Raw genomic sequence first — 72,089 nt, forward strand, 5'->3', positions numbered from 1 at the left:
AACATCACCTTCACAATTCACTCTACTGCAGTCTTAGGCATGACACTCACACACAGATCAGTACTGCTCAAACTCCTTGTAGTGACAATAGGCTTAAGTGGGCTTGTGTGAGAGAGAAGAGCTATGAATAAGTGATGACAATAAAATCGCAGAGCATGAAGAGCATCAAGGACACACACACACACACACACACACACACACAAAGCATGAAGAGCAGCGCAGGGATACGTGAAAACAGATGAGGCTGGTGGGAGGAGCTATAGGAGGACGTGTTCATTGTAATGGCTGGCAGTCATTCCATTCCAGCCTTTACAATGAGCCCATCCTCCTATAGCTCATCCCACTAGCCTCCTCTGGTGAAAAACATCTGTCCATGTGTGTGCATGTCTGCGTGTGTGGGTGTACTTCTGACCTATGAGGTAAATAGGTGAGATATGCAGGTAATTTGGAGTTCAGGAAGGAGAGATTGAGACTTACACTCCAGAGGATTTAGTCCCATACACAGCCTGGAGGTGTGTTGGGTCATTGTCCTGTTGAAAAACAAATGATAGTCCCACTAAGCGCAAACCAGATGAGATGGCGTATCGCTGCAGAATGCTGTGGTAGCCATGCTGGGTAATTGTGCCTTGAATTCTAAATAAATCACGGACAGTGTCACCAGCAAAGTACCCCACACCATCACACCTCCTCCTCCATGCTTCATGGTGGGAACCACACATGCAGAGATTATCTGTTCACCTACTTAGCGTCTCACAAAGGCATGGCGGTTAGAACCAACAATCTCCAATTTGGACTCATCAGACCAATAAACAGATTTCCACCAGTCTAATGCCCATTGCTCGTGTTTCTTGACCCAAGCAAGTCTCTTCTTCTTATTGGTGTCCTTTAGTAGTGGTTTCTTTGCAGCAATTCGACCATTAAGGCCTGATTCATGCAGTCTCCTCTGAACAGTTGATGTTGAGATGTATCTGTTACTTGAACTCAGTGAAGCATGTATTTGGGCTGCAAATTCCTTTGCAGGAAACTCTGGGTCTTCCATTCCTGTGGCGGTCCTCATGAGTGCCAGTTTCATCACAGTGCTTGATGGTTTTTGCGACTGCACTTGAAATATTGCAGATGGACTGACCTTCACCTCTTAACCTTCTCATACATACCATTAAACGGGTGTGATCCTTCTACAGCGGTCCCTGTAGCATATGATCAAACTGGTGTAATTAGAACGCTTATTGAGAAGGTCCAGTTTCCGTATGACGCATCGATCAGCATTTGCGCTGGCCACACTGTTTTTTCAGAAACATTTTGCACAAACACAGTCCTTACGAAGTTATGTCCAGAATGTGAGCAGTTCATTTTTGGATGCAATGTTCAGACATTCACAGAAGTAGCACAGCATAACACAATCATCCAAACTGGAAAAATGTAGGCTAAATTTGTCCTAGCGCTAACTGAGGAAAGACTGACGTAATAGAAGCGGTTATATTTTTATAACTCTCGGCTGACAGAAACTAAAAACAGCAACAAACCAAAAAACGTCATCTCACTGTCAACTGTGTTTATTTTCAGCAAACGTAACATAAATATTTGCATGAACATAACAAGATTCACAAATGAGACATGAACTGAACAAGTTCCACAGACATGTGACTAACAGAAATTGAAATTTGTCCCTGAACAAAGTAGGAGGTCAAAATCAAAAGCAACAGCTGCATTAGGTACTGCAGTGCATCTCCTCTTCATGGACTGCACCAGATTTGCCAGTTCTTGCTGTGAGATGGTACCCAACTCTTCTACCAAGGCACCTGCAAGTTCCCAGACATTTCTGGGGGGATTGGCCCTAGCCCTCACCCTCCAATCCAACAGGTCCCAGACGTGCTCAATGAGATTAAGATCTGAGCTCTTCGCTGGCCATGGCAGAACACTGACATTCCTGTCTTGCAGGAAATCCCACACAGAGCAAGCAGTATAGCTGCTGGCATTGTCATGCTGGAGGGTCATGTCAGGAAGAGCCTGCAGCCTGCAGGAAGGGTACCACATGAGGGAGGGGGATTTCTTCCCTGTGACACACAGGGTTGAGATGGCCTGCAATGACAACAAGCTCAGTCTGACGATGCTGTGACACACCGCCCCAGACCATGACGGACCCTCCGCCTCCAAATCGATCCCGTTCCAGAGTACAGGCCTTGGTGTAACGTTCATTCCTTTGACGATAAACGCGAGAAAGACCATCACCCCTGGTGAGACAAAACCGTGACTCGTCAGTGAAGAGTAATTTTTGCCAGTCCTGTCTGGTCCAGCAGCAGTGGGTTTGTGCCCATATGCGACATTGTTGCCGGTGATGTCTGGTGAGGACCTGCCTTACAACAGGCCTACAAGCCCTCAGTTCAGCCTCTCTCAGCCTATTCTGGACAGTCTGACCACTGATGGAGGGATAGTGCGTTCCTGGTGTAACTTGGGCAGTTGTTGAAGCCATCTTGTACATGTCCCGCAGGTGTGATGTTCAGATGTACCGATCCTGGGCAGGTGCTGTTACACGTGGTCTGCCACTGTGAGGATGATCAGCTGTCCGTCCTGTCTCCCTGTAGCGCTGCCTTAGGCGTCTCTTTCCCTGGCCACATCTGCAGTCCTCATGCCTCTTTGCAGCATTCCTAAGGTGCATTCACACAGATGAGCAGGGACCCTGGGCTTCTTTCTTTTGGTGTTTTTCAAAGTCAGTAGAAATGCCTCTTTAGTGTCCTAAGTTTTCATAACTGTGACCTTAATTGCCTACCATCTGTAAGCTTTTAGTGTCTTAACGACTATTCCACAGGTGCATGTTCATTAAATGTTTATGGTTCATTGAACAAGCATGGGAAACAGTGTTTAAACGCTTTACAATGAAGATCTGTGAAGTTATTTGGATTTTTACAGATTATCTTTGAAAGACAGGGTCCTGAAAAAGGTTTAGTTTAGTTTACAATACGAATTAGTTACAGTGCCTTGCGAAAGTATTCGGCCCCCTTGAACTTTGCGACCTTTTGCCTCATTTCAGGCTTCAAACATAAAGATATAAAACTGTATTTTTTTGTGAAGAATCAACAACAAGTGGGACACAATCATGAAGTGGAACGACATTTATTGGATATTTCAAACTTTTATAACAAATCAAAAACTGAAAAATTGGGCGTGCAAAATTATTCAGCCCCCTTAAGTTAATACTTTGTAGCGCCACCTTTTGCTGCGATTACAGCTGTAAGTCGCTTGGGGTGTGTCTCTATCAGTTTTGCACGTTCTTTCCACAGATTCTCGATTGGATTCAGGTCTGGACTTTGACTTGGCCATTCTAACACCTGGATATGTTTATTTTTGAACCATTCCATTGTAGATTTTGCTTTATGTTTTGGATCATTGTCTTGTTGGAAGACAAATCTCCGTCCCAGTCTCAGGTCTTTTGCAGACTCCATTAGGTTTTCTTCCAGAATGGTCCTGTATTTGGCTCCATCCATCTTCCCATCAATTTGAACCATCTTCCCTGTCCCTGCTGAAGAAAAGCAGGCCCAAACCATGATGCTGCCACCACCATGTTTGACAGTGGGGATGGTGTGTTCAGCTGTGTTGCTTTTACGCCAAACATAACGTTTTGCATTGTTGCCAAAAAGTTCATTTTTGGTTTCATCTGACCAGAGCACCTTCTTCCACATGTTTGGTGTGTCTCCCAGGTGGCTTGTGGCAAACTTTAAACGACACTTTTTATGGATATCTTTAAGAAATGGCTTTCTTCTTGCCACTCTTCCATAAAGGCCAGATTTGTGCAATATACGACTGATTGTTGTCCTATGGACAGAGTCTCCCACCTCAGCTGTAGATCTCTGCAGTTCATCCAGAGTGATCATGGGCCTCTTGGCTGCATCTCTGATCAGTCTTCTCCTTGTATGAGCTGAAAGTTTAGAGTGACGGCCAGGTCTTGGTAGATTTGCAGTGGTCTGATACTCCTTCCATTTCAATATTATCGCTTGCACAGTTCTCCTTGGGATGTTTAAAGCTTGGGAAATCTTTTTGTATCCAAATCCGGCTTTAAACTTCTTCACAACAGTATCTCGGACCTGCCTGGTGTGTTCCTTGTTCTTCATGATGCTCTCTGCGCTTTTAACGGGCCTCTGAGACTATCACAGTGCAGGCGCATTTATGCGGAGACTTGATTACACACAGGTGGATTGTATTTATCATCATTAGTCATTTAGGTCAACATTGGATCGTTCAGAGATCCTCACTGAACTTCTGGAGAGAGTTTGCTGCACTGAAAGTAAAGGGGCTGAATAATTTTGCACGCCCAATTTTTCAGTTTTTGATTTGTTAAAAAAGTTTGAAAAATCCAATAAATGTCGTTCCACTTCATGATTGTGTCCCACTTGTTGTTGATTCTTCACAAAAAAATACAGTTTTATATCTTTATGTTTGAAGCCTGAAATGTGGCAAGAGGTCGCAAAGTTCAAGGGGGCCGAATACTTTCCGAAGGCACTGTAATAGCAATTACTATTTATAATTAATCACATCATGGGTGAGCCCACCATTGATCGAAATAATTGAGAAAAACACTTAGAAATCGAAAGTAACCTGACAATGGGTAGTTTCTGCGCGCAGGCTTGTTTATTTTTTCCAGAAACCAAAGATAATAAGAGGAGACAAGGTGAGATTGGTCTGTTTATAGTACGCATGATGAAGGGGAGGTGTCGTCTACCATCGTTCACATCTCACCATTCACTTCCGGAAGTTCTCAAAAAATGAGTGAACTCATTTTGTTATAACATCTTTGGTCCAACAGAGTATTACGTGAAACCCAGAATGCATTGTATGTCAGCAAACATGGCTCCAAACATAGCTGGAATTAGCTTAGCTCATCATAATCAGTACTTCCAAAAAATATTTTACACACACAATATTTGTCCATTACAATCTATGCAAGAATCGGAATACATGTTTTGCCACCAGTACTTGAAAACATGGGAATAAAACAGTAAATATATAAATAATTACCACACAAAACATTTTCTGATAGTGATTTATTGATATAAGTGCCGAGTGCCGGCAGTCAATCACATAACCTCTCACTCCCACTCTGAGCCATTCAGTGTTGTTGTTTATTTATGTAGCTAATGAGCTAAGCTGTAGCATTAGCCATGTCTTTCAAAAGGAGATAAATGCACAAATTCTGGCGATTTTTTAAAATTCTGACAATGAGTCTGAATATGAAAGTCAGGAATCAGATTCTGACAGTGAAGAGAAGCCCCCCAACCTTGTAGCCATTGAGAACCCCGAATCTGAGGACCCCTTGTCCACTGACGACGTCCCAGGTCCCTTTGAAGATGATGGTGGTGATGGAGGCAGACAGACAGTGGATGAAGTACAGAAGTTCTGTGGTAGCTGGAAGGCCGCCAGCCATTTCACCTCTCCTGGCCCTGCTGTTTGCTTTGATGAATCCCAGTCTTGAGCGCAAAGCCCCTCACCAATTCCATCTGAGGTAGAGTGCTTCAAGTTGTTTCTGACACAGGAGCTGGCGGGAGACATAGTAGAGGAGACCAATCACTATGCCTTGGAGTTGCAGGAGAAGCGAAAACCCCAGGAGTGAGGGGAAAACTCGCTAGATGGGTGACCACCACAATTAGTGAAATGTATATCTTCCTGGCGACAGTCCTTCTCATGGGAATAGCAAAGAAGAACTCTCTAAGAGAATCCTGGAGCACAGATCCTATGTTTGTTCAACCAACCACCACCAATACTGCAATAAAATATACGACTATTACTATTATGTGTTTTCTTGGTGTGTTTCCATCCAGTAAAACTGTTAAGTAATGTACACTAGGATACAAAGGCCGGCCTCAATCTTCAGCTCCAACGATGTCCAGCTCCAGTTCCAGGTCTGATATTGGCAAATACTGTTTGTGGTTTCTGAAAGTACAGAATAAAGAGGAATTATTAGTAATTAGAATACATAATAAACACTGCTATAAACATAACATATTCCATTGACAAAATCACACATTGGAGTTATAACGGTAAGAAACAGTAACTGTTGAGCTCCACAAGTGGAAAGGGCAGGGCAGAACAGAGCTATGCTAAATTGGATAAATGAAACCATACATTTTATTTTGGCAAGTCATTTAAGAACAAACTATTATTACAATGGCAGCCTACACCAGCCAAACTCGGACAACGCTAGGCCAATTGTGTGCCGCCCTATGGGATTCCCAATTACGGCCGGTTATTATACAGCCTGGAGTCAAACCAGGGTGTCTGTAGTGACGCAACTAGCACTGAGATGCAGTGTCTTAGACCGCTGCGCCACTTGGGAGTCATAAGGCCTGGGTAGCTTCAAAACACAACACAAGCTAATACTTCTCTGACGCAATTAGCATCGTTTTACAGAGCTAATAGAAGAATGTAGCTAGTTACATAAGCACGATTTAATATAACACCATAAAGGTTATGAAATGAGTAAAGTTACCTTGCGGTATCCGCGGTTATAAGGAATATATACAAATATATTATATTCCATACATACAGTGAGCTACAGTAGAAACAACGTAACACAACATACAGAAACTATTATAACGTAACAAGGCAGAAACGCACACATTTCCAAAGTTATTATTAGTATGAAAACAACAACGACTGCGATGCGGGCAGCCAATGGAAAATGTGAACACCAGTGCAGATCCTGTTCTGACGGGAGATGCGCAAATGTCTGCAGACTTGAACTGCACAAACAATTGGGAAGTGCTTGGGGAATTTTGTCCGGGTGAGAAATTCCCCCAAAAATAACTTTTCCGCAAAATTGAAAAGGCCTACTTTTATGTGGATTAATGAGGAGGCGGAACGCACCTCAACTCAAACAGTTTTTAGAAAATAAAAACTTAAGTATCCTGTGGCGTAACAATCACATTTTGGAATGGTGAGTTTATTCTAACATCACGTGCATAAAAAAACTCACGCTTGGGCGATCGTTAGAAATATTTGGATCTCACGTATGAAAAGGTTAAAGTAATGATGGACTGTCATTTCTCTTTGCTTATTTGAGCTGTTCTTGACATAATATGGACTTGGTCTCTTACCAAATAAGGCTGTCTTCTATATACCACCCCTACCTTGTCACAACACAACTGATTGGCTAAAACGCAGTAAGAAGTAAATCAATTCCACAATTTACACCTGTTAATTGAAATGCATTCCAGGTGACTACCTCATGAAGCTGGTTTAGAGAAGGCAAAGGGTGGCTACTTTGAAGAATCTCAAATATAAAATATATTTAGATTTGTTTAACACTTTTTTTGGTTACTACATGATTCCATATGTGTTCTTTCATAGTTGTCATGTTCTCAATAATATTCTACAACGTAGAAAACAGTACAAATAAAGAAAAACCTTGAATGAGTAGGTGTGTCCAAACTTTTGGCAGGTATATTTTTGCAAATATATTTTCCTTTATTATTTTCCTCTAACCCTACTATACCTCCAATAATTGGAGTGAACTAATGGACAACAACCCTTTGGTTTCTATTTCTAGCTTATACATACTATATACAGTTTATGGACACAGTATATTTTACAGTTCATTAGTTATATTTTGATTGATTTTAGTCCAATCTTTCAGCTACCCTGAACACCATCCAGTTTTTTTTATTTGCCATATATTTTTCAACTCTGCTGTGATGTTTCACAAAAGTTCTGAACCTTTCTATTCTCATAGTTTCTACAGATTGTTAATTAAAGATAAACATTTTTGCTCAAAGTATTATTATACTACTGATCACTTGACTTTTCAGACCACCCAGCAGTGCTATTTGCAGAGTTAACTCCAGGTAAACGTCGCAATTCTTCAGACATTCCTGAACCTGGCACAGTTGTCATTTATTGGGTCCTGAAATGAAACTGGTATACTTTTTTCTTTATCACAAATTTCTTTAACAAATTTTTGTCTTCAATGCAGAGCCGACAGTGAAGTTTCTTACTTTCTCCCCATTCCACTTGCTCCATCCATTTTTGCAGTAATGCTGCAATTAGTTGGTTGTTATTTTGGATAGAGCATACATTTGCATATATTTTTGTTAACTGCACATGTGACATGACTCCACCAGTCCTATTGATGACATAATTTACAAAGATTATACATTTTTTTTTAAACGAATCCAAAAATATATATATTTTTTTTAACAATTAGTATATTTGAGATTAACCATAATATTTGTTGTAATATGTGATCTGTTTTTTTCTGGTGGATTAAACTGAAATTGCAATCAACTTTCTGCAGTTTATTTTAAAACTAGCGATATTTTGGAGATTATTTGATTTTCAAATAACCGAAAGAGAGAGGTTGTAATCTGAATAAAGGGAAAAGGCCACAGTGTGAGTTTTTCTTAATAATCTGTTAGAGAACCCGTTTGGGTTTAAGTAAAGCTTTTGTATGACTGAAGCCTTTAGTGAGAGATCTAATGCTTTAATACTTAATCATTTCTGTCCTCCGAATTCATATTAATTATGTAAATAAATAATTTTGTCTGGCTTGTCATTACACATAAAATGGAATATTCTTTACGCATATCATTCAAAAAGCAAGTTGTTAGGTGTAGGCAGGGCCATAAGAAAATAAGTCAACTGCAATATGACTAAAGAGTTCATCAGGGTGATTTTTCCTCAAATAGACAGGTGTTTTCCTTTCCATGGTAGATCTTATTTATTTTTGCTAAATTCCTTTTAAAATGTATTGTAGTGATATCATTTTTCTTTAGGGATATGAATACAGAGTATGTCCACTTCATTGTCAGACCAGTTTATTGGTAAACTACAAGATAATGTAAAAGTTTCTTGTTAACAAACTATAGTTTTGGCACGTCGGTTAGGACACATCTACTTTGTGCATGACACAAGTAATTTTTCCAACAATTGTTCACAGACAGTTTATTTCACTTATAATTCACTGTATCACAATTCCAGTTGGTCAGAAGTGTAAATACATTAAGCTGACTGTGCCTTTAAACAGCTTGGAAAATTTCAGAAAATGATGTCATTGCTTTAGAAGCTTCTGGTTCATCCTTGGGAGCAATTTACAAAGGTCTGAAGATACCACGTTCATCTGTACAAACAATAGTATGCAAGTATAAACACCATGGGACGACGCAGCCGTCATACCACTCAGGAAGGAGCTGCATTCTGTCTCCTAGAGATGAACGTACTTTGGTGCAAAAAGTTCAAATCAATCCCAGAACAACAGCAAAGGACCTTGTGAAGATGCTGGAGGAAAAAGGTACAGAAGTATCTATATCCACAGTAAAACAAGTGCTATATCGACATAACCTGAAAGGCCGCTCAGCAAAGAAGAAGCCACTGCTCCAAAACTGCCATAAAAAAGCCAGACTATGGTTTGCAACTGCACATGGGGACAAAGATCCTACTTTTTGGAGAAATATCCTCTGGTCTGATGAAACAAAAAATAGAACTGTTTGGCCACAATGACCATTGTTATGTTTGGAGGAAAAAGGGGGAGGCTTGCAAGCTGAAGAACACCATGCCAACCGTGAAGCACTGGGGTGGCAGCATCATGTTGTGGGGGTGCTTTGCTGCAGGAGGGACTGGTGCACTTCATAAAATAGATGGCATCATGAGGAGGAAAATTACATGGATATATTGAAGCAATATCTAAAGACATCAGTCAGGAAGTTAAAGCTTGGTCACAAAGTGGTCTTCCAAATGAACAATGACCCCAAGCAAAAATCCAAAGTTGTGGCAAAATGTCTTAAGGACAACAAGTCAAGGTATTGGAGTGGCCATCACCAAGCCCTGAGTGTGTGCGAGCAAGGAGGCCTACAAACCTGACTCAGTTACACCAGCTCTGTCAGGAGGAATGGGCCAAAATTCACCCAACTTATAGTGGGAAGCTTGTGGAAGGCTACCTAAAACATTTGACCCAAGTTAAACAATTTAAAGGCAATGCTACCAAATACTAATTGAGTGTATGTAAACTTCTGACCCACTGGGAAAGTGATGAAAGAAATAAAAGCTGAAATAGATAATTCTCTCTACTATTATTCTGACATTTCACATTCTTAAAATAAAGTGGTGATCCTAACTGACCTAAAACAGGGAATGTTTACTAGGATTAAATATCAGGAATTGTGAAAAACTGAGGTTACATGTACTTGGCTGAGGTGTATGTAAACTTCTGACTTCAAATGTAAGAAAAAGAGATACAAGTAACAAGTAATTGAAGAGCAGCAGTGAAATAACAATAGCGAGACTATACACAGGGGGTATCGATACAGAGTCAATGTGAAGGGGCACCGGTTATTTGAGGTAGTATGTACACATGTAGAGTTATTGTGCATAGATGACAACAGAGAGTAGCAGTGGTGTAGAGAAGGGTTGGGGGAGGGGGGGGGGGCACTGCAAATAGTCTGGGTAGCCATTTGACTAGATGTTCAGTCCTGTATGAACTTAAGTATGCTCCCTGTAATCTCTCTCCCTATCTTCTGAATCACGCTTTAGATTGGCGCTTTGTTGCGTTCTTTTGTTGGACTAGAAAAAAATGCCTGGAACTTAAAATAACATTATTAAACAGTTCTTATGCTTTTAAAATAACAGTTCTGTTCCAGAACAGTATCGATCACATTTTTGTTGTAATGGTTCTGATCTTCAATCCGGTTCCAACCAATGCCCCTGATAATAGATCTAGGATTGTACTCAATCACAATTTTAACTCACATCTCCCGCTCTCTCTCTTTGTTTTTCTCTCCCACACATCCCACACACACAGGCACACAATGTAGTTCTAAACAAGTGTTGTAACGATGCTCTTATGTGGTTGCATACTGTATGTGTTAACTGTTGTTAATTCTATTGTTAATTATGTTGTTAATTTGTAGTTAATGTTGTCACCAATTTGAGTAAATGTATTTATTGTACAAATGTATTATTTTTCTTACATTTAGATGTCAGGGAGATTTTACTGTAAATTTACAGCATTATCCTGGCACCAGAGTTAATACTGTAATTTTGCTGTACTGCAGAGATACTGTAATATATTTCACAGTGAAAGTTTCATTTTAAAGACCATAACAATCATAGTGACATCTACAGCATACGAACAATGTCTGACTAATGTTGTATTATACTGACCGGTACAATTAAACGTGTAGGCCCTCATCCATAATGACAGCTCCCTCAAATTGTATTACAATTTCCACATTTAGATATACCAAATTGAATGGAGACTTGACTAAACCATACAAGCTGTCAGTCCTTCTCAGTACTGTATAAACTTAAGTAACCTCGACCAGAGTTGACAGGTAGGACCCATTTGGTTTGACTGACGCACAGTAGGTAGTTGGTGCCATTAGCCAAATGCACACACACATGGGCACACGCATGCACACACACGCATGCACGTGGACACACTCACACAAACGCATGCATGAAAGCACACACACACACAGTAACATAGGGAGGTCTTGAAGGAACCGAGGGAGGGAGAGAGAGAGGTGATCCCACACAAACTGCCACCTCAGCAACTTCCTCAGTGCTTTTCTACCACTTTTCTACCTTTCCCTCCTAATTTCTCTTTCACCCAGAGTTCACAGTGTTCCAATCTGGTCTGGACAGCTTGTTTTTGAGTCGTAGCTGTCACTGACGTCTAGAAGGAAAACGCACATTGGGTCTCTCGAGGTGAGAGGGGGCCGGTCATGTTTCGCTTCCTATGCTCCTCTCCATACCCCTCTCCTCCTTCATCCTCCCTCTTTCTCTCCCAGTCTCTCAAGTCAGGTTTAGCTCCATTACTCCTTGAAACATACCCCCTCCTCCACCACTCCTCTCCCGCAGGGGCATTTCTATTATTTTTTAAAGAGGGGGGCAGAGTGGAGACTAAGGGAAATCAGAAAATTGTTTCACAAATAGCATTGAAAACTGGCTGAAACTGCAATGCATTGTATTGAAAAACAGTTTCAGCTGTTAATTAGAAGATATTATATATATGGCTATAGGATAGTCTAGAGCCCACCACCTTACCCAAATGAGCAGTCATTGGTCTATTATAATCAGATCACATTGTGACATCATGATGTGTGCCAAACGTTCCATCCCACCTGAACTTCCAGGATTTTGTTTCACTTTAAAATGTATGTCAAACAAAAACCAATGTTTGCAAAGTTAAACAAACCATACAACTTTATGCACAAGGACTACTTTTAACAAAGTAGTGCTTATTACAAAAACATTTACATATATATATATATAACCCTTTTGAGGTTCTATTTGGAACTAAGAAGGGTTCATTGGGACCTTAACTCCAGAGGGATCTGCAATGGTGACAGAGTGGTTGTATTTGTTGCATTTACCACTTTTTTGAGAGTGTAGGACTAGTCACATGAATAATGTTGTTCTACTATATATATACCGGGGGTATCGTCGGACAGGGCCACAGTGTCTCCCAAACCCTCCTGTCTCAGCCTCCAGTATTTATGCTACAGTAGTTTATGTGTCGGGGGGCTAGGGTCAGTCTGTTATATCTGGAGTATTTCTCCTGTCTTATTCGGTGTCCTGTGTGAATTAAAGTATGCTCTCTCTAATTTTTTCTTACTTTCTCTCTCTCTCTCGGAGGACCTGAGCCCTAGGACCATGCCTCAGGATTGCCTCGCCTGATGACTCCTTGCTGTCCCCAGTCCACCTGGCCGTGCTGCTGCTTCAGTTTCAACTGTTCTGCCTGCGGCTATGGAACCCTGACCTATCCACCGGATGTGCTACCTGTCCCAGACCTGCTGTTTTCAACTCTCTAGAAACAGCAGGAGTGGGAGAGATACTCTGAATGATCTGAATGACATTTACTCCTGAGGTGCTGACCTGTTGCACAATCGACAACAACTGTGATTATTATTATTTGACCCTGCTGGTCATCTATGAACATTTGAACATCTTGGCCATGTTCTGTTATAATCTCCACCCGGCACAGCCAGAAGAGGACTGGCCACCCCTCATAGCCTGGTTCCTCTCTAGGTTTCTTCCTAGGTTTTGGCCTTTCTAGAGAGTTTTTCCTAGCCAATGTGCTTCTACACCTGCATTGCTTGTTGTTTGGGGTTTTAGGCTGGGTTTCTGTACAGCACTTTGAAATATCAGCTGATGTAAGCTTTATAAATACATTTGATTTGATATATTTCAAAATAATCTGATGAGCATGCAACTTGGTTTATTCTGGCACAAAGAACCATCATTATATTTGTACATATCATTACACATCATTACACATACTTTTCTAGACATTGGATGAAGTCAGTATATTTTGGGGGGCTTTAATTTGAACAAGAAAACACTCCAGGACTATTCATAGATTGTTGATAAATACTCTTCTTATCATTCTATCTAAAAACAGTACTGCCATGTATACCAAATGTATGAGAAATGAGTTACCATATATTTTCCAAGAGAATCTTAGCTCGAAAACATAACTTTGAAGATATGAAGAATTGCTTCAGTAGAAGACTAAACAAAATGTTGTTGTTTTTTACTTGACAAACTACTCTTTAAAGGTCCAAATGTATACCGTTTCCTTGCAGAGAATAGCTCATAGCTAGTTAGATGGTTCATGGGTTTATTGTTACATTCTTAGGAATGGATTGAAATTTACAGAATGGTTACCTAGAGGAACATGGGAGAGGGTCAAGTATTTTTTATTTTTTTTAATCTAGTCCAGTGGAGGGTCATGTATTTTGTAATTGATGAAATGTAAAATTCTTAGTGTTTTATAATTAGTTGCTTAGGTTATATACTCTATTAATGTGTGCCAGATGCCACCCGTCATCTCTGATTCTCTACTGGGCGCCTATAGGCTATTTGGTTTGGTCTCAATCAAATGATCCATAGAATATACGCTATAGGCTATGATGTGCATGTAAGCATAGAGCAAAGTTATGTTTATATGATAGCTGCTGGGATGGTCTAAATAAAACTGCATTACACACTACAATGGATATTACAACCCTGAGCCCCGGCCTGCTCTGCTCTTGCTGATCAAAACCTTTTTTATATGCTGCCTAACTAGTGCTGTGTTGTGCTGTGTAGGCCTACGGTTATTTATTAGGCCTAGTCCAATTCTATATATTGTGCAGGGACTAGCCTATAACCTATGTTCTGTTCAGTTTGAGAAGGAGAGTGCGAAGACGAGAAGGAATACCGGTGGTCAACTTTGATAACTAGCTACCACTTTAATTGATTTTTCACTTTAAAAAACAATGTTTCTTTCCCATTAAGTATTTATCAGAGTTATTGACGTCATTGACCGCAAGATTCGAGTAACTTACATTGTGGTGCTGAAACGTGAAGCAGCAGTCGTGCCATCATTTACTCGGAAATGGACAGCTCATTGGGCTGAAATTAGGCAAATTCAAGTAGGCATAATTCATTTCAACCATCTTCATTTTAATTAGACTTTTACTTTGTGTTGGAGCCTGTCTCTTCTTCTTCCTTCCTGAGAAATAAAAGGTAGGCTAACCTGTTTGACAGACGAAAGTAGGCTATATGCTGCTATATACATAGATTTGTCTACTAACTCCTCCACAGACCATGCACTCGTGATATAGTCTACCTCCGTGTCAGTAAAGGGCTGTTAAGTTAAAACCAGGACTCAAATTTAGGGGGTATATATAAGAGGGTATGCCATAGGTCTACCTTTTATTAAATAAAATGGTAAAAAGTTTAAGATTTTGAAGAAGATTTAGCAATTACGATTATATAAACTGATCTATAACGGCATTTTGGTCCGCAATGCTAGAAACAATCTGTAAAATACCTGGGAAAGACAATGCATATGGGGATATCATTGTTTCATTACTTTGACATTCAGAGGCTGAGCCTATCAATTGATTAAGCTATTCACTTTTAAGTTATTCCCTCTGTAAAATAGAAAATGTTTAAACCCAGACAGATTTTTAGGGAAACACTTGTGACCTTCTCTCGTTGGGTTAAGCAACTGCAGAAGAGTAGTAACCAGCTTACAAAGCTTACATTGTTCTGCATCGGTAGGACTACTGTCTTGGGCGGAAAGGTAGGCCTAACATTTGAAAGTACCATGTTCAGATTCCTAATGACGTCTCAGATTTAATTATTTGCCAACAGGGACAGCTTCGTTGCAAACAAGACACACTGATTTGGCATTGGAGAAATATAATAATAAGAACACATAGGCCCATCTCTCTGTCCATTCTTAGCCTGTTGTTTCAGTCATTTGTTTGGTATTTAAAAAATTATGCTAATATGTAAAATGACGTAGAATTGCATTAAATTTGTATACATGGATATTTATTCTTGGACCTGCAAATATGATGATAGATTCAATGCTTTTACAATAAATTCGATTTTTCCACCCCTACTCTTCTCCACGGTGGTCTGTGAACCCACAAACTTCTGGCCTGCAGCCCTGTGCGTTATCAAAATGCCTGTATTGCCATGTGATGCTTACAGGACGAAGAACAGTTTCTAAAATGGCATATCTAGGCTCTGGCCTGTCCCAGTAGTAAAGAAAACAGTAAAGAAGGGAGGGCCATCCATTTTAATTTCAGAGAGGTCTGGTTTTCTCCATGTAACCCTCATTATAAATAACATTCATTCCCATTTTATTTAACCAGGCAAGTCAGTTAAGAACAAATTCTTATTTTCAATGATGGCCTAGGAACAGTGGGTTAACTGCCTGTTCAGGGGCAGAACGACAGATTTGTACCTTGTCAGCTCAGGGGGTTTGATCTCGCAACCTTCCGGTTACTAGTCCAACGCTCTAACCACTAGCCGCCCCATAGTAGCTACCCCATCACAGGAAAACACTAACGGTAGCTAGCTAGCTTGTAAACTATCCTCCTAGCTCATTTGTAAGTTAGCTAACATTAGCAAGCTTGCTAGCTAGTTAGCTCATTATTTAGCCCCATAGCATAATTTAGCTAATGTTCATCCAAAATTCGCCTTCCATAATACACATAATACCCCAGTTTCCCCCATCCCCAATCTGGCCAATCACACACCCTCCCCCTCTCTTCCAATGGCAGTGAGGTCCCCAGTTGATTGACAGCTCACTCATCAGCAGGGACGTGTGCAGCCTATTGAAATACTTATCATCAATAATTCAACCATACCTCTCTCCCTCCCCTCTTCCCCTCTCCTACCCCTCCTCCTTTTCCTCCCCCTCCTCTCTGCCCCTCTATCCTCCTACCCCACTGTTGAATAACATGGCAGCTGAAGGATTTTGTGCAATACATAAGAGAAAATGAATTAATTAAATCATATCCTACACCACCATGAGGTGGAATAACCATCAAAATTGATGCATACACCTGGAGAATGGTTGGCTGTGTTTGTGGAATCAAATTTCAAACTATTTTTCTGTCAGATTTATGGTAAAAGGGAACTCTAGAATGAGTTAGAGTCGTACAACAGGGGATTAGCATAATAGGCTAGCCAAACATTCACCAAGCCTCCATATAACTGAAGGGTTACTCTCCTCCTACTTACTGCACACTATGTCTACAAAAAGTATTTTAAGGAGGTCAAAGTCTTCTACAATGAAGGAGTTGTTTGTTTTTGTTTTATTTATTGTTTTCCAATGTGAACAACATGATTCCCATACCATCCACCCATCTATCCCTCCTTCTTTCTCTCTTTCTTAATTTTCTACCTTTTCACTTCTGTTAACCACTCCAAACCTGGCCCTTATCTGTTCCTAAATCCAGGAATCAGAAAAAGGGCCAAAATGAAGCTTTGGGCCAAGTAGGGTCGGCTGAGAAGAATCATGGGACTTATCGTGGAGCACACTCGGGTATTGTGGGGGATTTGAGGGGGAGCGTGGCGGACACGGGAGTGGATCAGCCTGTGACATCATTAACCATGTGGATCCTCAATCCGCTTGACTTTCTGGGATTTCTGTAAACCAGTCAGGGATGGAGGGATGGGAGGGAGGAATGGGAGGGGGATATGGCAATTGGCTGGGGGAGGAGAGTGGCGGGAGGAGGAAGACAGGGGGGAATGGGAGTGAGTTTGGGAAGTGTTGTATAGAGCCCGCAGACATGTGATGAGACAAACATCCCAGAGTCGCCATAAGACTTCGCACAAATGTTCTGTATCTGCTGAAACACACAAAAGGCTTAGGTCTACTTTTTGCATATAAAATTACAGTGGCTCCAAAAGTCTTGGGAAAGTGGCAATTTGTTCATTTGTTTTGGCTCTGTATACTAGGACATTGGATTTGAAATGATTCAATGACTATGAGGTTAAGGTGCAGAATGTCAGCATTAATTTTGGGATATTTTCATCACTGATTCTATTCTTAGATAATATAATGTATACATGCACACCAAGGTAATTCTTTGTCAGGCCTCATCTTAAATCCAACCAAATCAAAATGTATTGGTCACATACACATATTAAGCTGAATTTATTGCGGGTGTAGTGAAATGCTTTTGTTTCTAGCTCTAACACTGCAGTAGTATCTAACAATTCACAATGATACACACACATCTAAAAAGCAAAATAATGGAATTAAGAAATATATAAATATTAGGATGCGCAATGTCAGAGTGACATGAACTAAAAATACAGTAGAATACAGTATATACAGTGCCTTGCGAAAGTATTCGGCCCCCTTGAACTTTGCGACCTTTTGCCACATTTCAGGCTTCAAACATAAAGATATAAAACTGTATTTTTTTGTGAAGAATCAACAACAAGTGGGACACAATCATGAAGTGGAACGACATTTATTGGATATTTCAGAATTTTTTAACAAATCAAAAACTGAAAAATTGGGCGTGCAAAATTATTCAGCCCCCTTAAGTTAATACTTTGTAGCGCCACCTTTTGCTGCGATTACAGCTGTAAGTGGGGTATGTCTATCAGTTTTGCACATCAAGAGACTGAAATGTTTTCCCATTCCTCCTTGCAAAACAGCTCGAGCTCAGTGAGGTTGGATGGAGAGCATTTGTGAACAACAGTTTTCAGTTCTTTCCACAGATTCTCGATTGGATTCAGGTCTGGACTTTGACTTGGCCATTCTAACACCTGGATATGTTTATTTTTGAACCATTCCATTGTAGATTTTGCTTTATGTTTTGGATCATTGTCTTGTTGGAAGACAAATCTCCGTCCCAGTCTCAGGTCTTTTGCAGACTCCATCAGGTTTTCTTCCAGAATGGTCCTGTATTTGGCTCCATCCATCTTCCCATCAATTTTAACGATCTTCCCTGTCCCTTCTGAAGAAAAGCAGGCCCAAACCATGATGCTGCCACCACCATGTTTGACAGTGGGGATGGTGTGTTCAGCTGTGTTGCTTTTACGCCAAACATAACGTTTTGCATTGTTGCCAAAAAGTTCAATTTTGGTTTCATCTGACCAGAGCACCTTCTTCCACATGTTTGGTGTGTCTCCCAGGTGGCTTGTGGCAAACTTTAAACAACACTTTTTATGGATATCTTTAAGAAATGGCTTTCATCTTGCCACTCTTCCATAAAGGCCAGATTTGTGCAATATACGACTGATTGTTGTCCTATGGACAGAGTCTCCCACCTCAGCTGTAGATCTCTGCAGTTCATCCAGAGTGATCATGGGCCTCTTGGCTGCATCTCTGATCAGTCTTCTTCTTGTATGAGCTAAAAGTTTAGAGGGACGGCCAGGTCTTGGTAGATTTGCAGTGGTCTGATACTCCTTCCATTTCAATATTATCGCTTGCAAAGTGCTCCTTGGGATGTTTAAAGCTTGGGAAATCTTTTTGTATCCAAATCCGGCTTTAAACTTCTTCACAACAGTATCTCGGACCTGCCTGGTGTGTTCCTTGTTCTTCATGATGCTCTCTGCGCTTTTAACGGACCTCTGAGACTATCACAGTGCAGGTGCATTTATACGGAGACTTGATTACACACAGGTGGATTGTATTTATCATCATTAGTCATTTAGGTCAACATTGGATCATTCAGAGATCCTCACTGAACTTCTGGAGAGAGTTTGCTGCACTGAAAGTAAAGGGGCTGAATAATTTTGCACACCCAATTTTTCAGTTTTTGATTTGTTAAAAAAGTTTGAAATATCCAATAAATGTCGTTCCACTTCATGATTGTGTCCCACTTGTTGTTGATTCTTCACAAAAAAATACAGTTTTATATCTTTATGTTTGAAGCCTGAAATGTGGCAAAAGGTCGTAAAGTTCAAGGGGGCCGAATACTTTCGCAAGGCACTGTACATAATATGAAATGAGTAAAGCAGTACGTAAACATTATTAAAGTGACTACTGCCTCTAAGTTGCAGGGTTGAGTAACCGAGTGGTAGCTGACAAGTGATGGCTATTTAACAGACTGATGGCCTTCAGAAACAAGCTGTTTTTCAGTCTCTCGGTCCCAACTTCAATTTACCTGTACTGACCTCGCCTTCTGGATGGTAGCTTGGGTGGTTGATGTCCTTGAGGATATTTGTGGCCTTCCTGTGACATCGGGTGATGTAGGTGTCCTGGAGGTCAGGCAGTGGGGCCCCGGTGATGCGTTAGGCTGACTGCACCAAATCAAATCAAATCAAATGTATTTATATAGCCCTTCGTACATCAGCTGATATCTCAAAGTGCTGTACAGAAACCCAGCCTAAAACCCCAAACAGGAAGCAATGCAGGTGTTGAAGCACATTGGCTAGGAAAAACTCTCTAGAAAGGCCAAAACCTAGGAAGAAACCTAGAGAGGAACCAGGCTATGAGGGGTGGCCAGTCCTCTTCTGGCTGTGCCGGGTGGAGATTATAACAGAACATGGCCAAGATGTTCAAATGTTCATAAATGACCAGCATGGTCAAATAATAGGTCTGGGACAGATAGCACGTCCGGTGAACAGGTCAGGATTCCATAGCCGCAGGCAGAACAGTTGAAACTGGAGCAGCACCACCCTCTGGAGAACCCTGCAGTTGCGGGCGGTGCAGTTGCCGTACCAGGCGGTGATAGAGCACAACAGGCTGCTCTCAATTGTGCATCTGTAAAAGTTTGTGAGGGTCTTAGGGGCCAAGCCAAATTTCATCAGCGTCCTGAGGTTGAAGAGGCACTGTGGCGCCTTCTTCACCACACTGTCTGTGTGGGTGGGCCATTTCAGATTGTCAGTGATGTGTATGCCGAGGAACTTGAAGCTTTCCAAATTCTCCACTGCAGTCCCGTCGATGAAGTCCACGATCAGCTCATTTGTTTTGTTGACTTTGAGGGATAGGTTATTTTCCTGGCACTTGTTATTTTAGGATAGGTTATTTTCCTGGCATTTGTGCATAGATAACTTTCTCAGTCATCATTATTCAGGATTAATTCAGGATTATACATAATCATGGTAGCATCCACATTCATGTAGAAGTGTTTAGGAACATATTCTAATCTTATGTACAATAAAAGTGACATCAAAATGACTCCAAAAGGGTCACATTAGATTCTGTATAAATGCAGGAAATTAACTTTAGATGCCCAGAACATTCTGAGGGAGGACCCCCAGACCCCCTGCAAGGTTATGTCCCCCCCACATCGAAAACCAAAGTTGCACCCCTGGATAACACAGACAGTTTGGCAACACCTCTGAGCTCAAACACTTTCACAGTTTAATTATGACCGCACCAGCAGCTCTAATCTATAGCTTTGATCGTAATAGCCCTACAGATGTAGAATCTTAGTTTGCTACAGCAGAAAAATAATCCTGCTGCAACAGGAAATCATTAACTATGTGAATTATAATTATTGGACATTTTATGACTTTGATAAACAAGTAGAAGGTGTAGTTCTTACATTCACACACACACACACACACACACACACACACACACACACACACACACACACACACACACACACACACACACACACACACACACACACACACACACACACACACACACACACACACACACACACACACACACACACACAATACACCTTTGTCCACCAGTAAACACATACACTCACTCACCCCCCAGGCACCATACTCCCTCATGTTTGTCAGTGTTGTGCTTATTATCTGTCAGCAGCTCTGTCCGGACCAGTTGGTTGATGGTTGGAGTTTGTTGAGGTGTTGTTTTTTTCTCCTGTTGTTAGTCTCCGTGTTAATTACTAATCTCACGGTCCAGCGGCAGAAGCTAACGGTGCTAACTCCCTCTCGCTAATGAGGGGGAAACCAGACAAACAGACAGGATTTACGACACAAAGCACACGCACACACTTGCACAGACTTGCACACACACACACACAAGTGCATAGACGCTCACACACACGCACACACACACACACGCGCACTCTCTCAAACAACAGATGCTGTATGTAAAAACAGACTCACAATGCATACACACCATAAGCCCAAGCATGGCGAAATGCTAGACCAGCAAAATCTAACCACCCCCCCAGACCAGATGCACCTCCGCCAGAATCGAACAGACATTCGACTCACCCACTCCACCTACCCTGTTCCATCCTGTCTCTTCCTCCACAATTAATGACCCCACTGACGACCGAACCAGTGTTGGTGAGGCACGGAGTGGGGGGACCGTCTTAAGGGAGTTTGTATCGGAGTCAGGGGAGTGGAAGGTGTGTGTGTACAGGACGCGCTGAGTTAGGCAGCTCTGTTCTGGGTTCAGGTGATCAGTACTGTACATACAATATGGTACGCCTCAAGGGGACCGAGTGGCCCATGTGTCTGTATGCGTGTTGTGTGTGTGTATAAGTTATTGTGTGTGTGTGTGTGTGTGTGTTGGAGGCAGACGCAGCAGTTTTAAACGCCAAGCACTAAGGGAGCAGTGATGGCCAACCATCAGCGTTTTTTCCCCGGTCACGTTCCGAGGCGAGGGGTAGCGGGGAAGGACGTTACCCCTCCTGTCCAGGACCTCCCCTCTCTCCCGTCTAGGTTTTGAACAGAGGGTGGACGGTACACTGCCGTAGGGGTGCGTTCGGCACCCACACTGATGAAGGAGAAGAGCCGTCACTACAGAGAGTTAGAACAATGGAGAGGTTCAAACAAACTGCTGTTAGAGACGCAAACTACCATCTTTACTACAGCCTCCAGGCTGAGGCCTGTCTCTCTCTTTTTTTATCCACCCATCTCGCTCTCTTTCTGTAGTCTATAGTTTGTCTTTCTCACTATCTACCTTTGAGTGGCTCAAAGGGAGCCTGTGTCTTTTGTCAAAGAGACGTCAGTGATTCTATCCTCTTCGGGGCTTTGTGCGTTTGATTTCACATGTTTATGTGTATGTTTGCTCAGCCTTTCTTTGTGTTGTGTGTATGGAAGGTTGTGTGTGTGTGTGTATGCATATATACAGTATATATACCGGGTGTATACCAGGTGTGAGTGTTCTGTTAAACCTATTTGCTGCAGTGCAGACACAAGGTCTGTCTCAAATATACATACACATGATTAGCAGATGTTAGATGGTATAAAATACAGTAGATACATATGAGATGAGTAATGTAGGATATGTAAACATTATTAAAGTGGCATTATTTAAAGTGACTAGCGATACCTTTATTAAATACTTTTATTAAAGTGGCCAGTGATTTAAGTCTGTATGTTGGCAGCAGCCTCTCTATGGGGCGGCTGGTAGCCTAGTGGTTAGAGCATTGGACTAGTAACCGAAAGGTTGCAAGTTTGAATCCCTGAGCTGACAAGGTACAAATCAGTTGTTCTGTCCCTGAACAAGGCAGTTAACCCACTGTTCCTAGGCCATCATTGAAAATAAAAATGTGCTCTTAACTGACTTGCCTAGATAAAATGTTAGTGATGGCTGTTTAACAGTCTGATAACCTTGAGATAGAAGCTGTTTTTCAGTCTCTTGGTTCCAGCTTTGATGCACCTGTACTGACCTCGCCTTCTGGATGATAGCGGGGTGAACAGGCAGTGGCTCGGGTGGTTGTAGTCCTTGGTGATCTTTTTGGCCTCCCTGTGACATTGGTGTCCTGGAAGGCAGGTAGTTTGCCCCCGGTGATGCGTTGTGCAGACCTCTACACCCTCTGGAGAGCCTTGCGGTTGAGGGTGGTGCAGTTGCCGTACCAGGTTGTGATACAGCCCGACAGGATGCTTTCAATTGTGCATCTGTAAAAGTTTGTCAGGGCTTTGGGTGACAAGCCCAATTTCTTCAGCTTCCTGAGGTTGAAGAGGCACTGTCGCGCCTTCTTCACCAAGCTGTCTGTGTGGGTGGACCATTCAAGTTTGTCCGTGAGGAACAAACTTCAACGCTGAGGAACTTAAAACTTTCCACCTTCTCCACTACTGTCCCGTCGATATGGGTAGGGGGGTGCTCCCTCTGCTGTTTCCTGAAGTCCTGATCATCTCCCTTGTTTTGCTGACGTTGAGTGAGAGGTTATTTTCCCTGACACCACGCTCCCGAGGGCCCTCACCTCCTCCCTGTAGGCTTTCTCATCGTTGTTGGTAATTAAGCCTACCACTGTAGTGACGTCTGCAAACTTGATGATTGAGTTGCAGGCATGCATGGCCACTCAGTTGTGGGTGAACAGGGAGTACAGGTGTCTGTAAGTTACTGACCGCTGGATGAAAACATGTTACTGATGTTCGATTCCTCCATTCACACAAAGCTTTCCATGACATCAATGCACAATTTCCACTTAAGTTGGCATTGTATATAGTGAATACCTCAGAATACAGTAAGGCCCTGTGTGTTAGGCCCCTAGGCCCTTACATACATCACATATACACACTACATCAGGAGTGTATCACACAGGAACATTCAGACATACATACCCTGTCCTAATGTGTGTGTTTAGCTCCAGGTAACTGTATCTGTCTGTGTACTTTCTATCTCCCTCCATGTCAAAGATCCACACGTAAGTGAAACAGCCTCTGGGCGACAACAGACACACAGTGAAACACACAGTCAAAAACAAGTGTGTTTTAGTTAAAGGGAAATGCCTCAGTCTTCCACACACACAGCAAGCAATTGGTTACATATAAACCCTGAAGAAAGACAAACAGAGAGATAGAGAGACAGACAGACAGACAGACAGACAGACAGACAGACAGACAGACAGACAGACAGACAGACAGACAGACAGACAGACAGACAGACAGACAGACGGATGGATGGACGGACGGACGGACAGATGAAATCAGAAAGAGGGAAAAGAAAAGGCAAGCTAAAGAATGAAAAATATGCCATAAAATTGCATCAATGTACTGTATCTTGTGTGCTTCAGCGATAATTACATCATCAGTTTATTTTTGTAGATCTGAAGTTATCAGTAAGTTAGCCCGGCTGTGTCAATATGTGAAGTTGCTCACATGTTCTCAGTGTTCTGTGACATTAGATGTTGTGGTTGATTCGTGTTTATGAGGCATAATGAATGCTCTGCATTCTCTCAACAGCCTGTGGTAGCATTGATGAGCTGGACTGAGTGCTGACACATACTATTCCATGAAAGGCTTGGTTATGACCATTGCATATTTTATTTCTCCATATTGACCCTTGCCCCCACATGCCAACACAGTTTGGCCTGAGGGGGAACCATATCATTGAATCCGATAACATAGAGAGTCTGGCAACACCACTGTGCTCAAACTCATTCGCGGTCCTATTACGGTCATGAGTCTCGACCGCTCTAGCAGCTCTAATCTATAGCTCTGATCAAAAGAGCCCTACAGATGTAGGATCTTAATTTGAGAAAATTATCCTGCAGCAACAGGAGATTGTGGATTATAAATAATGGACATATCTGTAGGGGTTGATACATTTTTCTTAAGGGAAAATCAATTAGAAATTACAAACTTCAGAAGCCTTTAAACCTTAAATACACTGCAAGTATTAAATGTCCTGCATTGCAGGAAAGTTCTCCTGCAACAGGGTGATCAAATTAAGATCTGGTTAGTGCACTATATAGGGAATGTAGCGCTCTACATACGTAGGAATAGGGTGCCATTACGAACACAGGCAAGGTCTAAGGACAGAACACCAGACCACTCTCTAAGGACCTATCTGTCCACTTTCTGATGAATAAAATATTTTATTGTTGTGATCGATGACCCTGCAGCCAATCCCTAACCACACGGTCACTGTCCCTGCATGCTGTTGCAGTGTGCATTCTAGCCAATGAGGTGGCAGACTTGCATGTGAACAACAGGCAGAAATATTTATTCTTAAAGTTGGCAGAATCTCACGCACATCCACTTACACTGAGTGTACATAGCATTTAAGAACACTTGCTCTTTCCATGACATTGACTGGCCAGGTGAATCCAGATTAAAACTATGATCTCTTATTGATGTCACTTGTTAAATCAAATCAAATCAAATTGTATTTGTACCATGCGCCGAATACAACAAGTGTAGACTTCACCATGAAATGCTTACTTACAAGCCCTTAACCAACAGTGGAGTTCAAGAAGAAGAAAATATTTACCAAGTAGACTAAAATAAAAAGCAATAATAAAAGTAACACAATAAGAATAACAATAATGAGGCTATATACAAGGGGCACCGGTACCGAGTCAGTGTGCAGGGGTACATTCTAGTTGAGGTAATCTGTACATGTAGGAGGGGGCAAAGTGACTATGCATAGGCAACAACCAAAGAGCGAGTGTGGGGGTGGGGGGGGGTCAATGTAAATTGTCCGGTGGCGATTTAATGAATTGTTCAGCAGTCTTATGGCTTGGGGGTAGAAGCTGACAATTATAGTCTCTGACAATTATAGGAGCTTTCCTCTGACACGCCTATTATATAGGTCCTGGATGGCAGGAAGCTTGGCCCCAGTAATGTATTGGGACGTTCACACTACCATCTCTAGCACCTTATGGTCAGATGCCGAGCAGTTGCCATATCAGGTGGTGATGCAACCAGTCTCTCGATGTAGAACATTTTGAGGATCTGGGGACCCATGCCAAATCTTTTCAGTCTCCTGAGGGGGAAAATGTTTTGTTGTGCCCTCTTCACAACTGTCTTGGTATGTTTGGACCATGATAGTTCATTGGTGATGTGGACACCAAGGAACTTGAAACTCTTGACCCGCTCCACTACATCCCGTTGATGTTAATGGGGGACTGTTTTCCCCGCCTTTTCCTGTAGTCCACGATCAGCTCCTTTGCCTTGCTCACATTGAGGGAGAGGTTGTTGTCCTGGCACCACACTGACAGTTCTCTGATCTCCTCCCTATAGGCCGTCTCATTGTTGTCGGTGATCAGGCCTACCACTGTTGTGTCGTCAGCAAACTTAATGATGGTGTTGGAGTCATGTTTGGCCACGCAGTCATTGGTGATCAGGGAATGCAGGAGGGAATAACTACACACACATGAGGGGCCCCAGTGTTATGGATCAGCGTGGCAGACGTGATGTTGCCTACTCTTACCACCTGGGGTGGCCTGTCAGGAAGTCCAGGATCCAGTTGCAGAGGGAGGTGTTTAGTCCCAGAGTCCTTAGCTTAGTGATGAGCTTCGTGGGCACTATGGTGTGGAATTCTGAGCTGTAGTCAATGAAAAGCATTCTCACATACAGTGCCTTGCGAAAGTATTCGGCCCCCTTGAACTTTGCGACCTTTTGCCACATTTCAGGCTTCAAACATAAAGATATAAAACTGTATTTTTTTTGTGAAGAATCAACAACAAGTGGGACACAATCATGAAGTGGAACGACATTTATTGGATATTTCAAACTTTTTTAACAAATCAAAAACTGAAAAATTGGGCGTGCAAAATTATTCAGCCCCTTTACTTTCAGTGCAGCAAACTCTCTCCAGAAGTTCAGTGAGGATCTCTGAATGATCCAATGTTGACCTAAATGACTAATGATGATAAATACAATCCACCTGTGTGTAATCAAGTCTCCGTATAAATGCACCTGCACTGTGATAGTCTCAGAGGTCCGTTAAAAGCGCAGAGAGCATCATGAAGAACAAGGAACACACCAGGCAGGTCCGAGATACTGTTGTGAAGAAGTTTAAAGCCAGATTTGGATACAAAAAGATTTCCCAAGCTTTAAACATCCCAAGGAGCACTGTGCAAGCGATAATATTGAAATGGAAGGAGTATCAGACCACTGCAAATCTACCAAGACCTGGCCGTCCCTCTAAACTTTCAGCTCATACAAGGAGAAGACTGATCAGAGATGCAGCCAAGAGGCCCATGATCACTCTGGATGAACTGCAGAGATCTACAGCTGAGGTGGGAGACTCTGTCCATAGGACAACAATCAGTCGTATATTGCACAAATCTGGCCTTTATGGAAGAGTGGCAAGAAGAAAGCCATTTCTTAAAGATATCCATAAAAAGTGTTGTTTAAAGTTTGCCACAAGCCACCTGGGAGACACACCAAACATGTGGAAGAAGGTGCTCTGGTCAGATGAAACCAAAATTGAACTTTTTGGCAACAATGCAAAACGTTATGTTTAGCGTAAAAGCAACACAGCTGAACACACCATCCCCACTGTCAAACATGGTGGTGGCAGCATCATGGTTTGGGCCTGCTTTTCTTCAGCAGGGACAGGGAAGATGGTTATAATTGATGGGAAGACGGATGGAGCCAAATACAGGACCATTCTGGAAGAAAACCTGATGGAGTCTGCAAAAGACCTGAGACTGGGACGGAGATTTGTCTTCCAACAAGACAATGATCCAAAACATAAAGCAAAATCTACAATGGAATGGTTCAAAAATAAACATATCCAGGTGTTAGAATGGCCAAGTCAAAGTCCAGACCTGAATCCAATCAAGAATCTGTGGAAAGAACTGAAAACTGCTGTTCACAAATGCTCTCCATCCAACCTCACTGAGCTCGAGCTGTTTTGCAAGGAGGAATGGGAAAAAATGTCAGTCTCTCGATGTGCAAAACTGATAGAGACATACTCCAAGCGACTTACAGCTGTAATCGCAGCAAAAGGTGGCGCTACAAAGTATTAATTTAAGGGGGCTGAATAATTTTGCACGCCCAATTTTTCAGTTTTTGATTTGTTAAAAAAGTTTGAAATATCCAATAAATGTTGTTCCACTTCATGTCCCACTTGTTGTTGATTCTTCACAAAAAAATACAATTTTATATCTTTATGTTTGAAGCCTGAAATGTGGCAAAAGGTCGCAAAGTTCAAGGTGGCCGAATACTTTCGCAAGGCACTGTAGTCGTTCCTTTTTTCCAGGTGATAGAGGGCAGTGTGGAGTGCGATTGAGATTGCATCATCTGTGGATCTGTTGGTGTACTGGTGGTGTACTCCTGCCATTGGATGAATCCCGGAACATATTCCAGTCTGTGGTAGCAAAACAGTTCTGTAGTGTAGCACCGTCATCTGACCACTTCCATATTGAGCGAGCTACTGGTACCTCCTGCATTAGTTTTTGCTCGTAAGCAGGAATCAGGAGGATAGAATAATGGTCAGATTTGCCAAATGGAGGGCGGGGGAGAGCTTTGCATGCATCTCTGTGTGTGGAGTAAAGGTGGTCTAGGATTGTTTTTCCCTGGTTGCACATGTGACATGCTGGTAAAAATTTGGTAAAACTGATTTAAGTTTGCCAGCATTAAAGTCCCCGGCCACAGGAGCGCTGCTTCTGGGTGAGCATTTTCTTCTTCACTTATGGCCTTATAGAGTTGGTTGAGAGCGGTCTTAGTGCCAGCTTTGTTTTGCGGTAGTAAATAGACTGCTACGAATAATACAGATGAGAACTCTCTTGGTAGATAGTGCAGTCTACATCTTATTATAAGGTACTCTACATCAGGCGAGCAATACCTCAAGACTTCATCGCGCACCAGCTGTTATTGACAAAAAGACACACACCCCTACCCCTCGTCTTACCAGAGGTAGCGTCTCTGTTCTGCCGGTGCATGGAAAATCCCACTAGCTCTATGTTGTCCGTATCTTCACCACGTCTCGGTGAAACATAAGATGTTACCGTTTTTAATGTCCCGTTGGTAGGATAATCTTAATCGTAGGTCATCGATTCCATTGTCCAGTGATTGCACGTTAGTGAGAAGAATGGAAGGCAGTGGGAGTTTACTCGCTCGCCTCCAGATTGTCAGATGATCTGCGGCACCTTTTCCAGGCGTCTTTTCTTCACGCGAAAGGCGTGGATCTGGGCCTGTTCCAGTGAAAGCAGGATCCTTCTCGTCAGACTCGTCGGACTCGTTAAAGGAAAAAGTTTATTTCAGTACGCGGTGAGTAATCACTTTTCTGATGTCCAGAAGCTATTTTCAGTCATAAGAGATATAAGCAGCAACATTATGCACACAATAAGTAAAAAAATAAAAATAACAAAATAGCACAATTGGTTGGGAGAATGTAAAACCTCAGCCACGTTTTTCAGTGCCATCTTTACAAAATCCACCTCAATCAGTGTTAATTAATTGGAAAGAGACAAGTTAAAGAAGGATTTATAAACCTTGAGACAATTGATACATCTATTGTGTATGTGTGCCATTCAGAGAGTGAATGGGAAAGACAACAGATTGAAGTGCCCTTGAACTGGGTATGGTAGTAGGTGCCAGGCGCACTGGTTTGTGTCAAGAACTGCAACGCTGCTGGGTTTCCCGTGTGTATCATGTTTGGTGCACCACTCAAAGGACATCCAGCCAACTTGACACAGTTGTGGGGAGCTTTGGAGTCGACATGGACAAGCATCTATGTGGAACACTTTCGAGACCTTGTAGAGTTCATGCCCTGACGAAATGAAGCTGTTCCGAGGGTGAAAGGGGGTGCAACTCAATATTAGAAAGGTGTTCCTAATGTTTGGTGTACTCAGTGTATTTCAGCACATTCGCAACAACCTAAGCATTAGAACACTTCTATTAAATAAAATAGGCCTCACGTAGCAAATGAGCAATTCCATTTTATGTTGAACAGATTCAACACGCTCATTGACCTCCATACAAAAAATTCCACTTCCTTCAACCCCCAAGTCTAAGACTGCTGAACAATTAATAAAATCACCAACGGAAAATTTACGTTGAACTCCCCCTCCCTTTTGTACACTGTCGCTACTCGCTGTTTATTATCACTTCACCCCCACCTACACGTACAAATGACCTCAACTAACCTGTAACCCCACACACTGACTCGGTACCGGTGCCCCCTGTATATAACCTCATTATTGTTATTCTTATTGTGTTACTTTTTAATTATTACTTTTTATTTTAGTCTACTTGGTAAATATTTTCTTAACTCTTCTTGAGCTGCACTGTTGGATAAGGGCTTGCAGGTAAGCATTTCACTGTAAAGTATTCGGCGCATGTGACAAATAAAGTTTGATTTGATTTGAATGTAGAATAGAAGTAAAGAATTGTTGAGAAGAAAGGGGAGAAAGAGAATCCGCTTGCATGGTAGTCAACCGCTTCATGAGTAGCTGTCTGTCAATCACCATGTGCATCTGAATTTAGCCACGCCTTCAATAATTTAGGAAATGGAGGAGAGAGAGAGAGCAGGCCCAAGTAGAGCACCTGTCCCTCTATACTCTAAACACACACCCCCCCCCCCCCCCACCCAATTACACAGTTTCTTCACCTGTCCTAGAACAGGACAGAACGCCAGCTCTAAACTAACTGTGGACAACAGAATGTGTCCTGTACCAACAGACTAAATGTACTTTACAACTGTCTACCCTCATCTTGCCCAATCGCCTCCCACCTCTCACACCCACCTGTCCCTATGCATCGGCAGAGAACTGAGGTAGATGGAAAGATTAAAACAGAGAAAAGGGAAGGTGGGATGACAGGAGCGGAAAAAGGAAAACTGAATTATGAATTATTCACTGAATGGTCTGGCATGATTTAATATCTTCTTCCTCTCCTCTCCTGTATCGCTCTCTCTCTCTCTTGACAGCACTTCTCCGCTGTTGTTTCTTTTTTTGTGTCTATCATGTTCATTTGGAGAGAGGTAGACAGGCAATGGTGGGGAGAGAGAGAAAGAGAGAGGGCGAGAAAGAGAGGTGGAAAGTGAGCGACAGAGGTAGAAAGGGGGAGAAGGGTATAGAGAGAGAAAGAAGGGTGAAAGAAGACACCTGCTAATGTGTGCCGTCAGACAAAAGTAGAGATTAGCTTTATCCTAAATAAATCTAAAAAGTTTAACACCCCACTCCCAACCGCCCATCACCACCACAACACATCCCTTCCTCCCCCTCCGCTCCCCAGACTATGTAACACATCCTTTCCTCCCCCCTGCTTACCAGATTAAACTGTCGAAGTGTTTACAAACAGTGTTTTTACACTGTGTTTGCAACAGTTTCTGTGTGTGACAGTTTGTTCTCGTGTCAGATGGGGGATCGGTGATAAGGAATGACTTCCTCAGACTTCCTCAGAAATCAAGGTAGATATTTGAATCACACAGCAAAAACATTGAAGGCTACAGAAGCCTGTTCCACTCTTGCTTTGATTTGAAAGGAAATATTTCCCTAATGTCTAAGGACCTTCAATGGGAATTAGGATTTATTTTCTTTCTCTGTCTCAAGACATTCACTAGCATTCAATTGATTTGACATACAGTGCAGTCAGAAAGGATTCAAACCGGTTGACTTTTTCAACATTTTGTTGGTTTTCAAAGTGGGATTAAAATGGATTTAATTGAAATTGTTTGTCAACGATTTCCACAAATCATTCTGTCATCTCAAAGTGGAAGACAAATTCAAAAATGTGTAAAAGAAAATCTCCCAAAAATATATGAAAGTAAATTACTAATATATCTTGATTAGATAAGTATTCAACCCTCTGAGTCAATACATGTTAGTATGAACTTTGGCAGTGATTACCACTATGAGTCTTTCTGGGTAAGTCTCTATAACCTTTCCACACCTGTATTGTGCAACATTTTCCCATTATTCTTTTCAAAATTCTTCATGTTCTGTCAAATTGGTTGTTGATCATCGATAGACAACCATTTTCAGGTCTTGCAAAAGATTTTCAAGCAGATTTTATGTCATAACTGAAACTCGGCCACTCAGGAACATTCACTGTCTTCGTGGGAAGCAACTCTAATGTAGATTTGGCCTTGTGTTTTAGGTTATTGTCCTGCTGAAGGGGGAATTCATCTCCCAGTGACTGGTGGAAAGCAGACTGAACCAGGTTTTCCTCTAGGATTTATTTATTTTTTATCCTGAAAAACCTAATGATTACAAACATATTCAAAACAACATGCAGCCAACACCTTGCCTGAAAATATGGAGAGCGGTACTCAGTAATGTGTTGTATTCGATTTACCCCAAACATAACACTTTGTATTCAGGGCAAAAAGTGAATTGCTTTGACACAATTCTTTGCAGTATTACTTTAGTGTCTTGTTGAAAACAGGATGCATGTTTTGGAATATTTGTATTGCGTACATGCTTCCTTCTTTTCACTCTGGCAATTAGGTTAGTATTGTGGAGAAACTATAATGTTGTCCTCGGTTTTCTCCTATCACGTCCATTAACCCCCTAGAGTCCATAATAAGAAACATAATAACAACATCCCCTTCAAAATCTGTCAGTTTAACTTTTATGGCTACAGGGGCAGTATTGAGTAGCTTGGATGAAAGGTGCCCATATCAAACAGCCTGCTCCTCAGTCATAGTTGCTAATATTTGTATATTATTAGTAGTATTGGATAGAAAACACTCTGACGTTTCTAAAACTGTTTGAATGATATCTGTGAGTATAACAGAACTCATATTGGCAGGCAAAATCCTGAGTTGAAATCAAAACAGGAAGTCAGAAATCTGAGCTTGTATGTATTCACCAGAGTCCCCAATGAAATCCCCTTGAGATATGAATGATGTTGCACTGCCTAGTGGTTCCACTAGATGTCAACCATCAATAGAAATTATAATGAGGCTTCTATGTTGTTGTGGGAGTGAATGAGAGCAGAATATATCAGATGTCCATCAAGCAGCCATTTTGTGATCGCGATTTTTCCTCATGGTAGTCACTTGCGTTCCATTGCTCACGAAGACAAGAAGGAATACTCCGGTTGGAACTTTATTGAAACTATATGTTATATAGTTTATATGAAACTATATGTTAAATTCTGCACTTAGTTTGAAATGTTTCTTTGACCGGTAATATCACTTTTTGAAGTTTTTGTCCGAAATAACGCTGACCAGAATTAGCGTTTGGATATGTATACCAAACGCGCTAACAAAAGAAGGTATTTGGACATAAATAACGGACATTTTCGAACAAAACAAACATTTATTGTGGACCTGGAGTGCTTTCTGATGTAGATCATCAAAGGTAAGGGAATATTTATCATGTCATTTCTTGTTTATGCAGACGCCAACTTTGCGGCTGTGGTGTTTTTACTTTTGAGCTCCGTCTCAGATTATTGCATGTGTTTCTTTTTCCATAAAGTGTTTTTGAAATCTGACACAGCGGTTGTATTAAGGAGGGGTATATCTATAATTTCATGTGTATAACTTGTATTATCATCTGCATTTATGATGAGTATTTCTGTTGAATGATGTGGCTATGCAAAATCAATGTTTTTGGAACTAGTGAACATAACACGCCAATGTAAACTCAGATTTTTTTATATAAATATGAACTTTATCAAACAAAACATGCATGTATTGTGTAACATAAAGTCCTATGAGTGTCATCTGATGAAGATAATTCAAGGTTAGTGATTAATTGTATCTTTATTTCTGGTTTTTGTGAATGCTATATTTTGCAGGAAAATGGCTGTGCTTATTGTGGTTTGGTGGAGACCTAACATAATCGTTTGTAGTGCTTACGCAGAAAAAACTATTTGAAATCGGACACTTTGGTGGGATTAACAACGAGAATAGCTGTAAAATTATAGAAGACACATATGTTTTAGGAATTGGAATTATGAGATTTCTGTGGTTTGAATTTGGTGCCCTCTATTTTCACTGGTAGTTGTCATATCGATCCCGGTATCGGGATTGCAGCCATAACAGGTAAGCTAGAGGTATCTGTTTTTCTGCGTTGGATGTGTCGCAATGCACAGCATCCGCCAATATCGCACTTATAGTACGCATTTGCGGTATAGGTGGCAGAGCTAGTGCAGTGTTTGTCAGACCATGAGAAATGCAGAAACTCAGTTTTCTTGCGAAAAACGTTTGGAACGTCCAAACGGTTTGATCTATAATCTACTATGACCACCCTATGGAAAGGGGAGACTCTCACAACTCACAAGTGTCACAGGGCTTGTCTGAAGGTAACCGGTACTGTTTTTTTCTTTTTAATGAACGGAAGGTATGAAGGTAGTTTTGTACCTACCCAAAAAGAGGTTAAACATGTACAAAAAATACACTACCGTTCAAAAGTTTCTGGTCACTTAGAAATGTCCTTGTTTTTGAAAGAAAAAAAATCACATTTTCTGTACATTAAAATAACATCAAATTGATCAGAAATACAGTGTAGGCAATGTTAATGTTGTAAATGACTATTGTAGCTGGAAATGGCCTATTATCAGCAAACATCACTCCTGTGTTCCAATGGCACATTGTGTTAGCTAATAAATGCATCAGCATTTGTGGGTTTGATTACAGGCTCAAAATGGCCAAAAACAAATAACTTTCTTCTGAAACTCATCAGTCTATTCTTGTTCTGAGAAATTAAGGATATTCCATGTGTGAAATTGCCAAGAAACTGAAGATCTCGTACAACGCTGTGTACTACTCCCTTCACAGAACAGTGCAAGCTGTCTCTAACCAGAATAGAAAGAGGAGTGGGAGGCCCCGGTGCACAACTGATCAGAGGACAAGTACATTAGAGTGTTTAGTTTGAGAAACAGACACCTCACAAGTCCTCAACTGCCAGCTTCATTAAATAGTACCCAATTTCTCACATGGAATAGCCTTCATTTCTCAGAACAAGAATAGACTGATGAGTTTCAGAAGAAAGTTATTTGTTTTTGGCCATTTTGAGCCTGTAATCAAACCCACAAATGCTGATGCTTCAGATTCCAAGAACACAGGATGAGATGTTACTATCCTTTGTGCAAGCACTTCCAAGAGTTAATGAACAGTGAGCCTGGTGAAATTTGGGGAGCGCATCGTCAGTAGTGTACCTTTGGTTCCTAGGGTGTTTCGGCCTTTCACACTATACACCCTCCCCTTAAGGCGGCCAGCGACAGGGTGATCAATCCTACGCTTGCGTCCCATTCCCAATTAGTCATAGGAGTTGCCTTGTTGATGATAGCCAACATCCCATGGGACTATGCATGGCAGGGGCATCCTCCTCCCTGAGTCAAGCATTGTTGACCGCATACCTCCTGGCCCTCTCACTTCGGGGCCCAGCTGGGGTCTTTCCTCTTCATCCAGAGCCACTGACTGCTGCCTTCTGCCGCCTCCGATACAGCTTTGATTGCCGAACGCTGGCTCTGGCCCTTAATTCCAAGGTCTCTAAGCAGTCTGGTTGTAGATGTTGCCACAAAACCTCTGCAGCCCACCTCCACTGGTCGGACTTCTGTGTTCCAGCCATGATGCCGTGCTTCGGCAGCTAGATCGGCATAGCGCAGATGCTTTCGCTCATAAGCCTCATCTACTGAGTCCTCCCAGGGTACTGTGAGCTCAATGATGAAGACCTTCTTGAGCGAACGGGACCAGAGCACCATGTCAGGTCTTAGGGTGGTGGTTGCGATCTCCAGAGGAAACACAAGTTGCCGGCCAATGTCAGCTAGCATTTTCCAGTCGCGGGCCAAGCGCAGCTGGTCTTGCTCTAATGGTGTCGAGCCGCGCTTCTGTGGTTTAGCCCCTTCGCGGACAAAGTTTGTCCGTAAGGGGTGTGATGCTGCTGTGGGTGGTAGGGAGTTGGTAGCAGCTCGCTTGTCCTACCAGGGCGGACGCAAGGTTTTTAAGGACTTGGTTGTGACGCCAAGTGTAGCGTCCTTGGGTGAGGCTTGTTTTACACCCTGTGAGAATGTGCCTGAGGTTGGCTGGCATGGAACAGAGGGCACAGTCCGGATCTTCACCATACCATTGGTGAAGATTAACTGGAGTTGGAAGGACGACATATGTTGCTCTGATGGAGAAGCTCAACCGCCTCGCTTCCATGGCCCACAGATCCTTCCAGCTGATCTTCCGATACTCAACTTGTCTAAAGGCCAGTTGTATTGCTTCTTTAATCAGAACATCAGTTTTCAGCTGTGCTAACATAACTGCAAAAGCGTTTTCTAATGATCAATTAGCTTTTCAAAATGATCAACTTGGATTAGCTAACACAACGTGCCATTTGAACACATGAGTGAGGGTTGCTGATAATGGGCCTCTGTAGGCCTATGTAGATATTCCATAGAAAATCTGCCGTTTCCAGCTACAATAGTCATTTACAACATTAACAATGTCTACGCTGTATTTCTGATCAATTTGATGTTATATTAATGGAATTTGTTTTCTTATTTTCTTTCAAAAACAAGGACATTTTTTAAAGTGACCCCAAACATTTGACTGGTAGTGTATATATTTCCTGAGCTTTCTTATATTTCCTGGATATAGGACAAACACTTCAAAAGCTTGTGTCTTATGATTTATCTTTAGACATTTTTTTATTGCCATTTATGAATGTGTTATTAAAAGATTTTTCTCTGGGCTTAGACTTTTAAGAATTAAACTCTGTAACTGTTTTAAAGTCACCATTGGCCTCGTGGTGAAAACCCTGAGTGGTTTCTTTCCTCTCTGGCAACTGAGTTAGGACGGACGCATATATCATTGTAGCGACTGGATGTGTTGATACACCATCCAAAGTGTAATTGATATCTTGCTCAAAGGCATATTCATTGTTTGCTTTTTTTATTTTCACCTATCTACCAATTGGTGACTGTGTTTGCCAGGCATTGGAAAACCTCCCTGGTCTTTGTGGCTGAATCTGTGTTTGAAATTCACTGCTCGACTGAGGGGCCTTACAGAAGTATGTGTGTATGTGTGGAGTAAAGAGATAAGGTAGTCATTCAAAAATCATGTTAAACACTATTATTGGAATTAAAACATCATTCCACTTTAGAGGAGAGGTTATAACATGATACAGTGCCTTGAGAAAGTATTCAAACGGCAAATGTTTTGGTGTCACAGGCTGAATTTAAAATGTATTAATTTACTTTTTTTTTGCCACTTTCCTACCCCATAATGCCATGACGGAATTATGTTTTAATTCCAATAATAGTGTGAAAAGAAGGCACAATGGGTATAATACTCTTCCTCCTCCTCTTTGTCTGGTTGTGGTGCACCCTACTTTCCAACCTCTCCAATTAAGTGTTTATTTCCCTTGGCTCCTACTGTGTGTTTGCACTGTCAAGGGAGAATACATGCACGAACACAAACACACAACCCAGTAAGTATTTGCTCTGTCGAGAAAACGCACAGTCAGCGGGGATTAATCACAGGAGAGAAGAGGAGAGGAAAGAAGAGGTGAGGGGGCTAGAGAAAAAGATAAGAAGAGAGGTGAAGATGGGAGAGGTTATAACATGAGTAGGGGAGAGGTTATAACTTGATACAGTGCCTTCAGAAAGTATTCAAACTGCAAATGTTTTTTGGTGTCACAGGCTGAATTTAAAATGTATTCATTTACTTTTTTTTGTCACTTTCCTACCCACAATACCCCATAATGTCACTCTTCTGTCCCTCTCCCATCTCCACCTCTCTTCTTATCTTTTTCTCTCGCCCCCTCACCTCTTCTTTCCTCTTAACTGGGAAGGCTGGAAAGTAGGGTGCACCACAACCAGATAAAGAGGAGGAAGAGTATTATACTCATAGTGCCTTCTATAGGCACTCACACACGATCAGCTGAAAGTGACCAGAAAACAGCTGATCACTGATTGCAGCACCACAGTCGCTGAATAGTGCCAGAGACAAGGGGGGAGAGAGGGCCTGAGAAAGAGACTTAGAGCATCTTCACACTTCACTACACTTTTGTAAAAATACCATCGGCTACACATATTACTCCAATGTAAACTTGCGTACTTGCTACATCTCGACACTATGTCTCGACACTCGCCCAACAGTTACCCCCTTTGAAGCAGGGCAATGTAAACAGAATTGTCTTGTTGAGCCAACACTCCTCAAATCAAATTGTCTTTGTCTCATGCGTCAAATACAGCTGCTGTGGACTTTACCGTAAAATGTTTGCTTACGAGCCCTTCCGAACAATGCAGAGTTTAAAAATATTAATACAAGTAAAAATAAAATATGAACACGAGGAATAAAATAAAATACACAAGAATGGAGATATTTACAGTGAGAAATAGTTAAACGTCAATGTGCAGAGGAACAAGGTATTTTAGGTAGATATGTACATGAAGGCAGGGTAAAGTGACTAGGGGGAAAACAGGGATACCTAGTCAGTTGTACAACTGAATGCATTCAACTAAAATGTGTCTTCCGCATTTAACCCAACCCTTCTGAATGTGTGGGGGGTGAGGTGTGGGGTGTGGGGGGCTGCCATAATTGACATCCACATCATCAGATTTTTACCTTGTCAGCTCGGGAATTTGATCCAGCAACGTTTCGGTTACTGGCCCGAAGCTCCTACCTGCCAGGCTAGAAAATGATAATAGTCAAATGAAGAATAGAGTAGCAGCAGCAAATGATAAGTGTACAAGTGTGTGTGTGTGTGTGTGTAAGTATGTATGTGTGTTTGTGTTGAGACGCTATGCATGTGTGTGTTATGTGAGGGTGCCCAAGGTGTGCATTTCAAGGTTTACATTTTTACATTTACATTTTGGTCATTTAACAGACGTTCTTATCCAGAGCGACTTACAGTCAGTGTATTAGACTACGGTAAACAAGAATATACCACAGTCATAGCAAGTACAAGGTCATCTTACCGTTACCGAGAATGTTGTAGTTAAGAGGGCTACTTGCAAAGTATATACTGTATTTTTAATGAAAAATACAAAATACATGCATTCTAATTAAACTTTTGCTAAATAGGCAACATGAATTGCAGTTAAAGCCAGTGAAATACAAATTACAGAATAGGCATTGAAAGTTTTGAAATAATTTACCTGAAATAAATACATATAACAGAAACACTGCTTGTCATTGAAGTTAGCGACCTACACTGTAAATCTGCCACAGTTTACTAGCCACCGTGCTTCCAGTCATGCACTGTAAATCTGCCACAGTTTACTAGCCACCGTACTTCCAGTAATGCACTGTAAATCTGCCACAGTTTACTAGCCACCGTGCTTCCAGTAATGCACTGTAAATCTGCCACAGTTTACTAGCCACCGTGCTTCCAGTAATGCACTGTAAATCTGCCACAGTTTACTAGCCACCGTGCTTCCAGTAATGCACTGTAAATCTGCCACAGTTTACTAGCCACTGTGCTTCCAGTAATGCACTGTAAATCTGCCACAGTTTACTAGCCACCGTGCTTCCAGTAATGCACTGTAAATCTGCCACAGTTTACTAGCCACTGTGCTTCCAGTAATGCACTGTAAATTCTAGAAATATAGGATATTACTGTGGTCCGGTGTTCCAGTAATATGCTGTACATTTGTTACAGTAAAGGTTCTGTAAATCTACAGTAATTTACTGGCTTCTGTGCTGCCTGTAATTTACTGTAAACATTACAGAATACATTTTTTTCAGTGTAGTGAATGTATGTGAGTTTTGTGTGGGAGTATGAATGTAGTGTGTGAGTGATTGTGTTAATGGTGTGTGTATATATAGTCTAGTGAGTGTGCGTAGGGTCAGTGCAAGATAGAGTCCGTGCGATAGTTTGGGTACCATTCATTTACTATTTAGCAGTCTGGTTATTTAGCAGTCTTATGGCTTGGGGGTAGAAGCTGTCTCTGAGCCTGTTGGTCCGAGAGCCAATGCTCCGGTAGTGTTTGTCGCATGGTAGCAGAAGGAATGGTCTATGGCTTGGGTGGTTGGAGTCTTTGACAGTTTTTCAGGCCTTCCTCTGACACCACCTGATTTGCTGTCCATGCCTCCCTCTGCAGCACTTTGCGGTCAAAGCCGGTCTGCACATAGATGCTTGTGAATTGTTGTATCATTCAATAGTGTAATGTTTTAGAAGAAAAGTTTCTGTCATTGCTGAATAGTTTGTGCTTACTGGCTAGTGGCTACTTTGATATTTAAGGTAAATTTGAGCTGCGGACCAAGAATGTCCCGTTACCAGCCACAACTAAAGGTAAGGCAAGGATGTAATGTGAATGTAAAAGTATAATTCCCTCATCAGACTCTCCTTCATATCTCGTAGTGGAAATAGGGCTTTAGAGGGAACAGAGACGAAGCGATATAGATTAATGACAAGGCTTCACAGGGGAAATGTTGTAGTGTGTTGTAGTCATTAGATCTGTAGGCGAGAAGAGGAGGAGAGGAGATGGGGACTTTAATGGCTGTAGAGCTAATACCTCAGGCAGGGATAAATTAATATAGTTAGGCCATCGAGCACAGGCTTCCCCTCCGATTCTTTCACACTCTCTCCATCACAACCTTTTCTCTATCTTTTACAAATTTGAATCTATTTCCACCCTTCTGCTCATGTCTATCTTCTTTGCTCCTTCGTTCCCTTCACCTTTTCCCCCAGAGCTCCCACCTTTCAGCCGTCTCTCTTTCGTTACGCGTGTGTGTGTGTGTGTGTGTGTGCGCGCGCTGGAGGGGCTTTGCTCTTCTCTGTTCGGGTGAGAACCATCTCCACCATAACTTGGCACCTCTCTCCCAAGATCGACCCCTTGCAGAGTGTTCTAACACCCCCCATCACCTACACACACACACACACACACACACACACACACACACACACACACACACACACACACACACACCTCGTCGCTGCATGATTCATGAATATCTGATAAAAACTAGTCTTATGACATGCAGTATCAGACCAGTGCAGAAACATCCCATCTGAGCCCCACTGCCACAGCTTATTAACCCCACAGCCAGCACACACACACCTCTGAATAGTGTGTTGCGTGTGTGTGTGGGTGCGTATGTTCATGCATGAGTATGTGAGTCACACACCCATAAGTTTTGAGTTCTAGGTTTAGAGAGAGTGGAGTCCTGAGCAAGACAGGTGAAAAGTAGTTTTTAGTGTGAAAAGGGATAGTTCACCAAAATTGTAAAATTACATACTGGTTTCCTTACCCTGTAAGCACTCTATGGGCAAGTTATGACGGCAATCCATGCCTTGGTTAAGTTTCCCTGGCAGTGGCTGTCGCTGTTTCCAAATGCCAATATTTTAGCATTTGTAGCACAAATCCCATTCAAGTCATGGGACAGATATCAGCCTTTTGTGCGCATCTGTCACGACCTGACCTTAGAGCCTTTTTATGTCTCTATTTGGTTTGGTCAGGGTGTGATTTGGGGTGGGCATTCTATGTGTTGTTTTCTATGATTTTGTGTTTCTATGTTTTGGCCGGGTATGGTTCTCAATCAGGGACAGCTGTCTGTTGTTGTCTCTGATTGGGAACCATACTTAGGTAGCCCTTTTCCCTCCTTTCTGTTTGGGAAGTTGTCTTTGTTTTTCGACGTCATTTCGAATAAAAGGAAAATGTACGCTGACCACGCTGTGATTTGGTCCAGTTCTTTCGATGGCCGTGACAGCATCATGTCATTTATAAGGGACTTTGTTGAGCTTCACAATCAACTTTTGCTTGATTTGGAGATGAAGCTTCGAGTCTGAGGGTAAAGCACACACAAACAATTGCAACACAAACACTCTCAATTTCATTCTCCTGAAGTTGACTTTTTCCCCAACAGTCATTTAAGCCAGCTGTTTCCCAAATTATAAGTCATTACATAAATTTGTAATTAATGTCACACGCACGTAAGGACACAAACACATTTTTTTTATTCTTACACTATTTATAGCCCTACACAATTCTATATTTACAGTATAGCCGTATACAATTCTAACTATAGACACCTTTATGTGTTTGCAAACATTGCCACATGAGGGCGAAGCGCGCAAGTTGGTGGCAGATCAAGGGGGACTAATTACATGTTGTAACACACTACTTTTGGATTATAATATGATTTTAAGACTTGTATGAATGACATGCTTAATATCATGTTTGTGTCATCAACCAATCCTTATCCCAGTCAGCTGTTCCCACATGCTTCAAGAGGGCCACCATTGTTCCTGTTCCCAAGAAAGCTAAGGTAACTGAGCTAAACAACTACCGCCCCGTTCCACTCGCTTCCGTCATCATGAAGTGCTTTGAGAGACTAGTCAAGGCCCATATCACCTCCACTCTACCTGACACCCTAGACCCACTCCAATTTGCTTACCGCCCCAATAGATCCACAGACGACGCAATCGCAACCACACTGCACACTGCCCTAACCCATCTGGACAAGAGGAATACCTATGTGAGAATGCTGTTCATCAACTACAGCTCAGCATTTAACACCATAGTACCCTCCAAACTCGTCCTCAAGCTCGAGACCCTGAGTCTCGACCCCGCCCTGTGCAACTGGGTACTGGACTTCCTGACGGGCCGCCCCTAGGTGGTGAGGGTAGGTAACAACATCTCCACCCCGCTGATCCTCAACACTGGGGCCCCACAAGGGTGCGTTCTGAGCCCTCTCCTGTACTCCCTGTTCACCCACGACTGCGTGGCCATGCATGCCTCCAACTCAATCATCAAGTTTGCAGACGACACTACAGTGGAAGGCTTGATTACCAACAATGACGAGACAGCCTACAGGGAGGAGGTGAGGGCCCTCGGAGTGTGGTGTCAGGAAAATAACCTCACACTCAACGTCAACAAAACAAAGGAGATGATCGTGGACTTCAGGAAACAGCAGAGGGAGCACCCCCCTATCCACATCGACGGGACAATAGTGGAGAGGGTAGTATGTTTTAAGTTTCTCAGCGTACACATCACGGACAAACTGAATTGGTCCACCCACACAGACAGCGTGGCGCAGCAGTGCCTCTTCAACCTCAGGAGGCTGAAGAAATTCGGCTTGTCACCAAAAGCACTCACAAACCTTTACAGATGCACAATCGATAGCATCCTGTCGGCCTGGTACGGCAACTGCTCCACCCACAACCGTAAGGCTCTCCAGAGGGTAGTGAGGTCTGCACAACGCATCACCGGGGGCAAACTACCTGCCCTCCAGGACACCTACACCACCCGATGTCACAGGAAGGCCATAAAGATCATCAAGGACAAAAACCACCGAGCCACTGCCTGTTCACCCCGTTACCATCCAGAAGGCGAGTTCAGTACAGGTGCATCAAAGCGAGGACCGAGAGACTGAAAAACGGCTTCTATCTCAAGGCCATCAGACTGGTAAACAGCCACCACTAACATTGAGTGGCTGCTGCCAACATACAGACTCAACTCCAGCCACTTTAAAAATTGAAAAATGTATGTAATAAATGTATCCCTAGCCACTTTAATATAATGTTTACATACCCTACATTACTCATCGTATATGTATATACTGTACTCTATATCATCAATTGCATCTTTATGTAGTACATGTATCACTAGCCACTTTAAACTATGCCACTTTTGTTTACATACCCTACATTACTCATCTCATATGTATATACTGTACTCGATACCATCTACTGCATCTTGCCTATGCCGTTCTGTACCATCACTCATTCATATATCTTTATGTACATATTCTTCAACCATTTACACTTGTGTGTATAAGGTTGTTGATGTGAAATTGTTAGGTTAGATTACTCGTTGGTTATTACTGCATTGTCGGAACTAGAAGCACAAGCATTTCGCTACACTTGCATTAACATCTGCTAAGCATGTGTATGTGACAAATTAAATTAGATTTGATTGCAAATCAAGAGCATTATACTTCAAAAACTTCAACCAATAAAATTGCTCTTTGGCTAGCTTTTGCTACAGCCTACACTGCATTAGGAAAGAATTGACTTTTTCCAGATTTTGTTACATTACAGCCTTATTCTAAAATATATGAAATCGTTTCCCCCCCTCATCAATCTACACACAGTACCCCATAATGACAAAATTTTAAAAAATGAAAGATCACATTCACATAAATATTTAAAACCTTTTACTTGTTGGAGCACATTTGGCAGCGAATACAGCCTCGGGTCTTCATGGATATGACGCTACAAGCTTGGCACACCTGTATTTGCGGAGTTTCTCCCATTCTTCTCTACAGATCCTCTCAAGCTCTGTCAGGTTGGATAGGGGAGCATCGCTGCATATCTATTTTCAAGTCTCTCCAGAGATGTTCAATTGGGTTCAAGTCCAGGCTCTAGTTGAGCTACTCAAAGACATTCAGAGACTTGTCCCGAAGCCACTCCTGCGTTGTCTTGGCTGTGTGCTTAGGGTCGTTGTCCTGTTGGAAGGTGAACCTTCGCCCCAGTCTGCGGTCCCGAGCGCTCTGTAGCAGGTTTTCATCAAGGATCTCTCTGTACTTTGCTCCGTTCATCTTTCCCTCGATCCTGACTAGTCTCCCAGTCCCTGCTGCTGAAAAACTTCCCTATAGCATGATGCTTCCACCGCCATGTTTCCCTGTAGGGATTGTGCAAGGTTTCCTCCAGACATTCAGGCCAAAAAGTTCAATGTTCATTACATCAGACCAGAGAATCTTGTTTCTCATGGTCTGAGAGTCTTTTAGGTGCCTTTTGGGAAACTCCAAGCGGGCTGTCTTGTGCCTTCAGTCTGACCACTCTACCATAAAGGCCTGATTGGTGAGGTGCTGCAGAGATGGTTGTTCTTCTGGAAGGTTCTCCTATCTCCACAGAAGAACTCTGGAGCTCTGTCAGAGTGACCATAGGATTCTTGGTCACTTCCCTGACCAAGGCCCTTCTCCCCCGATTGCTCAGTTTGGCCGGACGGCCAGCTTTAGGAAGAGTCTTGGTGGTTCCGAACTTCTTCCATTTAACAATGATGGAGGCAACTGTGTTCTTGGGGAACTTCAATGCCGCAGACATGTTTTGGTACCCTTCCCCAGATCGACACAATCCTGTCTCGGAGCTCTACGGACAATTCCTTTGACCTCATGTCTTGGCTTTTGCGCTGACATGCACTGTCAACTGTGGGAACTTATATAGACAGATGTGTGCCTTTCCAAATCATGTCCAATCAATTGAATTTAGCACAGGTGAACTCCAATCAAAGTGTATAAACATCTCAAGGATGATCAATGGAAAGGGGATGCACCTGGGCTCAATTTCGAGTCTCATAGCAAAGGGCCTGAATACTTATGTAAATAATGTATTTCTGTTTTTAATTCTTAATACATCTTCAAAACAATTTTTTGCTTTGCCATTATGGGGTATTATGGGGTACCTTCAAGTAGGTTTCGGTTTTGCTAGGGCGTTGTGGCATCTGCCAGAGGTGCCAAAGGCTGAATGTTTGAATCAAGCGACAGAAAGTTGTTTTTGAGATTTTTGTTTTAAGCCTAACCCCAAACTTAACTCCGCATGATTAAGGTAATAATTCATAGTTGATGCCTAAACATAACCTTAAAAATGCAGCGTGAATGCCTAAAATGAACCGTAATTTAACACTTTTTCATTAGACATTTGAGAAACATGGGTGAATGTCTCATTTTGATGGGAGACTGTGAGAGCTAGTTGGGAACCACACCTGTGTGCAAGCACCTGCTTTCAATATACAGTACTTTGTATCCTTCATTTACACAAGTGTTTCCATTATTTTGGCATTTACCTATACATCTTCCTCTAGCACCTATCTATCCCCCTGGTGAACCTAGTGATATGTATAATGAGTGGCATGCATACTTTCCCTCCCCAAGGAGTTCCCAGCCCTGTCCAGAGCCCTGCCTCTGCCTTCTTCTCATTAGAAAACCCTCCTCTTCAGTCATTTCAATCGATTTATTATCCTTTTCCCCTAAACTAGTTTTTTTACTTTATTTTATTTATTCCACATGGCAGTCAAAAATATCAGTGAAATACATGGACATTTACAAATGTAAATGTTATTGTGGAACTGTCAGTCATTCCTAGAATCCTTACATAACCAGAGTAAGGCTGGAATTCCGAGAGACAGCGTTCAGTGTGGACACAGAAGATAAATCTGCTTCATCAGGGTCTGGTGTGATCCCAGTGTCCAGTCCTGACGTTCCGGGTCCTGGGGAATTTCCAGCCACACTCCTGACAGGTTTGATGAATCTCTACATTCCACTTTCTCCGGACGCAAATACTGGATCTTACCCAAATGCCCTGCTCCTGTCAGGGTGGAATTTGGGTCTCTCCTCTAATAAGGAGAGTGAAATTTCAACCCGCTCAGCCAGTTCTTATTGTCCAAGAGCCCTCCATCCTATCTCCCCCTTGTTAGAAGACACTTTTGGTCCTTGTGCTCAGTGGCCAATTTCACCAGGACCCACAGCCTTCAATCCAACACACAGGGGCTTTGACTCCAACTGAGATTTAAACTTTCGGATACAACAAAGTCTTTAAACTGTGAAATGTTTGGGCTGCCTGCTGCATTCCTCAGAGACAAACTAAGAGCACTAACAGCCAGGGCAAGTGGGACATATTGGGGCCACAATGTCCCATTTGTATCAAACATAATGCTTTTAGGTTTTAGGAAGTGAGGGGCTTATGTATGTGAGGTCTAAAAGGTGTGTGTGTGTGTGTTTGTTAGTGCTTGTGACGATAAATTGGCATTCGCTCTTAAATGTTAATAAAAGCCATGCATATTTCAGAGATGTAAACAGGGCCAGGTGAACAGGCTGGAAGAGGAGGCTGCCACTGTAAACCCCAACGGTCTGTGATTTTTGGGGAAACCCATTAATACAGTTACTTAAAGTGATTTTGAGGTCATTACTCAAACTGATAGTCACAATGTGACCCTGTAGGGGGTCCAGATATGAATTGTATGAACATGAGCATTTTGAGTGACCCCCCCCACTAAGGCTTGCCTCCAATAATTTCCCAATGTGCCTTTGAGTGAATGGTAGTTACCAGCCATGACTGTATTTGTTATTGACAGATGACACCTTTCTTGAATTTGTTCATTTTCAGTCCTGTGGCCTTCACCAAGTGAATTCCTAGGTGAATGTTATCATTATAATTAAACTATTCATGACAATATGTTATATATCTCATATTGGCTCATATGGCCTAAAATGCATGATTTACAGGCCACATCAGGCCTTCAAGTAGGGATGCAATATTCTGGTAAATTTCCCAAAGTCCCAATAAAAATAAATTAATCTTCCAACCAGGGATTTATGGAAAACCTGGGAAATGTATGAGAATTTTGCAACCCTATCTGCAAGTCTGCTGACTACCTAAGTGATGTGTAATTCCTATTGGAATCCAGCCAGAGTTAGGGTATCCCACAGTTGACATTTTATTAATCCGCAAGCTGCATTCATAATGATTGCCAGGGTAAGGGCTAGGAAAGTTGATAGGAAGACTGCCTAAACCATTTAAACTGGAACAAACATTTCAGTAATGGGTGCACAAAGTCTAACTAAAATGATTGGATTAGTTTAGAAAAATGTATGTTATTTATCTTTGAGTAGCCTAAAATTAATCAATCAATCAATCACTCAATGTAAATGCAAAAACACAGATATTAAAAACAATTCCAAAACAATTAACCTGCAGCATGCTCGGAAAAAAAGTTCATTTGTTATCATAAAAAAAAAATGTTTATGACTTTTATTTTAAAACAAATTGTACTTCTACCCCTTTTTCATGAAATCCAATTGGTAGTTAGTCTTGTCCCATCGCTGCAACTCCCCTACGGACTTGGGAGAGGCGAAGGTTGAGAGCCATGTATTCTCCGAAACACGACCCTGCCAAGCCGCACTGCTTTTTGACACACTGCTAGCTTAACCCGGAAGCCAGCCGCACCAATGTGTCAGAGGAAACGCTGACCAGCTGGCGACTGAGGTCAGCTTGCAGGCACCTGGCCTGCCACAAGGAGTCGCTAGTCTACAATGGGACAAGGGGATCCCAGCCGGCCAAACTCTCCCCTAACCCGGACGACGCTGAGCCAATTGTGCGCCGCTTCATGGGTCTCCCGGGCACGACCGACTGTGACAAAGCCTGGGATCGAACCAGGGTATGTAGTGACGCCTCATGCAGGGCTATGCAGTGCCACATAAGTATTTTGAGTAATAATAACTTTTCATTTACTCTGAATGTAACTTACTAGAGGGATTTGAGTTAAAAATCCCTTTGGGTTTACAGTGTTGGGGTCGAGCACTCTGGGCTGGGGATAACTTATTCATAGCTCTATCTGACAAGGACTGGGGCTTGGGGGGTTGGGGGCTACGGGGAATTGTGTCAAAGCACTTGTCAGTCTGATTACGTTCACACCGTGCTCTGGAGATGTTTTATACCAGGGAGGGGTGGAGGAACAATCTGAGGAATCGCCTGTTTGTCTGCCAATGGATCATGACAGTAAAGACAGAGGTAGAGGGACTTAGAAGCATGTTGTGCATGTAAAGCTTGACACTGTTCTCCACAATGTTGGCACGCATGTGAGGCTATGTCTATGTGTCACGTCCTGACCTTAGTTCCTTTTTTATGTCTCTATTTTGGTTTGGTCAGGGTGTGAGTTGGGGTGGGCATTCTATGTTTTTCATTCTATGTTTTGTTCTGTGTGTTGTATTTCTATGTGTTTGGCCTGGTATGGTTCCTAATCAGAAGCAGCTGTCAATCGTTGTCTCTGATGGAGAACAATACTTAGGTAGCCTGTTCCCACCTGTGTTGGTAGGTAGTTGTTTCCTGTTTTTTCACCTTACAGGACTGTTTCGTGTCATTCATTCTCTTTGTTGTTTTTTTGTCATTCAGTGTTCAGTTTATTTAATTAAATTTACTATGAACACTTACCACGCTGCGTGTTGGTCAGATGATTCCTATTCCTCATCAGATGAAGAGGAGAGCCGTTACACTATGGCTCTGTGTCTGTGAACCAAACTCCAAACGGACTCCTCACCATCTATAAAGCCACTGTCGTTTCTCTCTCTTTCTCTGTGCGAAACAATGGGATTGAGACCCTCTTCTCCTCGCCGTCTGTGTTCCTGTAGGATAAGTACTCCGTGGAGTGTATGTATGTATACACAGTTGGGGAGGGCAAAGAGTATGGTAAATGCCTTCCACAGCTGAGATTTGGATGAATAGTGAGGATGAGGTTTCCCCAAGGTTCAAAACCATGGTGGACTGAAAACAATAACAACAACAACAATAAAAACAGTACCAATAAACAGAACACCAACATCAGCGAGGGTAGAGAACTACATTACTTTATTTCCTGCCAAAGTGATGTTTATTAGACAGGAGAGAGATGGGGGGTGGGGGGGTGGCCCCAAACTGCCAACAACTCACAACTCGCTCTAAACGAAAAGGCAATATGTCAAAAAAATGCCTCCTTTCTTTCACTCTTTCACTCTCCTTCCCTTGCTCCTGGGTCTATCATTCCCTCTTGTTCTTATTCTCTCTCTCTCTCTCTATCTGCCGGTGATGGCACACCCCTCTATGTCACCAAGCAAGGGTTACCGTGACAATCTCAGCACTCTGTCTCTGTCTCTCCTATATGCCAGAAGCACAGCTGAGTCTGCGGTCTTTCCCCGCCACACTTCCTCATTCTGTTTGTTTGTTGTCATCTGTTTTCCTGTTCCCAGAGAATCAGAATCATTCAGTTCTAGGTGCTAAGCAGGGTAAATGAGGACATCTTTTTATGAGCTGTAAATACAAAAGTTTACCACAGTTTTACAAAGCTACTATAGAGTTGATGTCAAGTGATTCTCTCTACCTCAGAGAAAGTACCTATAAACTCCGCTGTTATTCTGTCACCCAACACACAGTCTCACTTGGGTCCAACAAGACAAAGTCAACACCCTGTCTCTAAACACAGATACAACACAGAGAAATCAGCAGACACAAACACACCTCCAGGTCTAGTCATTGTAAGGGACCATAAGAAATGTTCAGAACTGGTACCCAAATAAAAATGGGGGAGGGCCATGCTTTTTAGTCAGGCGGAGAGTTCAGTATTTAAAAAAAATCTAGTCCAAGGGAAAGACATGTCATTTGTAATGGAGGAAATGTCAATATTGCCTGATGCTGCCCCTCGTCCCTGATTCTCTGCTGGATGTGGAATATTAGGTGGTCTCAATCAAATTATTCATAGCCTATCGCCTATAGCCTAGGCTATATAAAGTGTGTGCTCGGAGCAGTTTTATTTATAAGAACATTTTCATTGTTCTGGAGTTTTTGTGCTGCTGCGATGGTGTAAATAAAATTAGAATTCAATATCTGTGTGCATGGACTCGTCTACTGATCAGTTTGAGAGGAAGAGCGCGAAGATGAGGACTGGAGGTAGACTTTGATAGCTTGCTACTGTTTATAATTGATTTTAATAAATGTAATGCGTTCTGTTGCCCATGATGAAGCTCTTTATCAGAGTTATTGACCCCACAATAAGCCAGATTCAAGTATTTTACATAATGTAGGCCCAGCCGCAGCACAATCAAATCGTAGATTGACCGCACATGGATGTTGAAAGTAGTCTAATTCAAGGAGGCCTAATTCATTTTTAAGTTTTCATTTATTTTTTTCCATGTTTTTATTAACAACAAGAGGGCTTTGTGTTGGAGCCTATTTCTTCCTATTTAAGAAATAAGAGGAAGGCCTATCTGTTTTACAGACAAAATTATACAAGTTAATGAATTTGAGCCATTTTGCCACAACAGGAAATGTGAATTATTATGTGGATTACAATTAATGGACATTTTTATTGCGGTTGATACAATTTTCAGAAGCCTATTTAAATATACACTATGAAGAAATCACTCTGCCATATCCTGGTTGCTAAAATTCTAATAGTTTGCCTAATTTCAATTTATGTGACAAATCAAGCAAGTATAGCGCAGAGCATGGGTCTCCAACAGGTCGATCACTAGCAGCCCACCTATGAGTAGCTGGCCAAAGTACATGCAATTGTAATGTGTTCCAGCTGTCATAAACAAATCTCACAAGTATCAAACACCGCAAGCTCCCAGCTACTACTTAATCAATAAAACATTGGCATTATCCCACTGGTCACTATTGGCTTAAAAAGCCAAACCTATCACAAAATCTGCCAGTTAATTTCCAACAATATTGCCCGTCTGTCTGTTTGGCGGAGCATTTGTTTATCACTTTGTGTGTAGCCAGTTGATGTGATAACTGTCTTATGGGTTGATAGAAATGCTTTCCCCATAACATTCTCAATTAAATGTTAACTGCAAAGTAGGCTTAGCTGGCAGAACTACAGTGGGGCAAAAAAGTATTTAGTCAGCTACCAATTGTGCAAGTTCTCCCACTTAAAAAGATGAGAGGCCTATAATTTTAGGTACACTTCAACTATGACAGATGAAATTAGAAAAAAAAATCCAGAAAATCACATTGTAGAATTTTTAATGAATTTATTTGCAAATTATGGTGGAAAATAAGTATTTGGTCACCTACAAACAAGCAAGATTTCTGGCTCTCACAGACCTGTAACTTCTTCTTTAAGAGGCTCCTCTGTCCTCCACTCGTTATCTGTATTAATGGCACCTGTTTGAACTTGTTATCAGTATAAAAGACACCTGTCCACAACCTCAAACAGTCACACTCCAAACTCCACTATGGCCAAGACCAAAGAGCTGTCAAAGGACACCAGAAACAAAATTGTAGACCTGCCACAGGCTGGGAAGTCTGAATCTGCAATAGGTAGGCAGCTTGGTTTGAAGAAATCAACTGTGGGAGCAATTATTAGGGAAGGGAAGACATACAAGACCACTGATAATCTCCCTCGATCTGGGGCTCCACGCAAGATCTCACCCCGTGGGGTCAAAATGATCACAAGAACAGTGAGCAAAAATCCCAGAACCACACGGGGGGACCTAGTGAATGACCTGCAGAGAGCTGGGACCAAAGTAACAAAGCCTACCATCAGTAACACACTACGCCGCCAGGGACTCAAATCCTGCAGTGCCAGACGTGTCCCCCTGCTTAAGCCAGTACATGTCCAGGCCCGTCTGATGTTTGCTAGAGAGCATTTGGATGATCCAGAAAAGATTGGGAGAATGTCATATGGTCAGATGAAACCAAAATATAACTTTTTGGTAAAAACTCAACTCGTCATGTTTGGAGGACAAAGAATGCTGAGTTGCATTCAAATAACACCATACCTACTGTGAAGCATGGGGGTGGAAACATCATGCTTTGGGGCTGTTTTTCTGCAAAGGAACCAGGACGACTGATCCGTGTAAAGGAAAGAATGAATGGGGCCATGTATTGTGAGATTTTGAGTGAAAACCTCCTTCCATCAGAAAGGGCATTGAAGATTAAACGTGGCTGGGTCTTTTAGCATGACAATGATCCCAAACACACCGCCCGGGTAACGAAGGAGTGGCTTCGTAAGAAGCATTTCAAGGTCCTGGAGTGGCCTAGCCAGTCTCCAGATCTCAACCCCATAGAAAATCTTTGGAGGGAGTTGAAAGTCCGTGTTGCCCAGCAACAGCCCCAAAACATCACTGCTCTAGAGGAGATCTGCATGGAGGAATGGGCCAAAATACCAGCAACAGTGTGTGAAAACCTTGTGAAGACTTACAGAAAACGTTTGACCTCTGTCATTGCCAACAAAGGGTATATAACAAAGTATTGAGAAAGTTTTGTTATCCACCAAATACTTATTTTCCACCATAATTTGCAAATAAATTCATTAAAAATCCCACAATGTGATTTTCTGGATTTTTTTTCTTCTCATTTTGTCTGCCATAGTTGAAGTGTACCTATGATGAAAATTACAGGCCTCTCATATTTTTAAGTGGGAGAACTTGCACAATTGGTGGCTGACTAAATACTTTTTTTGCCCCACTGTATATCATCAGTACAGTTGAACTGAGTATAAAAGTTTACATACACCTTAGCCAAATACATTTAAACTCAGTTTTTCACAATTCCTGATATTTAATCCTGGTAAAAATTCCCTGTCTCAGGTCAGTTAGGATCACCACTTTATTTGAAGAACGTGAAATGTCAGAATAATAGCAGAGAGAATTATTTTGTTCAGCTTAATTTTTTTCATCACATTCCCAGTGGGTCAGACGTTTACATACACTCAATTAGTATTTGGTAGCATTGCCAGTGTAACCGATGTGAAATGGCTAGCTAGTTAGTGGGGTGCATGCTAACAGCATTTGAATTGGTGATGTCACTCACTCTGAGACCTTTAAGTAGTTGTTTCCCTTGCTCTGCAAGGCTTTTTGTGGAGTGATGGGTAATGATGCTTCGTGAGAGGCAGGTGTGCAGAGGGTCCCTGGTTCAAGCCCAGGTAGGGATGAGGAGGGGGACAGAAGCTATACTGTTCCATTCATGCTGTTGACCCTTATCACTGGTTGCTGTGGAAAAGGAGGAGGTCAAAAGGGGGGTGAATGTAACCAATGTGAAATGGCTAGCTAGTTAGCGGGGTGCGCGTTAACAGCGTTTCAATTGGTTACGTCACTCGCTCTGAGACCGTTAAGTAGTTGTTCCCCTTGCTCTGCAAGGGCCGTGGCTTTTGTGGAGCGATGGGTAACGATGCTTCGTGGGAGGCAGTTGTTGATGTGTGCAGAGGGTCCCTGGTTCGAGGTGAGGAGAGGGACGGAAGCTACACCTTTAAAATGATTTAACTTGGGTCAAACATTTCGGCTAGACTTCCACAAGCTTCCCACAATACGGTTGGTGGATTTTGGCCAATTACTCCTGACAGAGCTGGTGTAACTGAGTCAGGTTTGTAGGCCTCCTTGCTCGCCCCCACTTTTTCAGTTCTGCCCACAAATGTTCTATAGGATTGAAGTCAGGGCTTTGTGATGGCCACTCCAATACCTTTACTTTGTTGTCCTTAAACCATTGTTCATTTGGAAGACCCATTTGTGACCAAGCTTTAACTTCTTGACTGATGTTTTGAGATTTTGCTACAATATATCCACATCCTTTTTATTTCCTCATGATGCCATCTATTTTGTGAAGTGTACCAGTCTCTCCTGCATCAAAGCACCCCCACAGCATGATGCTGCCACCCCCGTGCTTCATGGTTGGGATGGTGTTCTTCGGCTTGCAAGCATCCCCCTTTTTCCTCCAAACATAACGATGGTCATTATGGCCAAACAGTTGTATTTTTGTTTCATCAGACCAGAGGACATTTCTCCAAAAATAACAATCTTTGTCCCCATGTGCAGTTGCAAACCATAGTCTGGCTTTTTTTATGGCGGTTTTGGAGCAGTGGCTTCTTCCTTGCGGAGCGGCCTTTCAGGTTGTGTCGATATAGGACTCGTTTTACTGTGGATATAGATACTTTTGTAACTGTGTCCTCCAGCATCCTCTCAAGGTCCTTTGATGTTGTTCTGGTATTGATTTGCACTATTCGCACCAAAGTATGTTCATCTCTAGGAGACGGAATGCGTCTCCTTCCTGAGCGGTATGACGGCTGCGCGATCCAATGGTGTTTATACTTGCGTACTATTATTTGTACAGATGAACGTGGTACCTTCAGGCATTTGGAAATTGCTCCCAAGAATGAACCAGACTTGTAGAGGTTTATAATTTTTTGGCTGATTTCTTTTGATTTTCCTATGATGTCAAGCAAATAGGCACTCAGTTTGAAGGTAGGCCTTGAAATACATCCACAGGTACACTTCCAATTGACTCAAATGATTATCAGAAGCTTCTAAAGCCATGCCATCATTTTCTGGAATTTTCCAAGCTGTTTAAATTGCACAGTCAACTTAGTGTATGTACACTTCTGACCCACTGGAATTGTGATACAGTGAATTATAAGTTAAATATTCTGTCTGTAAACAATAGTTGGAAAAATTACTTGTCATGCACACAGATGTCCAAACCATCTTGCCAAAACTATAGTTTGTTTAACAAGAAATCTGTGGAGTGGTTGAAAAATTAGTTTTAATGGCTACAACCTAAGTGTATGTACACTTCTGACTTAAACTGTATATAATTTGTATCTGTTATTTGCAAACTTTGCCATGAATGAGCAGCAACAGTACAGAACCACCGCTAGACCTACACATTAAAGGGCACATTCCTCACTCGCTAGATGCACAAAAGAAGGGCTAGATGAATTAAAGGTGTTATTGCATTCAACAATCAAAATGTAATTGTTTTCTTCCAGACCTAAAAAAAAATGTATTCTGATGTGATATAAGCATAGACATGGCCTCAAAACTTTAAATTGCATTGTTTCTCTATGAACAATTGTAAACAATAAAACTGAGAACATAATGTAGATTTTATCGGTTGCCCCTTAGAGTGGTTTATTAACCATTATTGTGGCAGATATATTGACAGAAAACACAGCGCACTACTTTCTCTTGTACACTAAGGAACTGGGGAAGAGTTGCAGGGGATAAGAGAAGAGAAGAATGTCCCTATTTGAAAGCACAAAAAAAGAATAGCTTGCGACGTCTTACATTTTTCTAAAGTATCTATCGTGCTACAAAAGACCCCTGGTGTTGAGAATCATTGTAAACCTCTGTGAAATGTGTTTTCCATAAACATATATGTATTTTCAGCTGTTTGAAGCTGATGTACAAAGCCAAATGTAACACGAAACGTAAGAATGGGAAGCACCGATATAGCCACATAGAACAGATCTACCGCTTCTTAGACTTGCTGTCAATGAGAATGACAGATCTATAACTCACATTTCTATGTGAATTTGGTTAGGTCACCCAAAAAGTTACATATTGCAGCTTTAAACCTCAAATACACATTTTAAATGTCCTGCATTGTAGGAAAGTTGTCCTGCAACAGGCCCAGGGTGATCAAATTAAGATCCTACATCTATAGGCTACTATCCATAGATTTTGTTGGCCAATTTATTCAGTCACTATGCACTCCTTAAAAAACTATTAGTTTTTTCTTGGTCGACTCATATCAACATATTTGCTCATTACTAATTGTGGGGTATTGCTCATTACTAGTGGTGGGGTATGGCTCATTACTAGTGGTGGGGTATTGCTCATTACTAGTTGTGGGGTATTGCTCATTATTAGTTGTGGGTATTGCTCATTACTAGTTGTGGGGTATTGCTCATTACTAGTTGTGGGGTATTGCTCAATACTAGTGGTGGAGTATTGCTCAATACTAGTTGTGGGGTATTGCTCAATACTAGTGGTGGAGTATTGCTCATTACTAGTTGTGGGGTATTGCTCATTACTAGTTGTGGGGTATTGCTCAATACTAGTGGTGGGGTGTTGCTCATTACTAGTAGTGTGGTATTGCTCATTACTAGTGGTGGGGTATTGCTCAATACTAGTGGTGGGTTATATCCTTCCTGTTTGGCCCTGTCCGGGGGTGTCTTCGGATGGGGCCACAGTGTCTCCTGACCCCTCCTGTCTCAGCCTCCAGTATTTATGCTCCAGTAGTTTATGTGTCGGAGGCCTAGGGTCAGTTTGTTATATCTGGAATACTTCTCCTGTCCTATTCGGTGTCCTGTGTGAATCTAAGTGTGCGTTCTCTAATTCTCTTCTTCTCTCTTTCTTTCTCTCTCTCGGAGGACCTGAGCCCTAGGACCTACCTGACATGATGACTCCTTGCTGTCCCCAGTCCACCTGGCCGTGCTGCTGCTCCAGTTTCAACTGTTCTGCCTTATTATTATTCGACCATGCTGGTCATTTATGAACATTTGAACATCTTGGCCATGTTCTGTTATAATCTCCACCCGGCACAGCCAGAAGAGGACTGGCCACCCCACATAGCCTGGTTCCTCTCTAGGTTTCATCCTAGGTTTTGGCCTTTCTAGGGAGTTTTTCCTAGCCACCGTGCTTCTACACCTTCATTGCTTGCTGTATGGGGTTTTAGGCTGGGTTTCTGTACAGCACTTTGAGATATCAGCTGATGTACGAAGGGCTATATAAATACATTTGATTTGATTTGGTGGGGTATTGCTCAATACTAGTGGTGGAGTATTGCTCAATACTAGTGGTGGGGTATTGCTCAATACTAGTGGTGGGGTATTGCTCATTACTAGTGGTAGGGTATTGCTCATTACTAGTGGTGGGGTAGGCTAAATAACTGAAACACAAAAGGTCTAATTAAAATAATAGTGGAACTGAAATTTGCATACTGTAGCTGGGCTACATTAAAATGCAATGCATAAAACTACAAGTTTAGCACTATTACACAATAACGTGATACAGTATACTTTGAAAAGTTTAAATGAATGACAACTAAATGGGTGCTTTTTATAAACGTTTTCTTCTGCTCAAGTGACTTGGTCTGTTATTGAATTGTGGCATAGGAGTAGCTACATATTTAAAAACCGAAATATAATGTACAAATTACCTCTGTGCAATTATCTGTATCTGAAATAAGGTATTTAATCATCAAATTGATACTTACAATGCAGATTCCTTCACCTTGTCCATTTTCAGAATAAGTTAACAGTTACCCTGTGGATAATGCAGAGACAGAGAGTTTAAAAAATTAGGTGTTAATGTTCATTAAAATCTAATTGATAGGTATCATGCAGATTTCTTAACCTCCAGTGTCCATTTTCAGACTCAAAAGTTGACATTTCTCTTGTGGTTAACCCTATCAGTCCCGAGACCCTGGCAGAAATTGTTTCATTTATCTGACTTTCATTCATCTGCATGTCCTGCCCTTATATTTAGCCTCACAATTAAGTGTTTTACCATTTAATTTCAGGACAGCCAGAGCAACAAGTAAAACACAAAACAATCTGACATAAACAGCTGCATTCATGAGTTTTATTGACAAATGTCATTAAAGAAATAAGGATTGCCAAGCAAAAACCTGATAAAATATGAATTTATATGAACGCTGCTGGTACAAACATTGTTTGCTCAGTGGGAAATGGAAATGCAACTTGGAAGGAACGACGCTGGAGAAGAGAAGCAGGTACGGGGAGTTTACATTTAACTTAGAATGGACAGGCAACAGGACAGGAACAGCGTCAGAACTGGGTAACACAAAGACAGACGACAATCAATGCAGCAGTGGGGAACAGAGCTGGGGAACTGACAAATATAGGGGAGGTAATAAACAGGTGATTGAGTCCAATAAATCACTGATGCGTATACCTAAGGAAGGCAGGTGTGCGTAATGATGGTGACAGGAGCGCGTAATGCAGGGCAGTCTGGCGCCCTCGAGCGCCAGGGAAGAGCGGGAGCAGGGCTGACACAACTAGTCAGTGACAACTGTGTGGCGTTTGGAGTTTGTGACAGAAACTATGTGAGTTTTTTACAGTATTACAGACACTATTTCATATGATCTTCTATGTAGAATTATCCATTACCTTCTAATGACTCTGGTGCAGCTTGTGAGCATCATAGAGCAAAACATATGCGTGTTTGTGAGAGTCTCAGCTTCCACAGATAACGTTTAATAGTTTGTAGCTCAAACCATTCAGATTCTACAGACGTTTTTGTAAAAAAAAAAGACCCAGCCCCGGGCCCCACCCTTGTCTCACAAACACCGCTCTAATGCAGCCCCCTTTAATTAGAGACAGTGTCAGTGAAAAAAATATCCACACAACATGAAGAATCAGGTGTTCATGAACACCAAATTGATATCATGCAGATTCCTTAACCTCCAATGTCCATTTTCAGACTCACAAGTTGAGAGGTGGATAATGCAAAGACAGAGTCAGTGAAACAACTCCACACAAGATGAAGCATTGGGGATTCATGTGCTAGCTACAGAAAGCATGTACACGCCTGGACTTTTTCCACATGTTGTGTTACAAAGTGGGGTGAAAATGGATTTAATTGTCATAATTTGTCAACAATCTACACAAAAGACAATGTAATGTCAAAGTTACTTTTTTATAATTAATTCATGTTAAATACATCACTAATATATCCTGATTAGATGAGAATTCATCCCCCTAAGCCAATACATGTTAGAATCACCTTTGGCAGCAATTACAGCTGTGAGTCTTTCTGGGTAAGTCTTTGAATCTGGAAAAAATACTTTGCACACCTGGATCTTTGCACTCCTGGATTGTACCATATTTACACATTATTCTTTAAAAACATTATTGAAGCTCTGTCAAGTTAGTTTTTGTTCATTGCTAGACAGCCATAGATTGCCATACATTTTCAAGACGATTAAAGTCAAATCTGTAACTAGGCCACTGTTTTAAGTAATTTCCTGCTGAAAGATGAATTTGTCTAGTTTCCCTTTAGGATTTTTGCTTGTGCTTAGCTCTATTCTATTTATTTTAATCCTAAAAAACACCCTAGTCCTTGTAGATGACAAGCATAGCCATAACATGACGCAGCCACCAACATGCTTGAAAATATGAAGAGCGGTACTCAGTGATGTGTTGTGATCGATTTGCCCCAAACAGAACGCTTTGAATTCAGGACAAAAAGTTAATTTCTTTGCCCAATTGTTGACAGTATTACTTTAGTGCCTTATTGCAAACTGGATGCATGTTTTGGAATGTTTGTATGATGTACAGGCTTCCTTCTTTTCACTCTGTCATTTAGGTTAGTAGTGTTTAGTAACTACAATGTTGTTGATCCATAATTAATAACTGCACCATGCTCAAAGGGATATTCAATGTCTGCTTTTTTAACCATCTACCAATAGATGCCTCTCTTTGTGAACCATTGGAAAACCTCCGTTTTTTTTTTTTTTTTGTGGTTGAATATGTGCTTCAAATTCTCTGCTTGACTGAGGGACCTTACAATTATCTGTATGTGTGGTGTACAGAGATGGGGTAGTTGTTTAAAAATAATGTTAAACATTATTATTGCACGCACGTTGAGTCCATGCAACTTATTTTGTGTATTGTTAAGCACATTTTTACTCCTGAACTTGGCTTGCCATAACAAAAGGGTTGAATACTTATTGTCTCAAGACATTTCAGCTTTTAATTTTTCAGTAATTTTGTAAACATGTATAAAAACATAATTCCACTTTGACATTATGGGGTGTTGTGTGTAGATCAGTGACACATAATCTCAATTTAATCTATTTTACATTCAGGCTATAACACAACAAAATGTGGAATAAGTCAAGTTGTCTGAATACTTTCTGAAGGCACTGTAAATTATAACAGTACTAACTTACATTGGCTGGGGTCTATCCATAGGCAGTTGAAGCTCCAAACCTCAAGGATCCACTGCAGGAATTTTTTTTATTTATTATTATTAGCTACTGTAGAAATAATCTAGCTAGCTAACCAGTTCTAGCTAGTTATATTGCTGTCAGAGAAACCACAGATAGAACAAGAAGCTAGTTATACAAAATATTTGGAGAAACCCAGACCACATTATGAAGCTAGCTAGCTAGCTGCTGTAGTAACAAGCAACACATTGCTTGGCAAGCATAATTTAACATTGATTAGCTTTGGAAATTAAATTATATCTAACACATGCATCACATATTAACTCAGATCTTTAACATCCAAATCCATTCTGACCTTGAAAAGTCACAGTGAATGTTGTGGTAGCAAGCTAAATAAGGAGCTAGCTAGCTAACTAGCTGTGTTAGCTAGCTTGGTGAACATTTTAACAGCCTGCAAGCAAGAGGTATCTTCTTCCTCTGTCACTCGCCAGGTGAAAAACATATTTTAAATGAATGTTATGAATATAAAATCAAATTAAATCCCATTATCCATGAAAAATAAAAAAATATCTTTGGAGGTGACAGCTGCTCTGTCAGTTGAGGGCATGGCTGGCAGCTGGGCTCAGAAACATTTCAAAAGGGATTTGACAGTGTGTCTGTTTTCGAAATAAACACAGCTAATTTTACTATGTTTCATAAGTGGCAGGTAGTCTATACCTCAGCTGCAAAATGTGTTTTCAACTACAACTGAATGATCTAACTTTTGCATGCAAACCCTTACTTTGGAAACCTATGCTAAGGTACCAGAGCTCAATAGACTCAAAATGATCATCAGGGTAGAGAATGTGTATTTTAGACATGTATTTAAAAGTGAAGAAAGACTTGTGATATTGTGAATTATTTCATTTGTATGATATGGTGTGACACCAAAGAATGGCACTTGTATGATACTGTGAAAAAAGGTGCTGTTTATATCCATATGGCTGACTACACGGTTGTTTATTTACAGTGTGGCAAAAAAGTATTTAGTCAGCCACCAATTGTGCAAGTTCTCCCACTTAAAAAGATGAGAGAGGCCTGTAATTTTCATCATAGGTACACTTCAACTATGACAGACAAAATGAGAAAAACAAATCCAGAAAATCACATTGTAGGAATTTTAATGAATTTATTTGCAAATTATGGTGGAAAATAAGTATTTGGTCAATAACAAAAGTGTATCTCAATGTTATATACCCTTTGTTGGCAATGACAGAGGTCAAACTTTTTCTGTAAGTCTTCACAAGGTTTTTACACACTGTTGCTGGTATTTTGGCCCATTCCTCAATGCAGATCTCCTCTAGAGCAGTGATGTTTTGGGGCTATTGCTGGGCAACACAGACTTTCAAAACAGGGCAGGGGAAAACAGGGCAGGGGAAAAATACATGTCATCTATGCACTTAAATAGCAAATTGAGGATGCTTTTCTCTTAAATCATTTTCATGGCAGCCAGGTAGGCTGTACTCCTGTTGTAAATAGAAGCAATGCGCTTAATATTAGAAAAGTTGAGAAATAAATAGAGTAGGCCTAGCCTATAGAAAGCTGATGGGATCCTCCTCTTTTTAATAGAGGCCATCAAAACTCTGTTTTCTCACGCAATTGTATAGCCTATAAAAATGCTGTGCAACATAATCTCATGAACTCTTGAGAAGTGTTTGATTAGATTTTCAATTACATTTGCTTTGATGTCAGAGTAATTAAAGGGACAAGTACCAGGCAGTTAGCAAGTACTAATGACCATCAGCAGCATCAGAGCTTGGAGAAGCCTAATTACCGTGACTAAACACAGTCAAGTGGAATTTAACTGCCGTCGTGACTCGTGACCACCGGTGTGGCGGTAACACGTTCACCGTAACAGCCCTAGTGTTGGGTCATTAAGTGCAAAAGATAGGGAAATTTAGCTGTAGCATGTGGCCGTCACAGTCATGATATCTACAGCATCTTGTTTGATCTCATCTGCCTATTCATCTCCTACTCTCTCCCCTCCTCAACACACACAGTGCTTCAGTCAGGTCAGTGTGTGTCCGGGTCTCGTCTCAGTGTGTCACTGCATGTGTTGTCCAGTGATAGATTCTGTGTGTATGCATCTCTGGTTTGGTCAGTTTGTCACTGTGTGTCTTAGGTCCAGTGACACCTCAGTCACAAAGGCTCTACCACTCCGCCATCTTTACCGCTAGGCCACCATGACTGCCTGCACACGTGGCACTTTACAGACACACCCCGTGACAAGCTACACAACACAAGGTGGCTGCAATCCTATATAAAATGGCTGCTGTCAAGTGTACTGTCACTAACTGTATGTAACTCTGTCAACACGAGGAAATCCTCAGCCATGTCTCGGGGCATTGTGGGAATCAGAGTCTTATAGGGTCAAGGGTCAGCCGGTTAGAGAGGCATACAAAGAGATGAGGAGAGGGGGATAAAGAGGACAAAGAGAGGAGTTGCAACCAGAGGGAGAGAGCTGAAGTGACATATAAGCCCCAAAAGATCACCACACATTCACTAAGTGGAAATGGTAAAAGTGTGTGTTAGGTGAGTTGACAGCATATTGATCAACAAGAATCCAGGAGGTGCAGCCAAACACCACAAGAACATCAGGAAAGTCTGATGAAGGCCTTTTGGGCTGAGAAATTGTGCATTTTAGGGCAGCATATAACCAACCCATGTCTGGATGAAGTTTCAAATAAATCAATGGAGAAGTCTATGTCCATTATTTGCATATTCATTTGCAATTCTAAAGGTTTGAAATCATTTGAAAGCAAAATGTCTGAACAGTCTAGCAGATTTCGTGGAGTTCCTTCCCTTAAAGACTGTTTCCTGTTTAGGTCTCCCCATTAACAAATCCTCTCCGTATCACGTGTTGAAGTTCCGATGGAAACAACAATAGCAGTGATCTGAGATGTTTAGCACCAGTGTTGAAATCAGAGGCCCGCGTGCGGTCTGACATTCAACACCACATGACAGTGGACAGCGGACGTTTTAGGTGAAGCAGCAACGTCAATCTACCTGAGCCCAGTGAGTGTGTGACTGCGAGGGTGAGTTCCAGTCTACTGGCTTCACGGAGCCACTGAGAGAAGCCTGAGAATTCAGATAGACAGACAGACAGGCAGGCACACAGGCAGACACGCAGACAGACACGCAGATAGATGTTACCTTTACTGTGCTCCTTATACCAGGTCAAACACACAACTTTCTAAACACAACTCTACTACCCCTTACTGTATGTGTGTGTGTGTATGTGGTAACACATAGACTGTGTCCCAAGAAAGTGTGTGTGTGTGTGTGTGTGTGTGTGTGTGTGTGTGTGTGTGTGTGTGTGTGTGTGTGTGTGTGTGTGTGTGTGTGTGTGTGTGTGTGAGGTTGTATATAAAGACTGTGGTATGGTGGTCGGCCAGGCTGAGTTGAATAACTGATTTCCGATTGACCCTCCACTGTACTAAGGACAGTCCTCCACATATTAATTTTTCAAAAATTATTTAACCTTTTATAAAAAATAAAAATATAAAAACATTAATTTGGTCTGTGGCCTCTGTGTGTATCTTGCCAGAAACTGTTCCTTGGGATTCTAGGTGGCTATACTGTAGGTCTCTTTGAACATCCACTGGTGTAAGATGGTGCTGGGATACATAGCCGCCATTTTATTGGCTCCTGACTATTCTGTGTTTTTTTTTGCTCATCTCGGACCAGGCCCTAATCCCGACACTAATAAGAGGAAAAGACGTCGCTATAGAGGTCGCTGTGCAGGCACATTGATGAGACCACAGCGATGAGTGAATAAACTGCCCCTACCCTCTGTTCTATTGGCGAATGTGCAATCGCTGGAGAACAAACTGGACGAGCTCCGTTCGAGACTATCCTATCAACGGGACATTTAGAACTGTAATTGTGCTTTTCAGAGTCGTGGCTAAACAAGGACATGGATAATATAAAGTTTGCTGGGTTTTCCATGCATCGGAAGGACTGAACGGCTGCTTCGTGTAAGATCCGTGGGGGTGGGGTGTGTCTCTTTGTTAATAAGTGCATTTGACGATGTCATCCCCACAGTGACAATACTACGTATCCCAACCAGAAGCCATGGATTACAGGCAGCATCCATACTGAAGAGGGTAGGCAACAACACATCCACCACGCTGAACCTCAACATGGGGGCCCTTCATGGGTAAGTGCTTAGTCCTCTCCTGCTCTCCCTGTTCACCCACGACTTCATCACTGCGCACAACACCATCATTAAGTTTGCCGATGACAGGACGGTGGTGGGCCTGATCACCAATGACAATGAGACAGCCTATAGGGAGGATGTCAGAGACCTGGCAGTGTGGTGCCAGGGCATCAACCTCTCCCTCAACATGGGCAAGACAAAGGAGTTGATGGTGGACTATAGGAAACGGAGGGCCTAACATGCCCCCATTCACATCCACAGGGTTGTAGTGGAGAGGGTCGAGAGATTCAAGTTCCTCGGTGTCCACATCGCTAAGGACCGATCATGGTCCAAACACACCAATACAGTCGTGAAGAGGGCACGACAACGCCTCTTCCCCCTCAGGAAGCTGAAAAGATTTGGCTTGGGCCCTCAGATCCTCAAAACGTTCTCCAGCCCCATTGAGAGCATCTTGACTGGCTGCATCACAGCTTGGTATGGCAACTGCTCTGCATCCGACAGCAAGGAGCTACAGAGGGTAGCGTATAAAACCCGGTACATTACTGGGGACAAATTCCCTACCATCCAGGACCTGCCATCCAGCAACCCAAGTCATACTGTTCTCTCTTCTACTGCATGGCAAATGGTACCGGAGTGCTAAATCTGGGACCAAAAGACTCCTGAATTGCTTCTACCCCCAAGCCATACGACTGCTAAATAGTTAACCAAATAGCTATCTTGACAATCTGTATTTGCCCTTTTTGCACTAACACTATGCACACACACTGGACTCTACCCACATACTCACACTGACACATACGCCACACACACACTTACACACTCATCACATACGCTGCTGCTAATGTTACGTGCCTCCTTGAAGGAGGGAGGTGCAGGAATCAGGAGCAGGAGAGCAAGGAAGTCCCAGTGGCACAATAGTTTATTAGAAGTCCCAACTCAACCACAACATGGGTGAAAATACGCCCAAACGAGGTCCCCACACACAGGGAAATAAATATTGCACACGGAGGATAATCCTCTCCTCCTAAACACTTCAGCAGTGAGGTAATGGGAGCAGCCACCTGCCCAAACCCTCGGTAGTAATTGGCAATCCCTAAAAACCGCTGCACCTCCTTTACCGTGGTGGGAGTTGGCCAATTAAGCACGGCTGCAATGTGGTCACACTCTATCACCAACCCTGATGTGGAAATGCGATAACCCAGGAAGGTGACGGCCTGTTGGGAGAACACGCATTTCTCAGCCTTGACATATAGGTCATGCTCCAAAAGTTGCGCAAGTACTCTGCGCACCAGAGACACATGCGCAGCGCATGTAGAGGAATATATCAGAATATCATTGATATACGCCACCACATCCTGCCCATGCAGGTCCCTGAGAATCTCGTCTGCAAAGGATTGGAAGACTGCTGGGGCATTCTTCAACCCATATGGCATGACGAGGTACTCATAATGGCCGGATGTGGTACTAAACGCTGTCTTCCACTCATCTCCCTCCCGGATATGCACCAAGCTCCTGAGATCCAGTTTTGTGAAGAAGCTTGATCCATGAAATGACTCAGTCGCCGTAGCGATGAGAGGTGGCAGGTAACTGTACCCCGCCGTAATAGAATTTAGACCTATAGTCAATGCACGGACGCAGACCTCCCTCCTTCTTCTTCACAAAAAAGAAACTCGGAGGCGGGTGACGTGGAGGGCCGAATGTACCCCTGCCTCAGAGATTCAGAGACATATGTTTCCATAGCCACCCTCTCCTCCTGTGACAGGGGAGACACGTGACTCCTGGGAAGTGCGCACAATCCCCTTGTCGATGGGGTGATAAATGGGTCGCCCTCTTTTTACAGAAGGCGATAGCCAAATCGGCATATTCTGGGGGAATGCGCACGGTGGAGGTTTGGTCTGGACTCTCCACCATCGTTGCACCGATGGAAACTCCCACACACCTACCTGAGCACTCCTCTGACCACCCCTTTAGAACCCTCTGTTGCCACGAAATAGTGGGGTTGTGAAAGGCCAACCAGGGAATCCCCATTACCACCGGAAATGCACGAGAATCTATGAGGAAGAGACTAATTCTCTCCTCATGACCCCCCTGTGTAACCATGTCCAGTGGAGCCGTGGCCTTCCTGACCACCCCTGACCCTTATGGTCGACTATCTAGGAGCGCACGTGGAATGGTTGGTCCATCTGAACCAGGGGAATCCCTAACCTATGCGTGAAACCGCGGTCCATAAAATCCCCCGCTGCGCCTGAATCTACTAGCGCCTTATGCTGGGAATGGGTGGAAAACTCAGGGAAAGAAATTAACACATACTGTATATGTGACCAACAGGGGGCTCTGGGTGAGCCTGGTGCTGACTCACCTGGGGTGTCTGAACAGTACTCGGCCTGCCGTCTCCACTCCCAGACAAGCTCCTCCAGCACCGGTCGGCAGTGTGCCCTCTCCAACCACACCCAGTGCAGGAGGTCCATCCCAGACCACGTTGGCCCACTCCAGAGCTTTGCCTGACAGGCAGGAGACGAGGGCGTTCACGCTCTCACCTCCCGAAGGAGCCATGTGCACGGTTGCCAGATAAAGCTCCAGCTAGAGCAGGAAACCCTTGCACCTGGCAGCCGTCCCATTATACTCCCTCGGGAGTGCGAGCCGAATACGGCTGGGGCCGGATGACACCGGAGAAGGTATTGGTGCTGGTTGGAGTGTGGCTGATGGAGGAGTAGGGAGGCCACCCCTCTCCCATCTCTCCATCGTCACCATCACTTGATCCATGGCGGTCCCGAGACGGTGGAGAACGGTGGTGTGGTGTTGCACGCGCTCCTCCATGGAAGTGGAGAGCGTGTCAGCTCCTGCTGATTCCATAAGTGGTGCGGGATTCTGTTACGTGCTTCCTTGAAGGAGGGATGTGCAGGAATCAGGAACAGGAGAGCAAGGAAGTCCCAGTGGCACAATAGTTTATTAGAAGTCCCAACTCCACAACAACATGGGTGAAAATACGCCCAAACCAGGTCGCTACACACAGGGAAATAAACGTTGCACACGGAGGAGAAACCTCTACTCCTAAACACACACCAAACGGTACAACTGCCGCGTGAAGCAAAACAATCCCGCACAAAAACTAGCAGGCAGCGGAGGTAAATAAACCCACCGAAATCAACTAATAGGACACAGGTGTAAACAATACAGACAGACACAAACAAAAAGGAAAAATGGATCGGTGGCCGCTAATAGGCCGGCGACGATGACCGCCGAACAGGGAGAGGAGCCACCTTCGGTGGAAGTCGTGATAGCGACTATCTATTATCTATCCTGTTTCCTTGTCAGTTTACCCCTACCTATATTTACATATCTACCTCAATTTCCTCGTATCCCTGCATATCGACTCGGTAATGGTACCGCATGTACAGTCGTGGTCTAAAGTTTTGAGAATGACACAAATATTAATTTCCACAAAGTTTGCTGCTTCAGTGTCTTTAGATATTTTTGTCAGATGTTACTATGGAATACTGAAGTATAATTACAAGCATTTCATACGTGTCAAAGGCTTTTATTGACAATTACATGAAGTTGATGCAAAGAGTCAATATTTACAGTGTTGACCCTTCTTTTTCAAGACCTCTGCAATCCGCCCCGGCATGCTGTCATTTAACTTCTGGGCCACATCCTGACTGATGGCAGCCCATTCTTGCGTAATAAATGCTTGGAGTTTGTCAGAATTCGTGGGTTTTTGTTTTGTTTGAGGACTGACCACAGGTTCTCAATGTGATTAAGGTCTGGGGAGGTTCCTGGCCATGGACCCAAAATATCGATGTTTTGTTCCCCGAGCCACTTAGTTATCACTTTTGCCTTATGGCAAGGTGCTCCATCATGCTGGAAAGGGCATTGTTCGTCACCAAACTGTTCCTGGATGGTTGGGAGAAGTTGCTCTCTGAGGATGTGTTGGTACCATTCTTTATTCATGGCTGTGTTCTTAGGCAAAATTGTGAGTGAGCCCACTCCCTTGGCTGAGAAGCAACCACACACATGAATGGTCTCAGGATGCTTTACTGTTGGCATGTGACAGGACTGATGGTAGCGCTCACCTTGTCTTATCCAGACAAGCTTTTTTCCGGATCCCCCAAACAATCGGAAAGGGGATTCATCAGAGAAAATGACTTTACCCCAGTCCTCAGCAGTCCAATCCCCGTACCTTTTGCAGGATATCAGTCTGTAGGGCGCTGTCAACAGTTTAATTAAATATGTTTTGATGTGAAAACATGTTTCTATTGATGTTCCGGACAGATTTCACTTAGTTTCCCTTATTAAGCACTGGGTATCTGCAGGAACAGTGTTGGAGAGCACACAGCATACAGAGTTTACGTGGAATATCACCTGTGGCACAGCGAAATAACCAAAGTAGCCTACCTGACATGAGTGAAAAATGTACTGGCGGGAAAGTGGTCCACATTCCCTATTCGAGTGCATATGGATGACGTGTATTCTTTTGTCTTGCCCCTGTTCCTGCCCATTTGATAATAGGTCATTCTAAATCTAAACAAATTGTACATATTACTAAAGACAATATTAAATTGAGAATAGTCTGATGGGTGTCACGTTCTGACCTTTATTTCCTTTGTTTTGTATTTATTTAGTATGGTCAGGGCGTGAGTTGGGTGGGCAGTCTATGTTTGTTTTTCTATGTTTTGGGGTATTTCTATGTTTCGGCCTAGTATGGTTCTCAATCAGAGGCAGGTGTCATTAGTTGTCACTGTGTGTTTGTGGGTGATTGTTCCTGTCTCTGTGTTTGCACCAGATAGGACTGTTTAGGTTTTCACTTTTCTTGTTTTGTTTAGTCTGTTCATGTATAGTTGTCTTTATTAAAAACATGAATAACCACCACGCTGCATTTTGGTCCGCCTCTCCTTCACCACAGGAAAACCCTTACAATGGGTGAAAATATGATCACATGATGAGAGAACTGCATGGGGAGCCTGAGGCAAGGAACAGAGAGCAAGCTTTTTTAGCGACTTTCTCAAATCATCAATAGCCTATAGTCGCATCATGCAGCCCATATATCTTTTGATTTCTAAGGCATTCTAAGAATTGTATCACTCACAACTAAAGTTGACAAATCTAATTCTAGTGTATAGGACCTGGTTCAAATGATCCCTTTTACGCTCGGCATAGCCACTTCATATGATTATCTGAATGCACTAATTGTAGGTCGAGCTGAATAAGTGCATCTGCTAAATGACCAAAATGTAAATGTTTTCAACTCTATGGTATTGTGCTCCATACATACTGTCAAAAACAAGTTTAATTTAACAAGAACACGAGTAGACTAACAAGACTAAATCGTGCTGATTTAAAAGAAATATCCAAAGGCCTAAGGACATATGCTTAAAGTCGCACACTTTTGTTGCAGAGATTGCGCCAGAAGTGACAGAAGTGTCGCCCATAGAGATGCTGTTAAATTAATGAAGTATTCTAATTCCTAATTTCATGGTGTTACCAACAAAAATGTAAACAGGCCTATAGCAAATTCAGCATATGGCATTCATTTTTCACATGCAAATAGCATCTATCTGTGTTTCATAATTCTCCTTCAATTTGCAAGAGGCTGAATTTATCTCACCGGAGAAAGCATATGGGCTAGTGAAACAGCGCCCTTCTGTCTCCATATGTGTATCTGATGCTATCTGATGCTGTCTGGTCAAAAAGAGTGACATTGTTGTCACCCGTAGCATTGAATGCAAGGGACGCCAGCGAGCATTTGGCCTCTCTTGATTAAAAGTGTAAAAGAAAGTGTAAAATAATCAGCATTGAGCTAAACTGAGTGAGATCAACTGTGAATTGAGTACAATAGTATGAGTCATAATATCCATAAAACCTGGTGTCACGACTTCCGCCGAAGTCGGCTCCCCTCCTTGTTCGGGCGGCGTTTGGCGGTCGATGTCACCGGCCTTCTAGCCATCGACGCTCCATTTTTCATTGTTCCATTTGTTTTGTCTTGTTCCCCGCACAACTGCTTTACATTCCCTAACCACACGGCATATATATATATATATATATATATATATATTCTTCTGTTCCCCCTCATGTCTTTGTGTGGAATTGTTTTGTTTTGTGTTTGTTGTATCGCGCCAGTCTGGTTTTTCACCCTGGGCATTGCCTGTACCCTATTTGGGGGGAATTATTGGTGAACCTTATTGTTACATTATTGATGGTATTTTGCACTTGTCACTTTTGCTGGTTGGCTTGAGTTGTAGCTGTTTGCGCCCGTCTGTTTGTTGCTCTTGGCTAATAAAGTCGCCTGATCACTTATTCTCTGCTCTCCTGCACTTGACTCGAATGACCAGCAGCGAAAACCCTGACACCTGGGGTAAAACCTGGAAATGGTCCCAATTGTTTTTCCACCATTAAGTTTTCCATAGGGGATTTTAGAACTACTTCATATAAGGCCTGTGTTTCGTGTAGGCTTACTCTTGTGTGATGTTTGATAACCGTGCAAATCTCTCTCGGACCAGGTGACTTTAATCAATATTTTCACCTGTAATTACCCCCCAAAATGAAATGCTAATTAGCTGCTAATGTGGCTATCATACAGAACTACACATCCTGTTGCAAGCTTTAACGTAATCACTCAAGGTGCAGAGTGGGAAAAATGTCCACATTTCTCCAAGCAAACTCTCATCAACAATTAGCAAGTAACCTAGCAAGTAGATATTATAGCCGTGTAAATAATTGCAAGTGTATTTCTCATGTCTACCTTTTAGAATTTTAGAATTACTAGAATTGTTAAATTACCCCGGCCTTAGTAGCTAACTAGCTAACCTTAGGTATCTCCGTCGATCAGAAGCAAGGATGGTTCTGTGCTATGTACCGGATTGTAACAACTATTCCGATAAGTACACAAGCATTTTATAATTTTCCAAGCTCTGTAAGCGAGAGGCGTTGCTGGAGCTGTGTGACAAGGTAAGCTCTGTTTGCTAGCTGCTAACAAAATATTTTGGTTAGGTCAAAGATCTGTGGTTAGCTAGATGCTTCAAAAAAACTAGCATAGGCTATCTTGTTGTTGTCCTATGTTGACCAATTATTTTCAAGTCTTTTGTGAGCTAGCCCGCTATGGTTTGTGTAGTCATACATTTTCACATGGTGACATACTAACGTTAGCCCACCAGGGCAGGGATATACCTAGCTAAATATCGCCTGGTGGGCTAGCTAGTTAGGCACCTTGCTACATTAGCTAATGACCTGAATGTTAGCCATGCCAACATAAATCCTTATGTTCCAACCATGCATGTCAGTCCCTTCAGGTGATCCCCCTATCACTGTTGGTCCTCTTCAGTGCCCTTTTAACTTTCCTCTTGAGAATTAGAATCAGAAGTACAGTTGAATAGCTCGCAATACTGCACCTCTTTGGTCATCTAGATGAGCATTCCAGATCATTCCTCCATCCCAGCAGAAATGTCCCAGCCAAATAGCATTATTTTAGATGTGCAGATAGACCAAAGCCCAGTCTATTTTACCGTTACTATAGTCAATTCTGTGGGTTATGGTATTTTAAAATAATGTTACTATTTTAGCAATCAACTTAGTTAGCAAGTAAAAGTCTTGTTTTTTTTGTCTTTCAGGTGGACGAAACGGAAACCCAGTTACAACAGTCAGTTCTGCAGTAGCCCTTTTCCGGCGAGAAAGAGAAATGTCCCTATACTTACCAGAAAAGGTAGCTCATCCACCATGGCTGAAGAGGAATATTCAGACTGTTGATTGGGAAACAAAAACAAACAATGAGACATGAGGATTTGGTGTTGAGGGACCACTTGTCACAGTGTCTAAGGTGGGTTTGTATTGTGATAAACAATGCGTTTTCTGTCCAGATAAAGATGGTGATACAGCATTGAAAAAGACCTAGAACTAACCAAATGTCTCTTTGTTTTCCAGTCCAACAGGAGTGCATCCCTCAGACCATCCCGTTTATCAACATCCTGTGCCAGTGGGATCGGTGCCTTCCTCTGACACCG

The sequence above is a fragment of the Oncorhynchus mykiss genome, chromosome 30 (assembly GCF_013265735.2).
Source record: "Oncorhynchus mykiss isolate Arlee chromosome 30, USDA_OmykA_1.1, whole genome shotgun sequence".
Lineage (NCBI taxonomy): Eukaryota > Metazoa > Chordata > Actinopteri > Salmoniformes > Salmonidae > Oncorhynchus > Oncorhynchus mykiss.